The 59,033-nt window shown below is 43.3% G+C and overlaps 2 protein-coding genes across 3 annotated transcripts; one reads left to right on the top strand and one right to left on the bottom strand.

The window, feature by feature from the left end:
• Positions 1-17,192: 17,192 nt before the first annotated feature.
• On the top strand, positions 17,193-19,596 carry rasd1.L (ras related dexamethasone induced 1 L homeolog). The gene is made up of 2 exons (XM_018236624.2): positions 17,193-17,924; positions 18,564-19,596. Exons 1-2 carry the CDS (start codon positions 17,603-17,605, stop codon positions 19,091-19,093), a joined length of 852 nt encoding a protein of 283 aa, XP_018092113.1. The 5' UTR covers positions 17,193-17,602; the 3' UTR covers positions 19,094-19,596.
• Positions 19,597-23,665: 4,069 nt separating this feature from the next.
• Positions 23,666-35,829, bottom strand: med9.L (mediator complex subunit 9 L homeolog). 2 transcript variants are annotated; one of them, XM_041575749.1, is made up of 2 exons: positions 35,624-35,829; positions 23,666-24,349 (listed from the first exon to the last, which is right to left on the bottom strand). In XM_041575749.1, the coding sequence occupies exons 1-2, from the start codon at positions 35,691-35,693 to the stop codon at positions 24,087-24,089; spliced, it is 333 nt and encodes a 110-aa protein (XP_041431683.1). In that variant the 5' UTR covers positions 35,694-35,829; the 3' UTR covers positions 23,666-24,086.
• Between the last annotated feature and the right edge of the window lie 23,204 nt (positions 35,830-59,033).

Raw genomic sequence — 59,033 nt, 5'->3', positions numbered from 1 at the left:
GTAACATTCCAGTTGTTTGTATGGGACTTAGAGCAGCTGATACCCCTACTGAGAGAGATTCCTACACCATCCTGACTCACAGGAGCAAAGCATCATGGGCTGACCTCATGAATTCACTCTTCCTCAAACGCCAGTCTCCAAGGATAAAGAAACATTGTGGATTAAACAGAAGAAAGGCCTCCTTAGGAGCCGCAAGTTTTCTAAACCCAGAACAATGTGGTTGGGTAATTGGTCAGTTTTCATCCCAACCTGGCATCATGGGGACCCCTTAGATAAACACCATTCAGATGCCTCTGCTGCACTATGAACATTCTTTCTTTCCCTCAAATTCTCTTTCTATTCGACACTTGCTATGCATCTTCTGATCACTCTATCCCATATATTCTAATAATTCTATCCAATATATTCTAATCATTCTATCCCATATATTCTAATCATTCTATCCAATATACTCTTATCATACTATCCCATATACTCTAATCAGTCAATACAATATATTCTAATCATTCTATCCCATATATTCTAATCATTCTATCCCATATATTCTGATTATTCTATCCAATATAGTCTAATCATTCTATCCCATATATTCTAATCATTCTATCCAATATATTCTGAACATTCTATCTCATATATTCTAATCATTCTATCCCATATATTCTAATCATTCTATCCAATATATTCTAATCACTCTATTCCATATATTCTAATCATTCTATCCTATATATTCTAATCATTCTATCCCATATATTCTAAACATTATATCCCATATATTCTAATCATTCTATCCAAAATATTCTAATCATTCTATCCTACACATTCTGGCCACTCTGTCGTATACAGTCTACTCAATATATTCTAATTGAGCTATCCCATAAATTCTACATAGTCTTCCATGTAGGCTAATTTTTAGAACTCATACATTCTCACCAGCTATGTCTTACCATTCTATCTCATATATTCTAAATGGTTTATCCAACACATTCAAAGCTTTCTATGCCACAGATGCTATCCAACGTATTTAAAGGGGATGTTCACTTTTGAGTTAACTTTTAGTATGATGTAGAGAGTGATATTCTGAGACAATTTGCAATTGGTTTTCATTTTTTATTATTTGTGGTTTATTGAGTTATTGAGCTTTTTATTCAGCAGCTCTCCAGTTTGTAGTTTCAGCAGTATGGTTGCTATGGTCCAATTTACCCCAGCAACATGCATTGATTTGAATAAGAGCCTGGAATATGAATAAGAGAGTATTGAATAGAAAGATGAGTAATAAATAGTAACAATAACAATAAATGTGTAGCCTTACAGAGCATTTTTTTAATATTGGGTCAGTGACCCCCATTTGAAAGCTGGAAAGAGTCAGAAGAAGAAGGCAAAAAAATAAAAAACTATAAAAAATGAAGACCAGTTGAAAAGTTGCTTAGAAATGACCATTCTATAAAATACTAAGTTAACTTAAAGGGATTCTGTCATGATTTTTATGATGTAGTTTATACTGCAAATAATTCACTCTACAATATAAAATTTATTCCTGAACCAGCAAGTGTATTTCTTTAGTTGTAATATTGGTGTGTAGGTGCATCTCAGGTCATTTTGTCTGGTCATGTGATTTCAGATAGAACCAGCACTTTAGGATGGGACTGCTTTCTGGCAGGCTGTTGTTTCTCCTACTCAAGAAAACCCCAAGATCAAAGCATTTTGGATAACAGGTCCCATACCTGTATTGTAACCATTAGTTACATCCATTTTCAAAGGAGCGATACCCCAACCATAATAGCTCACCTCCGTGCTTCACGTCTAACCTGTCCCCCACTGGTGCACATATATTGGAAATCTCAAAAAACACAAAGCAACCAATAGGAAGTTAATAAATAAAATTTCACCTTTAATAGTCCATCTTTAAACAAATCCAATACATCACATCATTGAACCGTGGATCATACGCTTTACGCGTTTCATGACGTCTCTGTTAAAAATATTTAATAATAATAAAGTTTAACCAAAACATCCTAATAAATATCTTTACTTTTATTAATTATTATTTTTGCTACTGTATTTACTATCCATGGGTGTCTTTCAGGTAATTACTAAAAACTGAAATTTATCCCATCTTTTTTATTAAAACAAAGTCGACCTAACTCTCATCCATGAATTTAACTCATTTATCAGAAAATCAGCTCGAAAAAATTGGTGTCATATGACAATTCGAATCGTACCACTTTTTCTAATTTGATGTCCGAATCGTATAATTTCTTCCAGTTGTGCGAAAACCCAGACTTTTTCAGATTACCGTACAATTACAATGGGAATAGACATCTTCAGATTGTAAAAGGGGCATCTGCCTTTGACTTCTACCTCGACAGGTTTGAGATGGAGTCATTTTTGGATTCGGATTTTTAGCAGCTTTGGGGCATAATAAATTTCAAAAAAAATTTTCCCCTAAAAAACTCGACCAAAAAAAATGAGGATTCATAGATAGGCCCATCGGAGTACTGATTAGCTGTGCATGTAAAATGTTAATTTTTGGAAAGCTCATTTTAATAACGTGTGCCCTGTTTGGATTTGGGGCAAGATCAACACCTCGCTCTTACTTGATGTCCATGTTGCATCATGAGATGTTTACAGACGGGAGGAAGATATTGTGCATTCCATTCATACCATCAGATGTTTGCTTTTACTTAATTAAAAGACATGTCAGGTGACTCAGGGGAAAACCATTGCTTCCTGTATCCTGATTACTGTAGGGCCATTGGTTTTCTTTTGACTTACATCGAACATTTGTTTTAGACACTAAGGGGCAATGTAATTAAAAGAGCAAAGTTTCCCCAGGTCTATTGACTTATAGCAACCAATCAGATGTCTGCTTTTGTGGCTGACTAGTAAATGCTACCTCCTGATTGGCTGTTGTTGGATACTTGACCTGGGGAAAACTTTGTAACTAAAATTTACCCCCATAATGGTTTCGTAAAGTCATCATGGAAACAACTTTTTAAGCTGCTTAGATGGCCTCCTGCAATGGCTTCCTTCAGTAGGTTACAATTCATTGATCAAACCTTTGGTCTGTGCCAACCCTTAACTAACCAGGTAACAAATATAATGAAACGCTCATGTATCAGCCATGGCTCCAAGACTAGTAGATGTGGGCTTCCTATTTATCTTGAACAGCAAACAGGGATACTTCCCAAATCAGTCCTAACTGGCCTTTAGGCTGAGCCCTCCTGCTCCTGGACAGTTTATCTGTAAGGAAGTGATAGGAATACTAAGATGGATAAAACTTGCAAAATAAATAAAGTTGCATAGTGCAAGATTTACCCCCATAATGGTTTGAACCTTAAGTAAAGTCATCATGGAAACCACTTTTTAAGCTGCTTAGATGGCCTCCTGCAATGGCTTCCTCAGTAGGTTACAATTCATTGATCAAGTCCTCCTTGGAGATCAAACCTTTGGTCTGGGCCAAAAACTAACCAGGTAACACATATAATGAAACACTTTTGTATCAGCCATGGCTCCAAGACTAGTAGATGTGGGCTCCTTGTTGTACCTCGGAGAGCAAACAGGCATTCTTCCCAAATCAGCCCTAACTTGGGCTTCAGGCTGAGCCCTCCTGCCGCTGCCCCAGGCTTCTGGGCAGTTTATCTGTAAGTGATAGGAATTGTAAGATGGAATAAAATTTGCAACATAAATAAAGTTGTATCGTGCCCGATAATACAACCTGCAGGTTGAACCCCAGTAGTGCTTTCCCTTGGGGGAACCCTGGTACTGTATAGATGGTACTTTATATTCCCTGGCTAAATGAGAAGAAAGGAGGTGCCAAAGTCCAATGTAGCTAATGAGTTTTTGTCTTTCAGCATCACATTTCTCTTTCTTCTCTGACTATACAACAAGTTATGCCATTAGGTTATATTAACTGTTCTTCACGCCAGATGCTCCACTTTCAGCTGCCAAACTCCATCCATTCCAAGCGCAGCCTTAAACCACCTCGCAAGGCGACCAGATAGGACTGAGCCGCACAGATGTGACAAGTGTCCTCATCAGCACTGGTATCACTCTGTACTTTTCTGCACTTTAATTCTTTAGCTCTAGTTCATTCTAAGTTTTAAGGAAACATTAGTGTCCTACCTGGAGTACCAACCCTACGCCTCTCTGGTCTATAACCAATTCCCAAAGACTGGTTCCTAAAACCAGGAAAGTGGGTTATAGGAACCAGTTTAGAGTATATGAAACCACATACTCATACCACACAGATCGGCCTTGACCACATCTACAGTACTTATTTTAGTGATACGCCCTAACCAATTTCAGGTAAGCTCACAAAATAGAACTGTCCCATAAAATCATGGACAATATGAAGGTAAGAGTGGTTTGGCATAGAAAGCATAAAACGCGCCAGGTATAATTACATGCCAGCTATGTAATTCCCGAATGCCATGGACTGTACAGTGCCACTTTGCCCCCAAGAATCAAGTCAAGTCCACATTCAGTGAAATCCATGTCCCTCTCAGGCAACCCCCTCCTTGGTGCTTATTAGCACATTACACGCTCCACCAATGTGGAGTCTTCTGACGCCCGCTCCCTCCCTTCCAAATTGGTTCCCTCGTGCAATTCCTGCCTATCTACGTCGGGACCAAGTGGGAGCTTGGCACCCCACTGTCCACCTATGCCCGACTGTAGTGTCCACCTATGGTGGAGCGTGTAATGTGCTAATAAGCACCAAGGAGGGGTTGCCTCCACGGTTACTCTGTTTGTCCACCATGTCTGGTTTTTAATTTTGTGTGGTTTTATGGACATTGTCCAGCACTACCTGAGACTTGGCTGGGTAGAGGGTGTGTCAGTGAGCGTTTTCTTATTGGATAATATATTAAAAGTTACGTTTTAGTAAAAGTTACTTTTTTAATTGCCACTTCCCGAACTGGCTTGCTTTGATATGCAGACGGATCACTTGGTTACAGGTGTCCAATCACGTGTCACTTTCTTGTTACAACCCTGGTTCAAATCCCAGAAGAGCCTTCCACCAACCTCTTTAAGAATACCATGATGCTTCCCATGATTGATTGATTGATGTCATGCTTGCAGGTCTATAGTCCCCGGCAGTGATCTTGCTAGTGTGTAGGCTAAACAATAGTCTTTTTCCACTCATCATAAGAAGGAACCTGTCAGCATTTAATATATTGTGACCTGCATTTGATCAGATTTAAGCATTCCTGCACACCAAGTGCTATAATGACATACAACATCACTGGATGCATCTCACAATAGCCAAATCCTTTCCTTATCCCTAGGACATTAGTGATGATAGTGAGTAAGGTCTTAATCTGAACAGACAGTTTTTACAATCACACCTGCATCTAAAGCCTCATCCTTATTAGGGCTCTACCAATAACAGTGAATTAGTACAGTACAGATTATTTCACCTGCTGCTGGTCCGTACCAAGTGTCACCACAGGGAAGAGAACAGACCCACCTTAACATTCTGACCATGAATGATATTGGGTTTCCAAGTACCAAAACAGCAGAGTGTGTGTTTGTGGGGGTTAGTTGGATCAAACTCCCAGCCTAATGTATCACCTGCCCTAAAACATAATATTTCTGCCCGATTGCTCTGTGCTTGCGGCTTGTATTACCCAACGTCTCAGGTTTCCTCTCTATCAAGTCAATTTGTTACAATTAGAATTGATTGTCTGAATTTTGTGTTTATTCCCACTGAATTCAGAGCCCTTCAGCCGCTTCTAACATTAGGTGAACCGTGGGTTGTGACTGCCAGCTCCGCCTTCTGTATTGTGCCCTTATTGATCTAAATTGTCAGGATAGTGTGGGTACTACTGGGTATAAATACTTTATAAATAAATAAGCACCCTCGGCATTGTGAGTGGAAAAGTTGCAGGCGTTGCTTCCCTCTGAATTTTTAATGCTCTGGTTGAATTAGATTGTCTCCGAGCAGATTATTGTGCTTATTCTCTAAACCTGAAACACAAGGCTAGGAGTGTAAGTCGAGTATATCAGATAGGTTATTAGGATTTATTCATTATAGTGAAATGAATGGGTGTGCTAATCATTGGCTCCTTTGCTGTAGCTGGGTCATTGATTGGTTGTGCTCTCTTGTGTGAATTGATTATAACACAATAGGAGGTTTATGGGAGAATAGAAGCAAGTTTGTAGCAACAACCCTGCATGAAACACCTTCTGTTTCTCCTCCCAACAGTTTCTCCGTCCACCTCCAGGCTTTTCTATGGTGTCAGGGCAGACTGACCTGCGGGGGGATTTTCCCTTCCTAATTAGTGTGAGTAGCTTTCTACAGGGAAAGGCTTGTGTCAGATTAACTGACAGGGTCACTGATCTCAATTTCCTCCTCCTCCTCATCATCATTATTGCTTTATTTGGGGCACAGGTGAGATCCGAGCTTCATTGCCATCTAGAGATCAGCTGACAATCTGTTTACGGAAGGTTCGTTAGAGGTGGAGGGAGATAAATATACTATGATGGGATGTCCCTTGTGCTGTTTACATTGGTTTAACTGCTCCACTAAACCAAGAGGGAAGTGAAGAGGTAGTGTAGGCTTCACTGAGTGTAACAATTGTCCAGGTATAGTAACCCATAGCCACCAATCAGAAATCTATTTTGCTACCAGCTCATTGAGAGCAACAGTTGTGCTTTGCTTTACGACTCTGTAACAGAATACTCAACTCAGAGTGGCTCAGGATACTAGCGGCTCAGAATTGCAACTCTTAGGGCAGTGACATACCAGGAGATTAATCGCTAGTGGTAAATCGATGCTTCTCTGGGCAACTAATCTCCTGCACACTTAGGGTCCTTGATTTACCTTCTGCACATGGGGCAATATATTCTGCAGTCTGTTCAGTGGTGCAAGGTCCATGGTTCATGGAATAGCACATTTGGGCAACTGGCAGTCAAGTCTGAGAATCTGCCATAGGCAAGAGGTAAGTACAAGGCTTTCTAGCACCTGGGTACATTAGTTCTCTTCAGCTTGAACGTCTGAATGACACACAAGGTAGGTACATATAATGGGAAGCCATAGTATCACCCACAGCTGCTTTTGTCTTTGTAAGCTACCTGCACCTAAGGGCCCTCACTCATGGATATTTCAGTATGTGCTCCCAGTGTGGACTCCATTAACTCCTGTGTTCCTGTGCAGTAGTAAATCACTCCTAAGCTACATGTAGGACAGGGTGAAAATTGCAAGAAGAATCATGGTGCTTTGGATCCATGTGTTGGACTTTGCACATACCCCTCTATCTGGAATGCATTGTTGGTGTCAGTGCAGCATTAAGAGACCTTAAAGGAACCGTGACACCAAAAAAATTAAAGTGTTTTAATGGAATGACAATCAGGGCCAGATTTATAGCTGGTGCACCCCTAGGCAACTTGTAACCTATCTCCAGCCTCGGTAAGTACTACTATAGTTTATATAAACAAGCTGCTGTGTAGCCATGGGAGCAGCCATTCAAAGCTGAAAAGGAGAAAAGGCACAGGATACACAGCAGATAACAGATAAGCTCTGTAGTATACAATGGGATTCTTCAGAACGTATCTGTTATCTACTGTGTATCCTGTGCTTGAATGGCTGCCCCCATGGCTACACAGCAACTTGTTTATATAAACTATAGTAGTACTTATCTGTTATCTACTGTGTATCCTGTGCTTGAATGGCTGCCCCCATGGCTACACAGCAGCTTGTTTATATAAACTATAGTAGTACTTATCTGTTATCTACTGTGTATCCTGTGCTTGAATGGCTGCCTCCATGGCTACACAGCAGCTTCATTATATAAACTATAGTAGTCTTTCTGAAGCAAACACACCAGTTTTACCAGTGCAGCACAATCCATACATTATATTTTCATTACTAATACACTTTCATTTTTTGGTGTTACTGTTCCCTTAAGCAGGAGGAATAAGAAAGCTTAGCAAGGCAAATGAAACAAATCCACAGCAGATATTAGATTGGACAGTAAAGGGTTACAGACTTATCAGTAGAAGCAGCAATGACTGGAGAAATCCCATGGTTTGGCGGCTGGTACCAGTTCAGAGGGGGCACATGGCAGTGACATTGTCTGAAAGCAGAAAGGCCATTAATCTGATTTATGAGACAAACTAGAGAAGCGTCGGTGCAGTAATTCCCTGATTAGATTTGGGAGAAAGGACTCTTGATAGATCTGATTCATCTTTTATGGAAGTCGTACTGTTGTTTGGAGCACAATGTGCATGTCTGGCAGCTAATAAACCCCCATATTCCAATTAGCTGGTCTCAAAATCAGCCGCCCTCCCCCCCAGCTTCTCCTACATTTAAATATTATAGTCCCAACCTCTAGTGCCCCTGCAATACTCTGCAAAGCCCCCGTGTCACTGCCATATACTGTAAAGTGCCTGCAGCTAGGGTTGCCACCTGGCCGGTAAAAAAAAGATAAATATATAGGAAGGCTGGTATTTTTTTCCAGAAAAGGTGGCAACCCAACCTGCAGCAAAAGTTCTTGTGTCCCTTCAGAACACTGCGCACCCCTTCTGTACCCTTTTAATTCATTGCCAGCACCCCCATCCTACTGTACATTGCACAACTCGCCATGCCGTGCAGGGTGCTGAAGTTCAGTAGTATTCTATGCACAGCCCTCCCCCCATACCTCCTAACATCTTGGAAATAAAAAAAAATGGAAAAAAATGTTGGTGTGCTCCGCCCTTTTTTGTGGCCACACCCCCTAATTACCATGTTCATTTTACAAAATTTGGCAGGTTATGAAAGTTTGAACAAATTTCTGTGTTTTGTTTTCAGTTATTACAGTTTTGCTAATGAAGGTGAATTGGCCTTTAAGCTGTGAGCCTAACTTTTTCCAAGAGACCTCTTATCTTTTATTGTTACAATTACTTATTTGCTTATCTCAAAATTGTTACAAAGAATCTTATCTGCTGTTGTGGCTGTTCTGGGCTCTCTGCCAAAAGCCAATTAAGTTAGAAACTTTGTTTCTTTTTCTGGCTGTTCAGTGCAGGGAAAATAGGGACTTTCCAGTACAAACGAGGGACTGCGGGTTGAGCTGCCAAAAGAGCGACTGTCCCTCTGAAAACGGGACAGTTGGGAGGTATGCTCCCCCTACAGTGGTCCCCAATAATTTGTCCATCACTCCCCTACCCAGCCACCACATGGTCATGTCCATGGTGCACTGGCCACGCTCCACTATGCCTAAACTGCACCCATGATCAACCACCCCACAAGCGCCCCCATCCCTTATTGACCAATTAACCTTTTTGCATCTCTTGGGGCCACAGGGGCCCCTGATTGGATCCCCCACTGTACCCCGATTTCAGCCCAGATCATAAGTGCAGTATGGTGTAAAGCAGTAACATGTGTAATGTGCCCCTTTACTCTGTGTGCCCTCAATAGTTCCTTATAAAGGCAGTTGTTTGGTTGCTAGTAGTAACCTTGTACACTGGGTATCCCTACTCCCTGTTGCAGGCACTTGCTTTATTGTAGCCAATGAGAAGTCTGTAGGAAACTGTGATATCCAACAGAAACCCAGGGGGTATCACCAGTTGAGGCTCGTGAGGGTGTGATACTGACACACAAACTGCTGACGTCACAATGGGGGAAATGAAGAGTCTGTGCATGACAACAATGGACAGTGTCTTTGGAATTCAATTATCCAGAGGGAAAAATGGAGAAATGTGTGAAAATGAAGATTCTGTTACTACGACAATGACATTTGTCTCTGGGGCATTGATTGGTTATTGTGTGGGGCTCCTTGTACCCTCTGGGTCTGTCTTTTAAAGCAACACAGTCTAAACTAATGGCAGCGATAGAGTCTAGACATGGAACACAACACTTCTGGCTGCAGATTTCTCACTTAGTAAATGTCCCCAATTTGCTGTTAATTTGAACCCAAACATGGCTAAGGAGAAGGCTTTATCCTTTCCAGCGAGTTGGGGGCAGTGGCGTAATTAGAAGTTACTGGGCCCCACAGCAAATTCATTTTAGAGCCCCCAGAGATTAACATTTTTTACCAAAATGTGTTGAAATAGCACATTAATTAGGGTCACATGGGGCCCTCTATACTTCCAGGGCCCCCCTGTGGCCACATGGTCTGCTTCCTCTGTAGTTACACCCCTGATTTGGGGGTTGGTTTCTCCCTGTTGCACGGCCTGAGAGCAAATAGGAGGTTGCACCTGCCAATCAAAGCTGAGAACGGCTCAAAGGAAGTCCCACCCCCTGTCTGATACACTGGGGAGCAGAAAGCACATTCTGCATGGAACACTCACTGTTATGTCTGTGCTGAGCTCTAATACAGTGTTTCTCCTTCAGATTGAGGTGTCTGGGACCCCCATTACCCCCAGGCACAGGACAAAGACCCAAAGTGCCACAAAGTGACTTGCTATTAAAGCAACTCTAATGACTTTCCATGCCAGACACCATTATGGACAGACTCCCTGACCCCTATTTATAGCTGATTTCAGTTTATTAATAATCACATTTGGATGATAAAAGCCAATTAAAATCCCATTTGTTTCCCTAACGAGCCTGACTCCCTTATTCTGTTTCCATCTCCTGCTGCTTCCTAGAGGGGAACGGGAGCACCGAGCAACCTGGGGGTCCCTGGATATTATACTGGGGGGCTCCAACCCCTTACAAAGCTAATTACTGAGGCTCCTGTTTACTGTTGGGCAATAAACAGAAAAAGGGTTATTTACTAATGTCACTGGCTAAAGGAGCAACTGATGTGAGAACTGACCTGGCGAGAGAACTGTAGTTCAGCAACAACAAAAAGGTCCCATTGGGCTGGACAAGATTAGGAGGTGTGACCTGTCATGTGGACAAGCACTCACTCTGAGGTTCCATGTTTATCACCTGAACTGCAGCTGTCATTGAACTACAACTCCCAGCATTCCCTGGCAGCCCTTGTCCTTGATTCTAAGCCCCCTCTTGTCTTACCGTACCCACAATGCCTTAGCTGCAGCCAGTGCCCTTGTCTTGGTGCATTCTAAGGAATTCTCCCTCTATATACCACTGGTTTTACTTGGCCTTCTAATAAATATATATATATATCCACAAATATCGAAACCGGCACACTCATGTAAAAAATCTTCACCTCTTTATTTTACTACATCGCATCAACGTTTCGGTCCTCATTAGGACCTTTGTCACCTTTGGCTGCATATGAAACACAAGCTTTGCCTTGCGGTTGGAATTCTTTTTCCTTTCTCCTCCTAATTTTCCTAAGCTGGTGATCTGCAGAACAAGGAAGTTAAAGGGGAAGTAAAACCATATATTACATTTTGCCTTAATTCTAGCCAATTCCCGATATCCATTTACTACTAAATGTCATTGCTATTGAGAGCAGTATTTGTCTGGCTGTTTATATCCCCTGCATTACTAATTCCGACTCCTGATTAAAAAAGGCATCCTTCCATTCTTCCAATGTGGCTTCTGCTACATTGTTTCATCAGTCAGAACCAACAGAACAAATAACAGAAAATGACAGTTGCGGCTTTCAATAGCAATTTTTATTTACAACCAATGAATAGGAGTGATGAATGCATATGTGGAAGTTGCTCAGTATAACATTTGCTTTCCTTAGGCCAAAAAAAAGAAATTATGGGGTTTGTATCCCCTTTAAATAACACTCACAAATAAAGGGCACTGGCATTGGCTTCCATGTGACTTCTCCCCATTATAGGGAATTATTGTGAGAGTCTCTGCTTGTTCTGTGCTTCTATTCTCACTGCTTTCCAATTCAGCGAGCACTGCCCGGCGCCCTCTAGTGGGGAAGTTTGGGAGTACAAGTAGGACACATAATTCGCAGGCGCAGCCAGTAACAATACAATCAGCATAACAATGCAGCCTCGAAACTAATTAGCAGCCAGTGTATGAGTACAATAAGCCTTTCCTCTAATGAATACTTTATATAGTGATGAGAGGGCAGAATGCAAGGGTAAATAACAGAATTGGAATGGCAGACTGGAAATTGGAGAGGAAGATAAGACTATTCATATTAAATATTAACAAGGTATCGGATAGAGAGAGAGTTGGCCCATGCCCAGCACTATTTGCATAGACTCAACAGATAAACAGGGCGTCTATGGATTTTATGCAGGACATGAGGATTGTGGATGAGCCAGAACAGAGACCAGCTTTCCCCGTTGAACCCCTAAAGTGATTACAGTGTAGATTGTAAGCTTGGAGGGCAAGCACATATTCTCCCTGCCATGGTGCAGGTAGTGATTTGTCTCCTGTAAATAAAAGCCATAAATCGAAAGAACCTATTGCACCAGTCTAATACACAGGGCACAGAGAGAGGAGCAGTACAATACACAGGGCACAGAGAGAGGAGCAGTACAATACACAGGGCACAGAGAGAGGAGCAGTACAATACACAGGGCACAGAGAGAGGAGCAGTACAATACACAGGGCAGAGAGAGGACAGTACAAATAACAGGGACAGAGAGGGGAAGTACAATACACAGGGCGACGAGAGAGGAGCAGTACAATACACAGGCACAGAGAGAGGAGCAGTACAATACACAGGCACAGAGGAGGGGCACATACAACAGGGCACAGAGAGAGGGAGCAGTAACAATACACAGGGACAGAGAGAGGAGCAGTACAATCACAGGGCACAGAGAGAGGAGCAGTACATACACAGGGCACAGAGAGAGGGGCAGTACAACACAGGGCACAGAGAGGGAGAGTACAATACACAGGGCACAGAGAGAGGGGCAGTACAATCATCAGGGAGAGAGAGGAGCGTACAATACACAGGGACAGAGAGGGGGCAGTAAATTACACAGGGCACAGAGAGGGGCAGTACAATACACAGGGCAAGAGAGAGGAGCAGTACAATACACAGGGCACAGAGAGGGCTACGGGCACAGAGAGAGAGAGTACAATACACAGGGCACAGAGAGGGGAGTACAATAACAGGGCAGAGAGAGGAGAGACAACAGGGCAAGAGGAGGAGCGTACAATAACAAGGCACAGAAGAGAGGAGCAGTACAATACACAGGGCACAGAGAGAGGAGCAGTAATATAGCCAGGGCAGCAGCAGAGAGGGGCAGTGCAATCACAGGGCAGAGAGAGAGAGAGGAGCAGTACAATAACAGGGCACAGAGAGAGGAGAGTCAATCACAGGGACAGAGATGAGGGACAGCCACAGGCAAAGAGAGAGGAGCAGTACAATACACAGGGCACAGAGAGAGGGGCAGTACAATAACACACAGGCCAGAAGAGGAGCAGTACAATACACATCAGAGAGAGGGGCAGTACATACACAAGGGAACAGAGAGAGGAGCAGTACAATACCAGAGGATCGAGAGAGGGGCAGTACAATAACAGGGCACAGAGAGAGGAGCAGTACAATACACAGGGCACAGAGAGGGGCAGTACAATACAAGGGAAGAGAGAGAGAGAGTACAATACAGGAGAGGGCAGTACAATACAAGGGCACAGAGAGGGGCAGTAACAATACACAGGGCACAGAGAGGAGGAGCAGTACAATTACAGGGCACAGAGAGGGGGGCAGTACAATACACAGGCGCAGAGAGAGGGGCAGTACAATACACAGGGCACAGAGAGAGGCGCAGTACAATACAAGGGCACAGAGAGGGCAGTACAATAACAGGGCACAGAGAGAGGAGCAGTACAATACCAGGGCACAGAGAGAAGGGGCAGTACAATACACAGGGCACAGAGGGGGAGTACATACCAGGGCACAGAGAGGAGGAGCAGTACAATACACAGGGCACAGAGACAGGGGCAGTACAATACACAGGGCACAGAGAGGAGCAGTACAATACACAGGGACAGAGAGAGGAGGCAGTACAATACACAGGCCAGAGAGAGAGAGGGAGCAGTTAAATACACAGGGCACGAGAGACGGAGAGTACAATACACAGGGCACAAGAGAGAAGCAGTACAATACAAGGGACAGAGAGAGGGGAGTACCATAACAGGGCACAGGAGAGGAGCGTCAATACCAGGGCAAGAGAGAGGAGCAGTCAATACACAGGGCACGAGAGGGCGTTACATACACAGGGCAAGAGAGAGGAGCAAGTTCAAATACACAGGGCACAGAGAGAGGAGCACGTTCATACCAGGGCACAGAGAGAGGAGCAGTACACATACACAGGGCACAGAGAGAGGAGGCAGTACAATACAGGGCACAGGAGGGGCAGTCAATACACAGGCACGAGAGAGGCAGTACAATACACAGGGACAGAGAAGGGCAGTACATCACAGGGCACAGAGAGAGGGGCAGTACAATACACAGGGCACAGAGAGAGGGCAGTAAATACACAGGAGCAGAGGAGAGGAGCATACAATACAACAGGGCACAGAGGAGGAGCAGTACAATACACAGGGCACGAGAGAGGAGCAGTAACAATACACAGGGCAAGAGAGAGGAGCAGTAATACACTCAGGGCACAGAGAGAGGGGCAGTACATCACAGGGCAAGAGAGAGGCGCAGTACAATTAACAGGGCACAGAGAGAGGGGCAGTACAATAACAGGGCACAGAGAGCGCAGTACAATAACACAGCAGAGAGAGAGGAGAGTTACAATAACACAGGGCACAAGAGAGAGGAGCAGTATACAATACACAGGGGGTACAATACACACAGAGAGGAGCAGTACAAATACATGAGGGAAGAGAGAGGAGCAGTACAATACAGGACAGAGAGAGAGAGGACAGTAATACACAGGGCACAGAGAGAGGAGCAGTACAATACACAGGGCACAGAGAGAGGAGCAGTACAATACACAGGGCACAGAGAGAGGGGCAGTACAATACACAGGGCACAGAGAGAGGAGCAGTTCAATACACAGGGCACAGAGAGAGGGGCAGTACAATACACAGGGCACAGAGAGAGGAGCGTACAATAGGGCACAGAGAGGGGCAGTACAAACACAGGGACAGAGAGAGGAGCAGTACAATACACAGGGCACAGAGAAGGCGCAGTACAATAACAGGGCACAGAGAGAGGGCAGTACATAACAGGGCACAGAGAGAGGAGCAGTACAATACACAGGGCACAGAGACAGGCGCAGTACAATACACAGGGCACAGAGAGAGGGGCAGTACAATACACAGGGCACAGAGAGAGGAGCAGTACAATACACAGGGCACAGAGAGAGGGGCAGTACAATACACAGGGCACAGAGAGGGGCAGTACAATACACAGGGCACAGAGAGAGGAGCAGTACAATACACAGGGCACAGAGAGAGGAGCAGTACAATACACAGGGCACAGAGAGAGGAGCAGTACAATACACAGGGCACAGAGAGAGGAGCAGTACAATACACAGGGCACAGAGAGAGGGGCAGTACAATACACAGGGCACAGAGAGAGGAGCAGTACAATACACAGGGCACAGAGAGAGGGGCAGTACAATACACAGGGCACAGAGAGGGGCGCAGTACAATACACAGGGCACAGAGAGAGGAGCAGTACAATACACAGGGCACAGAGAGAGGAGCAGTACAATACACAGGGCACAGAGAGGGGCGCAGTACAATACACAGGGCACAGAGAGGAGCAGTACAATACACAGGGCACAGAGAGAGGAGCAGTACAATACACAGGGCACAGAGAGAGAGAGGAGCAGTACAATACACAGGGCACAGAGAGAGGAGCAGTACAATACACAGGGCACAGAGAGAGGAGCAGTTCAATACACAGGGCACAGAGAGAGGGGCAGTACAATACACAGGGCACAGAGAGAGGGGCAGTACAATACACAGGGCACAGAGAGAGGAGTACGATACAGAGCAGTATAATGTACAGGGCCACAATGTATTGCGCAAATAGAATGAACTATATGGTGCAGTATAGTACAATGTACAGGACAGGACACTAATCACATTATAACACAATGTACAGGGGACACAAAGGGGTGCAGTGCAGTGCAATGTGCAGAAAGAAGGGCATTTAGAGCACAAAGTACAGTAGCCAGAGTCAATGTAAAACCAGGAGCTGTGCCAATAACTGACAGATATGCTGATATTACAGTTACAGGCGGCTGAATCCTTGGATAATGATCAGTTAGTTCCTCGCCTGCTTTCTGCATGGATTACAATATCAATAAATGGGGGGGGGGGGTGAAAGACGCTGGATCTGCCCTGGCGCTTGCGTCTCTGTCGCTTCCCTACTGTCTCTGTGCTTAGATATCCCATCTGAGGTGCAGGAGGCAGGTGTAGAAGCTCTGCTACTTACTGCACATTCAGCCCATACAATCCCTGCTGCTCTGCCCTGGATCATGTGGGAAAACCCCTGTTGCTGTCTGGTACTGGGGGACCCAATACTCTGCTTGGCACAATGATACTGATTCTCCCTCTCTGCTAATTGGCACCAGCTCTCTGTACTGCTGAATACAGACTGGCACTGACTATTATACACAAGCCCTATGTTTACCTATCTTACTGGCATTCGCCCACATGTACACTATGTCCCCTGGTCGGAGCCCCAGCTTTACTATGTGCCCAGGAGCCTATGGCTGCCCGTGCCCAGCTGCAGATAAGTGAGAATTATGTGTAATCACCCAGGTGATCATTGAATGAGCTCCCAACTGTCACCTATGGCTGGAAATGCCCAGCTACGTCTGCAGTTAACTGTCAGCTACAAATCCGGGTACCAGTCATTAATGAAGTGCCCATTACAAACATGCCAGTGCTTTGTGTGATTGTACCAAGTAATACTGTACATATGTGCCCAGTTATAAGGGTGAGAGTGGCCAGTTATAAGGGTGAGAGTGGCCAGTTATAAAGGTGAGAGTGGCCAGTGATTAGGGTGAGAGTGGCCAGTGATTAGGGTGAGAGTGGCCAGTTATAAGAGTGAGAGTGGCCAGTGATTAGGGTGAGAGTGGTCAGTTATTAGGGTGAGAGTGGCCAGTGCTTAGGGTGAGAGTGGCCAGTGATTAGGGTGAGAGTGGCCAGTTATGAAGGGTGAGAGTGGCCAGTGATTAGAGTGAGAGTGGCCAGTTATAAAGGTGAGAGTGGCCAGTTATTAGGGTGAGAGTGGCCAGTTATAAGGGTGAGAGTGGCCAGTGATTAGGGTGAGAGTTGCCAGTTATAAGGGTGAGAGTGGCCAGTGATTAGGGTGAGAGTGGCCAGTTATAAGGGTGAGAGTGGCCAGTGATTAGGGTGAGAGTGGCCAGTTATGAAGGGTGAGAGTGGCCAGTGATTAGAGTGAGAGTGGCCAGTGCTTAGGGTGAGAGTGGCGAGTGATTAGAGTGAGAGTGGCCAGTGATTAGGGTGAGAGTGGCCAGTGATTAGGATGAGAGTGGCCAGTGATTAGGGTGAGAGTGCCAGGGAGAGTATAAACCTGTATATGAGGACTATGTGCCTGGGTTCAGGGCTAGGAATGGGCAGTAAGAGGTGGCAGTTGCATGGCTGGCAGTTTAGGGCGAGGGTGCCTAAGAGCATGAAGTAAGAAGAAGCGTCTCTGTTCCTCCCCGGTCAGACTTCTGTAGATTTCTGAGTCTCTGCTGCGCTGGCTTCTGTTTTGCCCGTGACGTTGCAGTGGGCGTGTCCCCGTCCCCTATATAAGCGGCGGAGCTCGGAGCTCGGGATCAGATCAGCTCTCAGTCGCCTTTTGCTCTCAATCTAATGCTTCTCGCTCGCAGCGACTCGTGCTCCATTAAAGGCGCCCTCACCGCAATGATCAAGAAAATGTGCCCCAGCGAGACCGAACTCAACATCCCACCCAAGAACTGTTACCGCATGGTCATCCTGGGCTCCTCCAAGGTGGGCAAGACCTCCATCGTGTCTCGCTTCTTGAACGGCCGATTCGACGAGCAATACACGCCGACCATCGAGGACTTCCACCGAAAGTTCTACAGCATTCGGGGAGAGGTCTACCAGCTGGATATCCTGGACACCTCGGGCAACCACCCCTTCCCGGCCATGAGAAGACTCTCCATCCTTACCGGTAAGTTCTCCTTCTGGTTGGGCTCAACTTTTCCTGGTCAGGTTGTGTTGGGCGAATTGTCGCTTCCCCGAAGTTAATGGGCGATTTTCCGCAGGGAAATATTTTGCTCATCCCTACTGGCCATCTTATTCCTCAATTGTTTAGTTGGCATTATGGGCAGGTGTACTACTGCTAGTAAATGCTGACTAAACACCTTCAATTTCTAAACTGGTATTGCCGGTGCCTTTATCATTCACACATTGTTTTTATTATGGGAGTGGTAGAGAGTGGATCAAGAGGTTCCCCATGGTGCCCATTGTTGTACCTTTTATCATTTGCATCTGGTTTTTATTATGGGAGTGGTAGAGAGTGGATCAAGTTGTTCCCCTTGGTGCCCATTGTTGTACCTTTTATCATTTGCATCTGGTTTTTATTATGGGAGTGTCATTAAGTGGTTCCTCTTCCCAGGCAGGGAGACTGCCCATAACAATAAATTGCTCTTCTTCACTCTTGCGATTAGATTACCATAAAGTCGTGAGCTTCTGTCTTTGAAGCGCACATTCAGTTTATCCCTTTTCACTTCCACTTGCATCAAAAGAAATGCAACAATGTATAACATTCTACAGTTGGGTAACCTGCTTATCTTCTTTCCTCCTTCAGGAGATGTCTTCATCTTGGTCTTCAGCCTGGACAACAGGGACTCCTTTGAGGAGGTGCAAAGGCTGAAGCAGCAGATTATGGAGACCAAGTCCTGTCTCAAGAACAAAACCAAGGAGAACGTGGATGTTCCCATCGTTATCTGCGGGAATAAAGTAGACAGGGACTTCTACAGGGAAGTGCAAGCTCATGAGATTGAGCAGCTGGTTGGAGAGGACAGTAAATGCTCTTACTTTGAGGTGTCGGCCAAGAAGAACTCCAGCCTGGATGAGATGTTTAAAGCTCTCTTCACCATGGCCAAGTTGCCCAGCGAGATGAGCCCAGACCTGCACCGCAAGGTGTCTGTCCAGTACTGTGAGATCCTACACAAGAAGTCCCTGAAGGGAAAGAAAGTCAAAGAGGATGGGGATGCCTATGGCATTGTGGCTCCCTTTGCCCGCAGACCCAGTATCCACAGTGACTTAATGTACATTAGAGCCAAGGCGATAGGAGGCGGCCAGAGTAAAGACAAAGAGAGGTGTGTGATAAGCTAGGACTTCACAGATCTGGCACGGTTGCCTTTATAAATATATACATAGAGAAACACAGAAAGACCGTGGCGTTTTTGGAAGAAACCAAAGCCAAGATGGCATGACCGTTGAGGGGTTCTACTTGCCCCTCCATGCCTTCTGGTGGCTGGTCAGGCTGATGTGGAAAAGGAGAATCAAGCCTGATGGGGCAGACGTTGTTGCAAGATGCACTGAAGTTGTGCAGGAGCTTTAAAGTGATGATGGAACTAGTGGAGTGGACACTCTTTACTTTGAGAAACTCTATTATCTGTTGAACCTCCCAGGCTGGGGACAATGTGGGGGAGGAGGAATGTTAATAACTGTACAAGGACTGATTGAAACAAAAGGAAAAAAATGTGATTTGTTTACACGGTGCCATTGTGCCCTCAATCGGAGTATTGGATGAGAACAAATCCAAAGTGGTTATACTTTGTGCTTTATTTGCAGTGTCTTTATTTTTCTACTCAATAAATAAAAAGTAAAATCCAGTCAATGTCTGTGTTTGATCAGAGGGTACAAATGGGGCATCTGAGAATATCTGCTTTTTGTTATACGAGTCAGGTTGGGTCCCCTTAGCTCATAACAAGGTTACAGATGCATAGAAACTTTGGGGTAACAGTCACCCTGCTATAGTTCCAGGGGTACCCAGGGCACAAATAAGCACTCACCCCAAATCTCCCCCTAACTGGCCTTCAGGCTGGGCCCCCTTAGCTCATAATAAGGTTACAGATATATAGAAACATTGGGGTAACAGTCACCCTGCTATAGTTCCAGGGGTACCCAGGGTACAAATAAACACTCACCCCAAATCTCCCCCTAACTGGCCTTCAGGTTGGGTCCCCTTAGCTCATAACAAGGTTACAGATATATAGAAACATTGGGGTAACAGTCACCCTGCTGGGGTACCCAGGGCACAAATAAGCACTCACCCCAGGGTTACCCTGTAATCCTCTGTTTGAGCTGCCTGGTGAAATGAGACTCGCAATTTTGAAATTCAGCAGGAATGATTCTAATTGTACTTTACACACTTTCACACTTCGGGGTTAATCACGTTGCTGTGCAGCCCCCAAGAACAGGGTGGAGTCGGGTTTGTATATCCTAATGGAATGCTGCTGTTAACCCCTAGTTTGCTGAATTCTGGCATGCAATTATAAGTCACCCCTTCAATAAATCTCAGTAGAGTCAGAGTCCCAAGTCATGCTTTCATCAGGAATTTTAGCCACTCTGGCCAGCAGTTTATCTGTCTCACATTGCCACCTAGTGGCAGTATCATGGAATTACACATGCACTAAACCACTTTGCAGGTTTATTTAGTTCATTGTCTCTTTATTGAACTAAACCCATTAACCCCTTTGTTAGACGCACCGTAGAACTTCAGTGTCATATAATATACATATAATATATATATATATAACAGGACAGGAGAGGTAAGCAGTCAGAACTAAGAGCATTAACCCATTTCTCACCAGAGACTGGATAGTGCAGGGCAGATGCAGTTGGTCAGTTTGCATATGGAGCAGTTCCCCAGACACGTGTGCTGCACACTGATCTCCTCACCAGGTAACCAGCAGCCGCTGTTGAATATTCCAGCACAGATGGGCCATGTGTGTTTGGGATGATTAAGAACATGTGTCCAGCATGTGAGACCAGGCTCCTCTCTTGGCTGCTGGGTGACAATTATATGGCCCTATTGAATAATCAAGTGGCCGGATTATTATGTTTGGTGCTTGTGTGTGGGGCCCACACCAGTAGCAGCTGGAAGGTTGCAGGTACAGGTATAGGATCCCTTATCCGGAAACCCTATATCCAGAAAGCTCCGAATTACGGAATGGCTGTCTCCCATAGACTCCATTTTATCCAAATTTTTAAAAATGATTATCTTTTCCTCTGTAATAATAAAACAGTATCTTGTTCTTGATCCCAACTAAGATCTAATTAATCCTTACTGGAAGCAAAACCAGCCTATTGGGTTTAATTAATGTTCAAATGAATTTCTAGTAGACATAAGGCACGAATACCCAAATTATGGAAAGATCCGTTATCCGGAAAACCCCAGGTCCCGAGCATTCTGGATAACAGGTCCCATACCTGTACCTGGCTTGGATTGTTTTGATACTGTATATAAGAAAGCAGGGCATGGGCAGCGTTGCTATCCAGTAACCCATAGCAACTAATCAGTATGCCAACTGTTGCTTGATTGCTATAGGTTACCCAATCAGAGTGCAGCTAGTCAGCTATTCCACTATTTTCCTTGTCCTATTCAGATATACTTTAGGTAAGAAGTGGAATAAAAAAAGGGGACAAATCCTTCAGCAGTAGCAGGGCCCGTTCCTCTATAGCTGCCCCTGATGTATCTCTTAAGGCTCCTCCACCAAGAAAACCGAGTTCTATTAAGGCAACGTCGACTACTTGCCCGTCATCTCAACCCAATGAGATATAATAGTAAAGCACTGTGACTCGCATACAGTTCCTCTGCCACATCCAACCGATGAATGGGAGCTATAGTTACGCTGGAGCCCTGCTGGATCAGATGCAGCTCATGGTGCTATAATTAGTGGTTATAAGGGCACAGATCTTTTCTACTCTGCAGGAAATTACAGGTACAGTATACAAAGGATTGGCATCTCCTGATCACAAGCAGGGTAACTCCAAGTACCAAAGTAATGTCATGATTAAAGGAGAACTAAACTCCAAATATGGTTACAAATACTGGAAATGTACAACTGAATTTATTGTAACAGCCCAGAGATTCAGCAGCCCTATAACAGTAATAATCCCAGCCCAGCAGTTCCCCATCTTGGATCTTTTGTGTCAGTGGCACTGCACATGCTCAGTGTGCTCTGGGCTGCTTAAGAGTCAGGAATATCATGTGTCATGGAATCTTGGCTCTTGATAGGCCATCTAGAGAGTGTCAGTGGTACTGCACATGCTCAGTGTACTGCTGAGAAGCTAAGTTTAGGAATAATTGGAAGCAAGCAGATTATATTCCTTTGTTGTATATCTTCCCTTAGACCAGTGATCCCCAACCAGTAGCTCGTGAGCAACATGTTGCGCTCCGACCCCTTGGATGTTGCCCCCAGTGATCTAAAAGCAGGAGCTTATTCTTGAATTCCAGGCTTGGAGGTAAGTTTTGGTTGTATAAAAACCAGATGTACTGCCAAACATACAGTCTCCTGTAGCCTGCCAGTCCACATAGGGGGCTACCAATGAGCCAATTACAGCCCTTATTGAGCACCCCGGGAACTTTTTGCATAATTATGTTGCTCTCCAACTTTAGTGTTAACATTTGAAGGTGTAAAAACATGTTGGGGACCCCTGCCTTAGACAAGCACAGTAGATTCCTTCTTTATATTTATACACACAGGAGCTGCCATATTGCTTTAAGACCCAGGCGTTCTCCATACCCTGAAAGAACTGCTCATATTTTTAGGATCCTATCGGGCTATGGTTGTTGGCAGGCCATGGGCAATTGTAGCCGGACAGCATCTAGGGCATATAGCATTTACAACTGGCTTATCTCCACCTGGTACAATGCGACGGCTTCTGGTACAATGCAACGGCTTCTATCAGCCTGGGAATCACGGCATGAGCGAGCTGATTGCACCCCAATAATTTGTGTGGGGGCTTTCTTATAAATGCATTCAAGGGGAAGATGAGCTTTAAATGGGTATTATTGGCATTCCTATGCTGCGTTTTTTTTCACCCTGCAACTGCTGCTACCTGCTTATCAAAAGGGGGTCACTGACCCCAGCAAACAAACAGATCCATTGTAGGGGGCTTGGTTTTGTGATTATTTTTATTTTTCCACCGCTCATCTTTCTTTTCATCAGGCCACTTGATGCTGATCTTCCATTTTTAACACCCACTGTGTTACCCCGTTTCTAGGGTAGTTACACCCTAGTAACCAGAAAGCAGTTGATGTCACAAGCCTTAAAGTTGCAGGACGCGATTATCTTCATTTCCTAGGAAATAGGAAACAGCAAGCTAATATTTAGGGTCAGGGCAAACGCTCAGATTCGGGGAGATTTAGTCGCCCTGTGACAAATCTCCTCTTCTTCAGGGCAACTAATCTCCTCGAACTGCCTCCCATCGGTTAGAATATAAATCGCCGGCGGGATGGCACTCGGGGCAATTCGTTTTCCGAAGTCACCCAAAACTGCCTCACGAGGAAACTTCAGGCGACTTTGGAAAACGTTGCACTCAGAGTGCCATTATGTGCCATTCCGCCGGCGATTTAGATCCATTGGATCCATTATTTAGGGAGGTGCAAGTGATGAGCAGCACGGAGCCGAGCGGATTCCTCTGCACTACAGATAAACACCGCGTCATTTCAGATATATTTAGGTCTCTCAATGCCAAATCCTTTAGCAAGAGAGCCATGTGTATTCCAGGACTGTGTTACCTTTAAGAAACTATTCTCGTGGCTACTAATTAGTGGAACGCCCACTCTTCATTTGAGCTCCTGCTAATTGCTCTGCGCTACAACCTCAATGAACTCTAACAAGTCATCAGCACCTGTGATTCATGTTCCAGAGAAACTTCCAGTACAAGGAATAGTCCAGTGAAATAAACTTTATGGATAGACCCGTATCCTGAATAACAACAATAAAAAAAAAAAAATACTTATAAATGAAAGTATTACACATATACTTATAGAACTAAAGGGGAAGTTAACTTTTACATGAACATTAAGTATGTTGAAGATGGAGATAACATGTACCTTCTCCTATTCATTTGAATCTTTCACACCAGTGTCTGGTTGCTATAGGGGCACTGAGCCTAGCAACCACGTAGCAGTTTTAAAAAAAAAAATCCATTAGGAATACCCCTTGTGTGAGTCCGGCAGTCATTGACGAGGGCAATTGCCAGTATAGTGATTGCAATGGCTTCATCCATATTTGAACACCCAGCATGCTGGCCGCCATGTTGGGTTTGGCAGAACCTTCCACTAGTTGCAGCAGTCTGTGCTTTACTCAAGCTACTCTTTTGGTATCTCAAACATACAGAGGCTCTTGTATTTCTGGAGCAGTTCACTCTTGGTCTGTACCTGTTCCCTCAGACTCTGGAGGTGCCGCTGTTGCTCTTCTGGGCTCATGTCGATGCCGGGCATGTTGCCGACCAGCTTCCTCATGGCTTGGAATTTACTCTTTAGCTCGTTCAGCTCCTGGTATACGTCCTGGCTGTCTTTGTCCATGCTACGGAGAAGGAGCAGAGCAGATTTACCAAGGGTCAAATTGAAAACTAAAAAAGAAATGTTATGGTTAAAACTGTCAAATTCTACTAGGGACTTATCCAAATTAGATTCAAGTTTTTGTTTTTTAAAAAAAAAATGTAATTTGATTTTCATGATTTATTCTCTGGCCCTTTAAGAAATCAAATTCGACTATTCGCCACCTAAAGCCAATGGGAGAGGTGTAGGGATCAATTTGGAGATGTTTGCAGCCTTCTTGACATTCAAGTTTGATCGAATTCGAATTAGATTTGAATTTTCGGGTCATTTCAATTTGTCAGGGTATAAAAAAAAAAATTTGATTTTAATAATACATTTTGAATAGTCAAATGTTGAGTTCATGGGAGTTTTAGGGTCTGGCGACACGAGCAGATTCGGGGAGATTTAGTTGCCTGGAGACTAATCGCCTCTTCTTTGGGGCGACAATCTCCCCGAACTGCCTTCCACCGGCTAAAATGCAAAAATCGCCAGTGGCAATGCACTCACGGCGCTTCAATTTCCAAAGTTCATGAGGAAACTTCGGGCGACTTCGGAAAACGAAGCGCCACGTGTGCTACCCCCAGGCGATTTTCATTTTAGCCAGCGGAAGGCAGGCTTTATATCAAGTGTTCATTATACAATAAGGGCTTTAGGGTGTATGCTTTAAAGACAATTACCTGGTTTTGCCAATTACTATACGGCATTGTCACTGCGGTTTAGCAGCCAGATCATGTATGTAATTCATCGTTATTGTTGAATAAGATACTTTGAGAAAGGCGGATCTCTTTGGAAATTATATATCTCATAAAGGCATACTGCTAAAATACATTTCTCTGGTGCACAAAAAAAGACCAGCAAAACAGAGATATTTTGTGTAAAAAAAAAAGAGAGCAAACAGGTTTTTTTATATTCAATTTTGAAATCTGACATGGGGCTAGACATATTGTCAATTTCCCAGCTGCCCCAAGTCATGTGACTTGTGCTCTGATAAACTTCAATAACTCTTTACTGCAAGTTGGAGTGATATCACCCCCTCCCTTTCCCCCCCAGCAGCCAAACAAAAGAACAATGGGAAGGTAACCAGATAACAGCTCCCTAACACAAGATAACCGCTGCCTGGTAGATCTAAGAACAACACTCAATAGTAAAAACCCATGTCCCACTGAGACACATTCAGTTACATTGAGAAGGAAAAACAGCAGCCTGCCAGAAAGCATTTCTCTCCTAAAGTGCAGGCACAAGTCACATGACCAGGGGCAGCTGGGAAACTGACAAAATGTCTAGCCCCATGTCAGATTTCAAAATTGAATATAAAAAAATCTGTTTGCTCTTATGAGAAATGGATTTCAGTGCAGAATTCTGCTGGAGTAGCACTATTAACTGATGTGTTTTGAAAAAAAACATGTTTTCCGATGACAGGATCCCTTTAAGATATAAAAGCAGCCAGTAAGCATCAGTGATATCAGAGATGACAAACTGGGCACAATTAGACGTGCCGTGATGCACCGGGTAGGTAAATAATCCAACCGCACCCATCCAATCTGTGGGTTTTGGACCGGCTTTAGTTTCCTAAATTGTGTCCCCTGAGAAACCGGTTCCGTTGCAGAATCAGCTTTGCAGGCCTTTGATTTGGTTTAATGACTATATTCAACTGCAAGACCCCCCTCCCCGGTCATTGCACAAGGGCCTATTTTTGGGCAAAATGCAACAAGGAACTTGCACCAAAGTTCCCTTTCAGGTAAGCCCATATGCCATGGATGGATGTCACTGGGATTTCTAAGTGTAATCCTACAAATGAAAAGAGTCGGAAGTTCTTCCAAAACCCACTGCCTTAATAGCAACAAAGGACGTGGGTCACTTACAGGAACAGAACCGACATGGATGGAGCAGCAGATTAACCTGCGCCTGAGTAACGCTGCCAATAACGTAGATGTTTTCATTGGTAGCTCAGGCTCAGAAGGAAACCTGCAGCCAGATGGAGGCTATTGCTTTCATGGGTATTCCTGGGAGGCCTACACAAAGGGGACTTATTCATTTACTGCCTTATAAATATCATTTCAGTCACCTGCTGCTTCATCGCCAGCCAACGTGCCACTGTGTATTTGGGAAGGGGGCGCCTGAGCGCAGGTATGCACCCCATTGGTCTTTGACTTCCTAATGAGCTTTTCTCTGATTGGCTCAAGGCTCTGTGTGATGTAATGCATGCAAATCTTAATTGGTCAAAACCCCTTTAAAAGGATTGTACCAAGGGGAGACCATCCAGGCATGAACATGTTAGGCTTATGTGTGTCCTAATAAAGTCTTTTTAACCTAAAAACACTTGGGCTACTGCTTTACTAGTAGTGAGTCTCACCCCATTTTAATTCTCTGCATGTTGCAAAAATCAAACGGATCCGCACACACGCTGATTAATGCAGTCGGGGAATATCCCCTTTTATTCAGCCACCAAACATGATGTTTGGTGGCTGAATTAAAGGGGATATTCCCCGACTGCATTAATCAGCGTGTGTGCGGATCCGTTTCTTATACACATTGGTTGCTAAGGGACCCGGCTGGGTCAACGGAAGGAACGCACCACCAACTGCAGGATTGGTGAACTACAGGTGTGCGGTAGGAGAATTACATTGTAATTAAGTTGTGGCAAAAATCAATTGGCAACCCTTGGACTAAAGCTGGCCATAGATGTTGAGATTTTTAAAAGATCAGATCCTCATCATGAGACCACGATTTTCTCGAACGATCGTACGAATTGGGGGAGCTGCCTGCTTGGCCCTGCAAACATAGATAGATTGCACTGGGGCCGACAAAGATTTTTTGACCTGGCCGATCAATTTCCCGACAGATGTCGGCCGAAAAATCGTAAGATGTACGATCGTTCAAATCCCACTAACCGCACGATAATTTCGAAGGACTGGTCGGGCTTCCCTAAAATCGGTCGTTCGGCAAGAAGAATCGCCGCGTCTATGGGGAGCTTTAGGCTATAAAGTGGTCTCTTACCAGGAATACCCAATCATTTGCTTTTTTCTTTACTCTGGATCTATGATTTTTTTGTTTAAAGGACAGAGCCGTACACCATTGTTCCTGAGTTTATTTTACACCCCATAACACCCGTGTGACGGACAAGTGCATCATCTGCCGTATCCAGAGCGTCATCGCCATTATAAGTGTAAATCTGCCTACTTGTTTCTTTCCCTTTTATCAGAGAATGCTGCCGGCTGCAATTAACCTCACTTTAATGGCTCGGTGGGAAAAGGAGGCCTAATTAGATATTTACATGAGGAACGAGCTGCCTTGTTTATACTGTCACTGCTCGACAGCAATGCTAAGTAATTAAGCTTTCATTTATTTCACTTATCCACATAGATTGAGCAGTGATGAGCGTGTGCATATATATATATATATATATATATATATATATTATAGTACTGTAGAAAGTAGGGATGCCACCAAATCAGGGATTCAGCCTTTTTCAGAAGGATTTGGTTGAATCCTTCTGCATCGCCGAACTGAATCCTAATTTGCATAAGCAAATTAGGGGAGGCGAGAGAGAAATCACAGGACTTTTTGTGGCAAAAGGAAGTAAAAATTTTTTCCCCTTCCCACCCCTAATTTGTTTATGCTAATTAGTATTCGGCCGAACGATTCGGTGGTTCGGCCGAATCCAAAATAGTGGATTTGGTGCATCCCTAGTAAAAAGGTTGCAGACATGAAACGTATATGAATACCTGGGTGCTCACACAGTAAAATTTAGAGGGTACAGACTGACGGCACTCGCAGGAATGTCACAAAAAAGCAAATGATGATGAAGCAAAAGAAGGTTTATTTATCCGTTTCGGTCCCTGTGCTTACAATTTCGGCATGCCATATGTCTTCTCTGTGCATCGGGAGCCAATTGGAAGACAGTATATATGGAGCCAAAGTCTATCCAGGCTACTGGGTCATCTTCAGGGGCTCAGACCTTCACTGATAAAGGGCTATGGTCAACTTTGGCTGGTACAGAACCGCAAAACATAACCAAGAAGCAGGGTAGAAATGCTAAAATGTTATGGTTAAGTTTCCCTTTAAAGGGGAACTATTGCGAAAATGAAAATTTTATATAAGCTTCAGCACACTGAAATAAGAAACGTATTGAATACAATTTATTAAATAGAATTTAATTCAAATGTATTAGAGCTCTCTCAAATAACGGATTCCAGGACAAACAAAATCTAACAAAATAACTGCCTTTTGCACAAATCCTGCATGTAGAGAGACGTGATGTCTGGTGATTTTAATAGAGTGAGCTCTAATACACCTTCTAGGCAAAAGGAGCCTCCCTATAAGATATATTGGATCTAACTGTCAATGAATATCTGACACCCAACTGCTGCACGAAGACAGAATGAGGAGAAACAGATGCTGAGAGAGGGATAGTGAAGATAAACTTGATTATTTCAAAAACTATACAGAATATTTAATTGATTGTATTTAGAAAGTTTCTTGTTTCAGTAACATGAAGCTTATATTCAATTTTTATAATTTTTGTGATAGTTCCCCTTTAACAGTGGGAAGGGAGAAAGGAGCTTCCTGTTTATAGAAAGTGTCCCTGTTACACAATGTATTGTTGCTGTTTCTCTGAATCAGAACTCACATAAGTAAAGTGCTGATCAATAGGAGACACTTGTGTTGTGCCTGAGAGTGCACTTGAGCCAGGAATTGGGGTGATTCAGAGGCTGAAGGTGGGAGCAGTGATGAGGACATGGCATCCAGGGGAATAACTGGATAATGTAATTTTAAGATCAGTAAAGCTGTTCAATCTGAGGGTCCTATAATGGGTTCCCTAGGGCAGGGGTGCCCAGACTTTGTTACCCTGGGATCTACTCTCAACACCTCGCCCCAGGGCCACCATCAGGGTACAAGTGAACCAGGCCCGGGCCTGAAGGAGGGGCTGGCAGTGCTGACCTTTTCTAAAGAGCCGGGTCCCCCTTGACAGCGCCGAAACCATGCCGCCTCCTTCCGAAGTCCCCAACAGCTGAAATGTGGACGTGCCGAAAAGCCGGACAGCCACGAATATAGCCGAAGCCGAACTCCCGAAGCGGCGAAAAGACCCGAAACCACGAAAATAGCCGAAGCCGAACTCCCGAAGCGGCGAAAAGACCCGAAACCACGAAAATAGCCGATGCCGAACTCCCGAAGCGGCGAAAAGACCCAAAGCCACAAAAACAGGCGAAATTGAAGTCCTGAAGCGGCGAAAAGACCCAAAGTCACGATAGAAGGGGAAGTTGAAGTTTTGAAGCCACGAGTTCAAATCTACTGAAAACCACTTTGTGTTTTTTTATTTATTTTTTAATCCCCTGGCCACCAATGTATTATTTTAATACTCTATAGGCCCCTGCCACCAATGTTTTTTTTTTTTAAAAAAAAAAATATTCTCTGGGGCCCCAATTTGTTTTTTTTTTACTTGTAAGGGGGCCCTGGCACCAATGTTTTTTTTAACTTGTAGGGGGGCCCTGACCACAATTTTTTTTAAATAACTTTTATGGGGGGCCCTGGCACCACAATTTTTTTTTAACCCCAAAAATATTGTTGTACGGGGCCCCATGATTTCTAGTGGAGGCCCTGCCTGTCCCCCATCAGGAGATCTACCTTGATAAAAATAGTGGGCCGGTGGGACATAGGATGGAGGATCGCTCCCAGAGCCCACCGGATGGATTGAAGGAGTTTCTGAGGCAATTAGTGCTTGTCTCTGTCACATACCTCCCAACATTTGAGAACAAGAAAGAGGGAGAAAAAATTTTTTTTAGCCATGCCCACTTTGTGGAACCCCCCCCAAAATACACCTATTTTACTAAATAGGAATGGAGTGGCAGCATCAGGCACAATGCACACTCCCATTCTAATGCAGATAAAGTGCCCCCCATCATTTAATGACAGACTGTGTGTGTAATATTTGATAAGGCAAAAAATTATTTAATTCCAAAAGGAAACTTAAGTCAAAAAGTACTGAATATAAACCATCTTAATTTATATGACTAATCCGCCCCCTGTACAATTACACTTTCTGAGCTTCACCTGAAGAAAGTTTGTTCTCAAAATGCTGTACATCAGCCTGTCTACTACTTAGCAAAGACTTTGATCCTCAGTATGGCCTGCGTTGAGTAGGCAGGTTTCAGTCCAGTGTGGCACATTTACAAATATAAGTTCTAAAAAATAATATTGTGCATTGTTGAAAAGTATTCACACGGGTAATTAGCCATACCTGCTCCATACAACTAGCTAACTTGCATTTAGTGTCACACGGGGCCATACTTTCTATAAAGGCAGCTTTAGGGGGGTCACTCACCAAGCAGAGAACAAGTTCAGAGTTCAGTTGCCTAGCAGAGACGATTAGTAGCCAGCACTGTTTGTTCACCCAAGTCTACACTACAGGCAGAAGGCAGAACAGCACAAGCACAGTGGCATCTGATAATCTGTCCCACCACCTACTTCGAATTCTAAACTAACACTTGGGCTCAAAAAACACGTCAGAAGAAGCTGCGCTAACCCAAAGTGCCGGAAAGAGCTGAAAAAGACCTGAAGAGAAGATCTCTGGAAAAAGCCGTAAAATATCTGAAGATGACCGGGACACTGAGGGACATTTCTACAATTATCCGAGACACTGCGGGACATCTCTACAACTATCGAGACACTGCGGGACATCTCTACAACTATCGAGACACTGCGGGACATCTCTACAACTATCGAGACACTGAGGGACATCTCTACAACTATCCGGGACACCTCTACAACTATCCGGGACACCTCTACAACTATCCGGGACACCTCTACAACTATCCGGGACACCTCTACAACTATCCGGGACACCTCTACAACTATCCGGGACACCTCTACAACTATCCGGGACACCTCTACAACTATCCGGGACACCTCTACAACTTTCCGGGACACCTCTACAACTTTCCGGGACACCTCTACAACTATCCGGGATACTGCGGGACATCTCTACAACTATCCGGGACACTGAGGGACATCTCTACAACTATCCGGGACACTGCGGGACATCTCTACAACTATCCGGGACACTGAGGGACATCTCTACAACTATCCGGGACACTGAGGGACATCTCTACAACTATCGAGACATGAGGGACATCTCTACAACTATCCGGGACACCTCTACAGCTATCGGGACACTGCGGGACATCTCTACAACTATCCCGGGACACTGAGGGACATCTCTGCAACTATCCGGGACATCTCTACAACTATCGAGACACTGAGGGACATCTCTGCAACTATACGGGACACCTCTACAACTATCCGGGACACTGCGGGACATCTCTACAACTATCCGAGACACTGAGGGACATCTCTACAACTATCCGGGACACCTCTACAACTATCCGGGACACTGCGGGACATCTCTACAACTATCCGGGACACTGCGGGGCATCTCTACAACTATCCAGGACACTGCGGACATATCTACAACTATCTGGGACACTGCGGGACATCTCTACAACTATCCGGGACACTGCGCGACATCTCTACTACTATCCGGGACACCTCTACAATTATCTGGGACACCGTGGGACATCTCTACAACTATCCAGGACACTGAGGGACATCTCCGACAATCTGGGACATCTCTACAACTATCTGGGACACCGCGGGACATCTCTACAACTACCCAGGACACCGAGGGACATCTCTACAACTATCCAGGACGACGGGAAAGGCACCAAAAAAAAAAAGCAATGTGCTCAGTGGGGTACACGGGGGGGGGGGTCTTCATAAGAAAACTGTACAAGGTAAAGTGTTTCTTGCCTTGAGAAGGCAAACAACACAGTATCAATAAATCATCTTAAAGGAGAACTAAAGCCTAAAAATGAACTTATTGCACGAGGCTAAAGTTTCAGCTTGTCAATAGCAGCAATGATCCAGGACTTCAAACTTGTCACAGGGGGTCACCATCTTGGAAAGTGTCTGTGACACTCACATGCTCAGTGGGCTCTGAGCAGCTGTTGGGAAGCTAAGCTTAGGGCTCGTCACTAATTATCCAGCAGAAAATGAGATTCCCCTGTAATATAAGCTGATGCTACAGGGCTGATTATTAAATTCTGATTGCACTGGTTTCTGTGCTGCCATGTAGTAATTATCTGTATTAATTACTAATCAGCCTTATATTGTGACATTTCTATTCTATATGTACTGTATATTGTGAGTGGGTCCCTAAGCTCAGTAAGTGACAGTAACACAGAGCATGTGCAGTGAATCAGCAGAAAAGAAGATGGGGAGCTACTGGGGCATCTTTGGAGACACAGATCTTTACTGCTAAAGGGCTGCGATTGCCTTGGGCTGGTACAGAAGCTGAAAATATAATGTACAACATTTCTAGCTACTTTTTTTAGTTATGCTTTACTTCTCCTTTAAAACCGCCGCCCAACCAGCAATCCACTGCCCTGTGATTATCAAGCCATAAAGAACAAATGAAAGCCTGGCAGGGATCACCGGATTCTCATGCAGTCGGCTGATTATTAGTCATGCCCCATGTTTCATACAAACAAGTCTAAGAAGACACTGATCCAACCAGAAGCCCTAAAATCTCAGAGGGCCACGTCTGGCCCCTGGGCGTTGGATTGTAAATAGGGAAGGGAACTGAAATATAATGTATTATACTGGGCTGTGCAACTGGAGGCCTGAGGATCAGATGGGGCTCTCCGAGGAGTACTCAGCTGATGGCTGCACCCCATTATCACTGCACATATTGATTATAAGAAAATAGAAAAAGAAACCCCACCAATAGTTGCTGTACTAGAATTATGGAAAAATTCTGATAGGTGTTACACCGTACTTGTATAGAGAATTAATTAAATAAATAATGTGCTAAAAATTGAATGAAAGTGCTTAGTGCAGTTATAATGACGTTAAGTTATCCTAAACAGTTTCAAGTGAAAAAAATTTCCGCCTTGACAAAGCTTTTTAGCGAAACGCACGTCGGCGTTCTCAGCAATTCTCTTTGATTCAAATCGATTCTCTTTTGCAAACTTAATTTAAAATGAACAGTCTGGTTCTTATTTCAACGGAAGTGCGGTTAAGTGTCATTGGGTCAAATCCTTACCTTTTCTATACAACCTCTCCAATCTTGTCTCCATTCTAAGGGACCGACAGTTTGTGGCTTTTTAGGGTTACTTAGCCTCTCCAAACATCTAGGGCAAGTTAAATACCAAGGCCACAGCCCCGGTTGCCCTGTCCTGCCTTAACTTTGTGGTGTCCCAGGTGCTAGAAAAATCAGGCAGCATCACTTTTTAATTAGCTAACTAATTCTCTAGGTTGAACACTTTAAATTATTGCACTGCACTTTAATTAGATAATCAATTTTTTGTTAATCTGTGGATGAATTTAGGAAGTATTATCGATTCACAGATGAATTGAATTGATCACTTTTTTTAAAACTGTTTAGGATAACTTAACGTCATTATAACTGCACTAAGCACTTTAATTAAATTTTTAGCACATTATTTATTTAATTAATTCTCTATACAAGTACGGTGTAACACCCATCAGAATTTTTCGATAATTATAGAACAGCAACTATTGGTGGGGTTTCTTTTTCTATTTTCTTATAATCAATTGTATTTTCTGACTTTGTCAGACCTCAACCAATAGCTGATAAATAAAAAGTCGTTTTTGTTTGAATAGGGGCACCTAATTTGGGTTTTATTCTATTGTCATTTCTGAATAGAGTAGACCTCTTAGCTCTTGTGAGGTTTTCCTTGTCCTTTAATCCTGGCCACAGACATTCCAAATGGTTGATTGTAAATAAGCCGTTGAGATAAAGGGTAACTCATGATCCTTAGGGACTATCTAAACTCCCCGTCACATTTAAAGGGGAACTATCGCAAAAATGAAAATTTATCAGCATACGGAAATAAGAAGTTTTCTAAATATAATCAATTAAATATTCTGCATCGTTTCTGAAATAATCAAGTTTATCTTCACTATCCCTCTCTCAGCATCTGTTTCTCTTCATTCTGTCTTCATGCAGCAGTTGGGTGTCAGATATTCATTGACCGTTAGATCCAATATATCTTATAGGGGGGCTCCTTTTGCCTAGAAGATGTATTAGAACTCACTCTATTAAAATCACCAGACATCATGTCTCTCTACATGCAGAATTTGTGCAAAAGACATTTTGTTAATTTTGTTTGTTTGAGTGAGCTCTAATACATCTGCTAGGAAAGGGAGCCCATAAGATATATTGGATGTAACTGTCAATGAATATCTAACACCCAACTCTTGCATGAAGAACGAATGAAGAGAAACAGATGCCGAGAGAGGGATAGTGAAACTTGATTGCTTCAGAAACGGGACAGAATTTTTAATTGAAAATTGAAAGTTTCCTATTTCAGTATAATGAAGCTTATTTTAAATTTTCCTTTTCATGATAGATCCCCTTTAAAGGAGATATTTTGTGTAAATAAAAAAAAAAGAATGTACCAGTGCATTATACTGATTTAGATGATTTAAAAAGTAGTGTTTCCGGCAGATCTATTGAATATTTCTGCAAAAACCCCAATAATCCCTCCCTTCTCTTCCACTTCCTGTTCCCTGAATTCCCAGACTGTGCAGGGGAGCCGGCAGCTCTCAGCTCACTGCACTGAAGGACAGGAACCAATCAGCAGCTAGCAGGACCTGATAGGGAACTGAAGCCTGTCTGTGCTTGTGTGACTGCAGGGCTGTGATTCGCTGTCCCCCTCCTACTGTGCTTCTGGCAGGGACTTTAGGACAAGCCCACCCCTCATTTGAAACACAGACAGGGACAAGAGAACATCTATAGGGAGCTCCAATAAAGGGGCCATTTTTAAAGATAATATTAATTTTAAGCACCATGTAAAAGCAACACCATATATTACTCATAATTGCCTACAAAATTAGGGTTTTTTCATTGATCCTGTATGTCTCCTTTAAAGCAAAATACAGTTTCTGCTATTAGCTGCAAAGGAAAGCAAAAATAAAGAACATGGAAGTGGTGCCCATCCAAAGAATGACTAAAATATCTCTTATAATGCTTCTAGTAGAGTTCTGGGCAAATGTTCAGTGTCAGTGCCCTTTGTAACTCTCTGCACTGCTGGTTGCAGCTACTGAAGAAATGTAGTAGGAGTCAACCTTGGGAAGAATTAGAGACTTTCCTAGAAGAGAGCTGGTCTTTTCCTACATTATTTCAAGAGTCAGAAGCAGCAGTGCAGAGAGGGGCAGACATACTGTGAAGGCGAATGATATACAATGGGGAGTGGCTACTGCTCCCTCCTCCCACCAAAATGTACCATTTAATGATGTCGTGCACCAAGGGTAGGAAGGTATAATCTTCTTCCTCCTCCTCTTCGACTGCTTCATCCTCTTCTTCTTCTTCCTCCTCCGGCTCTTCAGCAGGTCTCACGGTGCCGCCAGTAGCCATAACACCACTCTGTGTGTGTCTCTCTCACTTTCTCTGTCGCACAGATAGCGCGTCACAAACCCAGCGACGCGGCTACTAGATGAATACGGCTGTTTCGTAATGACGTAATCAGCGCGACCGCGGCTTGCGTGACGTCCAATGCAAGGGCCGGCTGTGACCAGTTTTTAGGGCTTCTGGGTCTGTTGCTTAGGGTAGCAGCATGGTGGGGCAAAGATACAGCCCCCAATTAGCCATTTAAACCGTTTTTTTTCTGTTTAGTATGTTTTAAAGTATAATTTACTTAAAGCACAAGTCCTTATTTGTATTGAATAAGTTATTTTTGGTTCAGTCACCCCTGTTGTTTAAAGCTCCACCTGGTTAGCTGTGTGCATAGCAACCTGATGATACAAATCCATGAGCTGCCCCAAGCAAAGCAGACATTTATTTATAATATATATATATAATTATATTAAGAGGTTGTTCACCTTTGAGTTAACGTTTAGTATGATGTAGAGAGTGATCTTCTGAGACAATTTGCAATTGGTTTTCATTTTTTATTATTTGTGGTTTTTGAGATATTTAGCTTTTAATTCAGCAGCTCTCCAGTTTGCAATTTCAGCCGTCTGGTTGCCAGGGTCCAAATTACCCTAGCAACCATGCATTGATTTGAATAAGAGACTGGAATGTGCATAAGAAGTGGAGTAATCAAAAATAGCGATAACAATGCATTTGTAGCCTAACAGAGTATTTGTTTTTTTAGATGGGGTCAGTGACCCCCATTTGAAAGCTGGAAAGAATCAAAAGTAAAAGTTAATAAGTAAAAAAAAACTATAAATAATGAAGACCAGGGTTGGACTGGTCCAGAAAAAAAACCCCCAGTGGGCTCCAGCCCTCATGGACCTCTGCCCAGACCTGCTCCCTGATCTTCCAGCCTCCAAAAGAAAGCAACGATGTGCAGCTAGGGTTGCCACCTGGCCCGTATTTTGATGGTTGATCCCAATGTTATTAATAGTGAAAAAATATAAATATATAGGAAGGCCGGTATTTCTTTCTAGAAAAGATGGCAACCCTATATGGGGCGCACACCAACGTTCGTGAATGCATGTGGGGGCCCCGGATATTTGGAACATATTGGTCCCCCAATGCTCCATTCTGACCCTGCTGAAGACCAATTGAAAAGTTGCTTAGAATTAGCCATTGTATAACATACTAAAAGTTAACGTAAACGTAAACCACCCCTTTATATACAGGCTTTGTATGTATTGTCTAAATTCTAGGGTATTTTCATTCCCTGATGTTAGCGGGCCTTTAAAGGGGAACTTATCCTTCAACTACCTTTATTTAGTTTTGATTAGGTTACCGTTGCTCTCAGAGTATATGAGTTGGTCTGTAGGTAAAGTAGTTGAGCATTGGCACGCATCCAGCCTGTGTTCATTATCTGTTCCAGTGTGTTGCCAACATACCCCAAACACCAGGGGGATACAGGGCCTGCGTTAGAACATGAAATACGTAGATAGAGGAATTTGTTTACGGAGCGCTAGGACTTCTGTGATGCAATACACCAGCCTTAAGGAAAAACATGTTTCTGCAGATGAGCTACTTAACCTACTACTTTCTGCTTCAATCACTGAAAACAATATCAGCACTGATGTACTGGGAGCATTTTGTGTGAGCCTTTAGATTTTGTTTTTGGACATTTTTTTCATGTGGACTAACTGCAAATGTCAAGAGATTTAGGGAATGTAATAACAGGTTTGCTCCAAGTCTAATAACCCATAGCAACGAATGAGCAGGCGGGGTTTACTGGTCTGCTGTTTGAAAGGAAACTTCCGATTGGTTGCTCTGGAGTCAAAATTATCAAGCCACTGTTGTAGATCATTGCTATGGATAAAAGAAGGTAGGTGTCCTTTAAGTTGTTGGTACACTATATTTTATAGTGACAATATATTTCCCAAAACATTACAGAGATTATACATCTGTCACATTCACAAACACACTAGGTCAGTTAAATCAGGAGCCAGTTAACCTGCCTGTATGTTTTTGGGGTTGTGGGAAAAAAAACAGTTTGCAAACAATCCCGGAAACAAAGACCCCTGTGTTGCACAGCTCTATTTTTCGATTTTTAAAGGACAAGTAAACCTTAAAGGAACAGTTCAGTGTGAAAATAAAAACTGGGTAAATAGATAGGCTGTGCAAAATAAAAATGTTTCTAATATAGTTAGTTAGCCAAAAATGTAATGTATAAAGGCTGGAGTGACTGCGTGTCTAAAATAATAACCAGAACACTACTTCCTGCTTTTCAGTTCTCTAACTCTGAGTTAGTCAGCGACTTGAAGGGGGGCTACATGGGACATAACTGTTCAGTGAGTTTGCAATTGATCCTCAGCATTCAGCTCAGATTCCAAAGCAACAGTTATGACCCATGTGCCCCCCCCCCTCAAGTCACTGATTGGTTACTGCCTGGTAACCAATCAGTGGAAAGCAAGAGAGCTGAAAAGCAGGAAGTAGTGTTCTGGCTATTATGTTACACATCCAGTTTGTGTTCCCATAAAGATGAAGAGAGCACAACTTTGATTTACTCCTAAGGTTGTATCCCCAACAAAGATGAGTGGAAGACATCTAAGAGCTAATCCTTTAAGCTCACAACAATGCTTTCATCCCCTTGTCTATATCACTCTTTTCGGTCACCTGCCATCACTACTTATCTTCAAACATGTTTGGTATTGACTTCTCAATAATGTCTCCGCAGGACAGAAATGATCCAAAGAGTGTAACTGGTCATTCATCAGTGATTTCCTGCAAACACCTGCCTCCTCCAAAATATCTGAGATGGCTTACTCATAACAGAAGAAGATGGGAAAAGGGAAGCTTCTGAGCGCTGTTTATTATTTATTCATATCTTCCAGGGTCCAAGAGTTTGAATGATCACTTTTTAAAAGGTGTCCTTCCATCCTCTATTGATTGGGTGGTACAATAATGAAAATTCCCTGACATTTAAAAAATGTCCAAGGGTCGACGGCTTCTCTGGGTGCTTTAAAGGCTGTAGAAGTTATTGGCCAGAAATGTGAGACCAAAGCATCCCCCCCATTACCTTAAAGGTAAACTGCCTGAAAAAGTATCGAAATTCTATAACTTTTACCAGACATGGCTTTTCAACTTTTCCAATTCATGAGGGTTCAACCTTTGGTCAAGGCTCCCTTTAGGTCATAAAATGGGTACAGATACAGGAAACATTGGTTTATCAGTCATTCAGCCATCGTTCCAAAAAATACACATTCACCCCTTATTCATGCTTACAACTTTGTCAGTCTAATAGTGAAATAAGTGTGTATGTTTACATTTTTGGTACTCTTCAGAGTTGTTGGCATGTCTGTGGTCACAAGCCCACAGTTTGCTTTGCCCTTGCACAAGCACACACACACCTCCCTCTATTGCACCCTCCTATTTGCTTTATGAGTTCCTCTGGTGCAGGATATGTGTGACTGCTGTAAGTAGCAATCAAGCAGTTGTTTGTCCCTTTATTTGCTCTCAGTGTGATTACTCAGATTCTGGCTCAGTCCCAAGGCGGCGGTGAGTGGAATCTCTGTAGAACTAAATGTACAGCGTTGAGATGCCTGTAATTATAGTCCCCTTACAGAAAGGATGTTGTCAGTGTAAACCCTGAAATTATGCACTAGGGCCCCCACATAGGGGCCACGTCTCACTGCGTCTCAGTCAACCACAAAGTACCTTGTTTGTTTGCAGATAAAGACTTCTTGCTTTCGGCCTTTAATTACCCTGGCCTAGAATTATCCCCCAAATCACTCATTTCCTTTATTACAGGTTGCACAGCTCTTTCTTATGCCATGAACTTAAAACAGTGGGAAGAGGAAGAAAAGGAATCTCTCAGAAAGGGCACAAATGTGCTCCAGCTTATATACTTTACTTTCTGGCTAGGTCCTGAACTACCAGGAGCATACTTTAACCTAGGAAAGGGAAACTATTTCCCAACTATGCTAAGGATCCCACTTTTCTGTCTAGCCTTTAGACTAGGGCCCATTTAGGGGACTGCTTGAATTAAGGGAACTATTTTACCAGTCCCATTTATTTATGCAGTCCACATGATACCTGCAGGACCTTTGGGTCAGCTCAACTCTATACTTTGGGGTGGGTGGTAGACGGTCCTGCGGTATTGTGCATCGGCTGATCAGCAAAGAATCTGCATCAGCTCTGCCAACACATTTATCAGTGAGTATCCAGTTGTGGACTGGGGACTTTTTTTTCTGTCCCTTGGGTCCCACAAGCAGCCCCAAGCAGTTTGGTAGGTCTGCTCCGTGACAGGGTTTCATTGTTCACAAAAGGGCAAAGCTTATATCAACACAGCCTGACGTGAGTAGGTGATATAGGTATGGAACCTTTTATCCAGAATACTCAGGACCTGGGGTTTTCAGGATAAGGGATCTTTCCTTAATTTGGATTTCAATACCTACACTCTACTAAAAAATCATTAAAACATTCATTAAACCCACCAGGATTGTTCTGTCTCCAATAAGGATTAATTATATCTTAGTTGGGATCAAGTACAAGGTACTGTGCTATCATTACAGAAAAAAAGGAAACTATTCTTAAAATAAAATCAGAATTATTTGATTAAAAAGGGAGGTGACTTTCCCATAATCCTGGAACTTTCTGGACAGGGCAGCCATCAGGGGGGAGAATTGTAGGGGGCCCCGAGGGTAAGAGGGGCCCGGCCACGCCACACTTACTTGAGTAGCCGGGCCCCCCATCATTCTGAGAGCTGCTGACTTCGGGAAGGCATGGACGTATAAGAGGCCCTAGCCACCAATTTGCTCATAATGTGGGGGGGGGCCCTGACCACCAATTTTGGCCACCAGTTTTTTTTTCTCATGTGGGGTCCTAGGCACAAATATTTTTTAATGGGGGGTCCTGGCCACAAATGTTTTTTTATTGGGGGCCCTGACCACCAATATCTTTTTATTTTTTATTAACATGTGGGAACCCTAGCCACCAATATTTTTTTTGTTTTTTTACTGTGTGGTGGGGGGCGGACCTGTGGGGTGGGCAGGGCGGACCTGTAGGTGGGGCTTGCGGAGGGTGCAGCCCAGGGGGCCCAGGAAATTTTGTCGTATGGGCCCTGCGATTTCTGATGGCGGTCCTGTTTCTGGATAACGGGTTTCCGGATAATGGATCCCATACCTGTACTTATTTACCAAGAGCCGCACATACAGTATCTAGCCAAAAATAACTTTCAGTCCCGGTTGCATTTCTGTTAGGTCAGAGCTCATTGAGGCCCGGCTGCAGCAGGTCAGAGCAGTTAGCTTTCATGGCTGCACATCATGTACCGAGGACAATAACAATATCCATTTGCTTCTAATTGCCTTTCTGCTTCTAATTGCCTTTCTGCTTCTAATTGCTCGCTTATGAGCAGCACATTCCCTCCATTCCATTTCTTCTCCCATGTGTATAAATGGAAATGCAACTATTTTAATATTTCTGGTGTTTCTGCCTCCCTTCCCATCGTCACCTTATAAAACAGAGTCGGCCCAATGTCCCTTCTTTCATTCCCAGCCTATATTTAGTTCTTGCCTCATTGAGACATGATTTCTTTCCGGCCCATATGGCCGCGCTGCATACGTGTCTGTTAGGTCATACATAACGCACTGACATGCAGCTGGAGAAATAAATGTTGGCAGATGGGAACGCTTACGATAAACGGACTCGCAATCTGCCGCTGATTTGATTGGAAATTTGCAGAAACTGTTAGATTTGTGTCAATGTTAGTGAGATTATCCAGGGCTTTACTGGGATAACCTGTATTCTCAAAATGGCAAAACCGTCCCATATATTTTAGATATATAATCCAAAAAAAACATGAATAATCTATAGATTACGTCTACATCCTTATAAACAGTGCATAGTGATGTCATCCATTATAATGGGTGCTTTGTAATGTCTCTAATGTTACATGACTCACTTAAACTTATGTATTAATAAAAATAATGTACCCCACTGTTGTTAAACATGAGGATATTAGAGGTGTTCTCATGACCTGTATTATAGCAATTAGTCTATAGCCGTGGGCCTTCTCTGTGATTTCTAATATCCTTATCATTTACAGTAGGGGGTACATTATCCCATATAATACATGAGTGATACTCAGAGTTCCCTGTATAACTCAGCCTGCAGCCTTGTGCCTTTATATGGTCACAGAACCACTCAGTGACTGCTAATATCCTTATCATTTACAGTAGGGGGTACATTATCCCTTATAATACATGAGTGATACTCAGAGTTCCCTGTATAACTCAGCCTGCAGCCTTGTGCCTTTATATGGTCACAGAACCCTTCAGTGACTTCTAATATCCTTACCATTTAAAGTAGGGGGTACATTATCCCTTATAATACATGAGTGATACTCTGATTTCCCTCTATAACTCAGACTGCAGAATTGTGCCCATTTAATTAGGGTCATAGACTTTCACTTCTTTGTTTATCACAGAGTATTTCTGAGGAATATATTATGTTGTGGCCATTTTGGTGGGGGGGGTCAAATCCAGGAGCACATTTCCCAGGGATTTATCTCAACTGGATAAACATGAGTAGTTTCTGCCAATCTTTCTGGCTTCCCTCATGTCCTGTTAGTCTGTTACGGGCAGAGCCGAGATTAGGGAGCAGCAAACAAATAGGCTTGGGCAACACAAATATCTTGTTCCCTTATCTCCCTGGCAAAGTCTCGCGCTACTGTTTGCTTTGCAAAAAACAACAAGAGAATTCTAAAACTTTGAAATGAATTGAAAACAGGAAATAATCATTTATCGGCAATACTTTCATAAACCCAATTTACATGTCCTTAAAATGCCAGACATACCAGCAACGGAAAATGCCCCAAATGCAAATACGTGTGTAGTAAATCAGCCCCATAATGTGCATAATATGCCGTTTTTATTTAATATTATGTGTTGTTTCAAAGCCCTGCTAGGGTTTCATTTGCTTAGCAACTGGAGTCAGTGATCCCCTTACATCCCCATAACATGTTCAGGAAAGCTAATAGTTCATAAATCATGAGCAAAGTTCTAAACCCTTTTGGATGAAATTTAAGATATTATGAATAGAACACTAGTGATGGGCGAAGCGAAAGGGACAAATTCGTCCATCACTATAGAACACCCCAAGGACCAGTCTGGATTCAAAATCAATGTCAGACTGGGACGGTGGGACAGCAGAAAAAACCCAGTGGGCCCTGACCTTCATGGGCCCCGTCAACCGAGGACCACTACCCCACTGGGACCCAGTCCTGCTGTTCCCCTGCCATGATTGTCCCCTCTCCCTGAGGAAAGGCAAAAAGTCTAGGAGATGGGAGGTAAAAGGGCATCCAGACAGGGGTGCAGAAGGTGCCCGGATTTTCCTTAAAAGGGTGTTGGAACAGGGTGACTGATGTTGTGGTCTCCTGGGTGGCACTGCTGTAATATCAGTGTTTTTTTGCTCATGTGAATGATTCATAGACCAGCAATGCACCAGTGGGAATATCTTGTCTCTGCTGCTATCAGTTGGCCAGTTTGCTCTTGTCCTTTTTCTTGTGAGCTATAACCCAGTGATACAGATAATAAGGAGCTGGGGAATGACTGGATGTATGTTCACTGCATGCCATTGCCCAGTGATCTCTCTGTACCACAATGCTCATAAAAACCTCCTGTGAGTTCTGAGGGACTTTATCCAAACTCTGGAATCCATTTATTAAAAGGGTGTAGTTCCCCTTTAAGTTAACTGCTAGTATGATATAGAGATTGATATTCTGAGACCATTTGCAATTGGTTTTCATTTTTTATTATTTGTGGTTCTTGAGTTATTTTGCTTTTAATTCAGCAGCTCTCCAGTTTGCAAGTTCAGCAATCTGGTTGCTAGAGGCCAAAAAAAAAACCTAGCAACCAGGCATTGATTTGAATAAGAGACTGGAATATGAATAGGAGAGGCCTAAATAGACAGACGGGTAATAAAAAGTAGCAATAACAATTAATGTGTAGCCTTACAGAGAATTTGTTGTTTATATGGGGTCAGTGACCCCCATTTGAAAGCTGGAAAGAGTCAGAAGAAGGCAAATAATTAAAAAAACTATACAAAGAAAAAATGAAGACCAATTAAAAAGTTTATAATTAGAAAAAAAAATTAGAAACCTTTCTCGAATCTTTCCTAAGCAGAAGAACATCAGAGCAGCCTCTTTCTTTCTCCTGACAACTTCCTTGACTACTTGGTGGTCAGACTGGTGGGAAAATGACCAGCAGGTGGTGCTGTTGTAACAACATCCATGTATCCCTTAATATCTTGGAATTAAAAAATAATAAATAATGAATGAATGTACATTGCATAAGTGCTTAGAATAGCACGCTCATCAATTTTCCATTCACTTATTTTAAAGGTTTACTTATCCTTTAAAGGACTTACCATCCCTTTAAGGGGAAACAGTATTTATCATTTATTACCCATAAATTACATTTTTGGGTAAAAACTAAAAAAAAGATATTTCCACACAATCACAATAAAAATCCAAACAAACCAATAAATACAGTCGAGTTCTTTTCACTGATTTTTTCCCCTAGCAACCAAGTTTTAAAACCTAAATCCTATAGGCCCATGTTGGATTTGCTTACTTGGGCATCACCAGTTCAAGTAGAGTCTTGTGCGAGTGCAGTTCCTGATACCCAGATCCAATATTACCCATATTTTGACCCACATGGACCCACACCAGTCCCACGTGGTCAATGAGGCATGAGATTATGATACAACCACATGCAGAGAGCACTAGGAGAAGTTCATGGGAAAACATGTTTTTTTCAAAACACATCAGTTAATAGTGCTGCTCCAACAGAATTCTGTACTGAAATCCGTTTCTCAAAAGAGCAAACAGATTTTTTTATATTTAATTTTGAAATCTGACATGGGGCTAGACATATTGTCAGTTTCCCAGCTGCCCCCAGTCATGTGACTTGTGCTCTGATAAACTTCAGTCACACTTTACTGCTGCACTGCAACTTGAAGTGATATCACCAGCAGCCAGGCCCGGATTTGTGGAAAGGCCACCTAGGGCTAGGGCGGCAGGATTTTAGGGGGGCGGCATGCTGCCCAACCACACCCACATTGGTTCAAAAACACTGGGGATGCGCTGGAGATACAATAATTTTTTAAATTTTCTATGCGCCAATCCCAATTGCTCCTGTCCCCCTGGAGGGGACAGGGGCGACAAATGGTAGTGGGCCTAGGGGCGCCCACTATGTAAATCCGGCCCTGCCAGCAGCCTAACAACAGAACAATGGGAAGGTAACCTGATAGCAGCTCCCTAACACAAGACAACAGCTGCCTGGTAGAACAGCACTCAATAGTAAAAACCCATGTCTCACTGAGACACATTCAGTTACATTGAGTAGGAGAAACAGCCGCCTGCCAGAAAGCAGTTCCATCCTAAAGTGCTGGCTCTTTCTGAAAGCACATGACCAGGCAAAATGACCTGAGATGCACCTACACACCAATATTATAACTAAAAAATACACTTGTTAGGTAAGGAATGACATTTAATACGGTAGAGTGCATTATTTGCAGTGTAAACAGTGTAATTTAGAAATAAAAACTACACCATAGAAATCCTGACAGAAGTTGACTTTCTCATGCATTTCGAATGCAAAAAAATGTCAATCTAAGCAGCTTTCCAATGCACAATGATTTAAAAATGGCAAAATATAATTGGCCTGTCTGCTGGTCTGTTTTGATTCTCTGCCACTGCTGGTTCTTGCTCCTGAAACAATATAGCAGAAGGTTGCTGAATAACAGTCCGTGGATGTGCTAATGGATGGGAAAATAAGTAGGTCAGGATTGGAAGGAGAAAACTGATGATTAAAGTGCTCACACCTGGGGTTGTTGATTGACTGCAGCCTCTCAAACTGTCACATCCTGAATATAAGGGGCAGATGTAATAACCTGCATTGTACTGAGAGCTCACGTCTCCAGCAGGCTCCGCCGCCCTCCCTCGGCTCTCATCTCTCTCTATAGAATCTAGGCTAATGGTTCACACCACGGCAATGTAACAAAATTCTGTAGGACTCGCTCCTTGTCCAGGGAAAAAATGCACCCCTTAGAACCCATACACCCAGCATTGGCACCCTTACATGGTGTGCCAATTACATGGGGTGCCAATACTTCCCAACATTTTGAAAACAGAAAGAGGGACAAAAATATTTGCTGTGATGAGCGCGGCAAAATTTTCTTTACTACGCCCAAAATGTGTCAGGTTATGGAAGTTTGAACACATTCATGTGGTTTTTATGTGTTATTACAGTTTTGCTAATGAAGGTGAATTGCCCTTTTAGCTGCAAGTCACAGTTTTCCCAAGGGACCTGCTCATCTTAAATTGTTACACTTGTTTCTTTGCTCATCTTCAATTGTTACAAATGTATCTAAGTTCAGCTGCCACATATTCTGGGCTCTCTGCCAAAAGCCAATTAAGCTTTTTCTGGCTGTTAAGTGCAGGAGATCAAAGAGAAAGTCATGACAGTTCAGTAACAATCCGGGACTGCGGGATGAGCTGTAAAAATTGGGACTGTCCCGCGAAAAATGGGACATTTGGGAGGTATGTCAACAGTAGACTGGTCTGGTACATAGTCATATAGTGCCCCACCTAATTTTCCATTATCCCTGATAAGCACTTATCTTTGTGCTAATGTCAATAGGCCTCATGGTACCGGTTTTTGTTTTCTGATCTGGATACAGATTGTTCAGTGACCACATGGCAACTGTGTCACTTCATCACAACACCCTGTTCTATATACTGGATATAGTTACGGTATGTTAGCAAGCATGATGGTAATCAGTACCAGATATCCTTATTGGTGTCCTATTAGTGTTTAATAAACAGCTTGAACTCCATAATTTACAGGTTTCCAATTGATAGTCCCTCAAAAGGTCTAACACTTATGTCTCTATATATCTGTAACCTTGTTATGAGCTAAGGGGGCCCAGTCTGAAGGTCAGTTAGGGAGAGATTTGGAGTGAGTGTTTATTTGTACCCTGGGTACCCCTGGAACTATAGCAGGGTGACTGTTACCCCAATGTTTCTATATATCTGTAACCTTGTTATGAGCTAAGGGGGCCCAGCCTGAAGGCCAGTTAGGGTGAGATTTGGGGTGAGTGCTTATTTGTGCCCTGGGTACCCCTGGAACTATAGCAGGGTGACTGTTACCCCAATGTTTCTATATATTTGTAACCTTGTTATAAACTACGGGGACCCAGCTTGAAGGCCAGTTAGGGGGAGATTTGGGGTGAGTGCTTTATTTGTGTCCTGGGTACCCCTGGAACTATAGCAGGGTGACTGTTACCCCAATGTTTCTATATATCTGTAACCTTGTTATGAGCTAAGGGGGCCCAGCCTGAAGGCCAGTTAGGGGAAGATTTGGGGTGAGTGCTTATTTGTGTCCTGGGTACCCCTGGAACTATAGCAGGGTGAATGACCCCAATGTTTTAATTTATTTGTAGCCTTGTTATGAGCTAACATTGTGTTATGAGTAAAAGCAGCCTGTTCAAATCTTGGCTTTCTGAGTGCCCGACCGCAATAATATTGATCCTGCCTAAACACATACAAAAGCTGAACATTCAGGGAACCACAGATCACAATGTGCCATCTCTTGTTCTTGCACCTCATTAAGGAAATGTACCTGAGCTGAAGGATGAACTGCAACAATGGTGGATAAACCCATTTGCAACTGATTCAGGTCAGGAGAGGTCTGTGGTACATTCTCCATAGAGATGTTATCACTGTTCTTCTTGTTATAGTTTGCTCATGGCAGAGTTGCCTTTGTTATAAAGTGTACAGTACAACAAGTCGGGCGTGTTCAGGCCTTGCTTAGACTGGCTGTGTATACAGTTCACACAATAGCACTGTCCTACCTGCCACCTGCACTTGCTTCAACCCACACTCATAAACACTCAGGTGCATTATTCATAATTTAGTTGCTGGGGACAACAGGGCCGGATTTATGTAGTGGGTGCCCCTAGGCCCACTGCCGTTTGTCGCTCATGTCCCCCTTCCCTTTATTTGTTCAAATTTTCATCATCTGGACCCGAGCAATGGCAAACCTCCCAACTGTCCCTTTTTCGGAGGGACAGTCCCTCTTTTGACAGTTCATCCCGCAGTCCCTCATTTGTACTGGAAAGTCCCTCTTTTCTCTGCACTGAACAGCCAGAAAAAGAAACAAAGTTTCTCACTTAATTGGCTTTTAGCAGAGAGCCCAGAACAACTAACAGGTGCAAATAAGATACTTTGTAACAATTTTGAGACACAAAAACACAGTTTAGATAAGGAGAAATATTTTCAAACTTTCATAACCTGACACATTTTGTAAAACAAACATAGTAATTAGGGGGTGTGGCCACAAAAAGGGGTGTGATCAAAAATATTGCTGCGCTACGTGCGTAAAAAAATTTTTTGTCCCTCTTTTTACTTCCAAAATGTTGGGAGGTATGCCATGGGGATTGGTGCATGGGAATCTAAAAAATTATTGTATCTCCAGCGCATCCCCGGTGTTTTTGAACCAATGTGGGTGTGGTTGGGCAGCATGCCGCCCCCCTAAAATCCTGCCGCCCTATGCCCGGGCCTAGTAACAAAAAACATTCAGGGTTTGATATCCTATGCCACCCGCAGCCAATCAGTTTTGGAGCCATTATTATTGGCAGAATGTGAGGATCCCCTGGAATGCCCCATGCTTTGCACAAACTGAATAGTGCTGGGGGCTAATGGCACCAGGGGGTCCTGTAATAATTCATATTGGTTGGTTCCATCCTGAGCTATATGTCTGTATGTAGTGCTGCCTGTTATCATCAATGCTGCACATAGAAGGGTTGGCAAGTGGGGGTCCCCTGAACAAGCTGGGGAGTGCCAGGCGTTGAAAGAACCCTAAGAATTTAAATTGTCTTGTTTTGTTCTTAGGGGTAACCCGTTCTATACAGTAGCGCTGCCAAACACAGGCACTAATACATACTGTAAATCCCTGCTGGGGTTTGAACAAGGGACATTCCCTAACCACTGGGCCTGTCTGCCCTGCCTCTCTACCCATTCCATTCTTTTCTAGTCTGTCCTGCTTTTCTGCCTGCTCTGTCCTCCTGTCTGTCCTTCTCTGGCCACTCTATTCTGCTCTAGTGTGTCCTTCCTCTTTAACCACTCAATTCTGCTCCAATCTGTCCTGCCTCTCTGCCCAGTTTATTCTGCTCTGGCCTGTCCTGCCTCTCTCCCCACTTTGACCTGTCCTGTTCGCCTTCTCCTCCTTGTCTAGTGACTTATTGTTTCCTCTCTTTGTCCCTAACTGCTCCTTGCATGAAGGACTCACCACCCTCCTTTCAGTGTATTGGAGACTTAAACCACAGGATGCAACAAGCCAATTTAAATTGCTATAGGGTCCCCTGTAAGAGTGTGCACAATCATCAGGCCAGTGCCAGGGCTATGAGAGGCACTAGAGTGCCTGTAACAGTGACCCCCTTGCACCTGTCTGAGCTGCACTCTCCACTTGTCCATGGCCCCTAACAACTACAATGTTGTGCCCCTTAGCCTTCCAACATTTGCCCTTGCACTTCAGCAAATGAACTCCAAGACCTGTTTTGTTGCTTTCTGAGCAGAGATGGAACAATAACAAGTCCCTGAGTCCCCCAAGTCCCATCACATTATTAGATTCCATCTGCTGTATATAGAAATGCCTATTTTGTGTCTTGTTTATCCATTAACTCCACTTAGGCTCCATGTTCGCTTGTACATCCCAAGTAGCCTAATCTGCTAAAGCCGCCTGTTGACATTATATGTATAAGAAGTGTATATACATGCATAGTGCTGCACTCCGAGCCTCTTCATAGCACTGCCTGCCCTGCATCTAATAAATGGCCGTGCCGCTGATCAGTCACCTGTAACCATGGCAATGCACCCCATGCCCCTCTCATTAGAAGGCCTGTAACATGCTGAGCCTGGCGGAGAGATTATTGTGGATATACACCGGCCTGAGCCAGTTTGCGCCAGGGGACACAGCCGGCCAATTTGTGGAGGCTAATTGCTGATATTGTAATAAAGGATAAATTGGTTTCTGACCAAATGACCCAATGCATCATTTGAGCGGTTATTTAAAGAACATTTTACTTACTTATGACTGGCTGGGGGAAAAAACGGCTATTAATTGTAAACAGGACAAAAAATATATTTACAATAACTGTGTACTTTGTCTTTCTATTTGAACAGGGAGACATTTGTTTTAGTCTATTTTTGGACCTCTGTTATTCTGTTCTGTCGCCATCCTACACATGTGCTAACATTACTGAATTTAGTATATTCCGTACATCTTTCCCCCCTACTCACTAATGTATATTGCTCTACCAGACCAGCATCTTAATAGGATTGTCTGTCCAATATCTACATCAGATGCATTTTGAGACAAGTATATCCATCTATTGCCCTACCGGATCAGTATCTCAATATTTTGCAGAAAATCCTCAAAGGCACACTTACAGCCCACCGTGATGCAGGAATTTATGTTTGTTTTAAATAAAATTCCAAATTTATTGAGTTTTCCACTAAAATCATTGCGCTGGTACAAATAGATAAAGCAGGCAGGGGAGAGCATGGCTTCACGCGTTTCATGACTGTGCTAGTCACTTCCTCAGAAGCCTTATCTCAATCTTTTACCCTACCAGATCAGTATCTCAATCTTTTACCCTACCAGATCAGTATCTCAATCTTTTACCCTACCAGATCAGTATCTCAATATTTTACCCTACCAGATCAGTATCTCAATATTTTACCCTACCAGATCAGTATCTCAATCTTTTGCCCTACCAGATCAGTATCTCAATATTTTGCCCTACCAGATCAGTATCTCAATCTTTTGCCCTACCAGATCAGTATCTCAATCTTTTACCCTACCAGATCAGTATCTTAATATTTTGCCCTACCAGACCAGTATCTCAATCTTTTGCCCTACCCGATCAGTATCTCAATCTATTGCCCTACCAGATCGGTATCTCAATCTATTGCCCTACCAGATAATTATCTAAATTTTTTGCTCTACCAGATCAGAATCCCAATCTATTGCCCTACCAGATCAGTATCCCAATCTATTGCCCTAACAGATCAATGTCTTGATATGCTGAGACATGTATAATATCTCAGTCTATTATTTTACACCAGTATCTCTGTTGCCTTAAAATACCTAAATCTTGGTACATTGTCCTTCTAGACCAGTGATTTCCAACCAGTGGCTCGTGAGCAACATGATGCTCTCCGACTCCTTGGATGTTGCTCCCAGTGGCCTCAAAGCAGGTGCTTTTTTTTTAATTCCTGGCTCAAAGTAAAGGCCGGGAAAAAAAGGTTGGGGACCCCTGTTCTAGACTATTATGGTTGCTTATTGCCCTTTAAGAGCAGTATTTTGATTTATTGCCCCACCACACCAGTGTGTGTGTGTATATATATATATATATATATATATATATATAGTATCACAAAAAATGTGGGCCTGGCCTGACCTGATTTATTGGGCTTGGACATTCAAGAGGCTGCGCTGTCAAGAATTTGGCATACTCAAGAAATCAGTAATAGGGACGACTGCCTCTGCTCTACTCCTTTTCTTTCTTCTGCTTCTCCTATACCACATATCCTCCTTTTTAATATTCTGTTATATTTTTTCCATCATTTTGATCTTCTCTCCATTCCTATATTTCTGACCCTTTTAATCCTGTTTTCTTTCATTTTATCTACATATTACTTTCCTCTTTTCTAATTCCCCTTTCCAACATTCTTCACTCCTGTTTATTTCTTTCAGGAAGCTTAAGGAGATTACAGGGGATACTACCGCAGATGTCCCATAAAAGTTCTTAAAATGCAAAATGCAGAACTGTACCACAGTCTGATACTTAATTATATAAGATCCTAGAGAGCTAACTGGGTTTCTGAGCACAAGCTCCAAAGAACATAATCTCTCAACTAGACAAGTTGTCCAGTTTATTACGGACCCTAAACGTCCTCCTGGGCTTCATGACTTTAATGTATGATACTGTGGTTTATTATAATCTGGTCCCCAAGCATGTTCTATAGTGGATAATCATCCCACTAAATAGAATATGTTGCAGCACACTTGGCTAGAGTGGAAATGTGATTCAGGCCAATAGGTTAGATTAGAGGGCCCACACAATATATCCTGATGACATGGCAAGCTACTCTGACCCTGACTGCGCATACCTATACAATTTCCAACATGTTCATCTCATTCTTTACCTCAGTGACCAACAGTTCTTACTTCTATTACAAGGAAGCCCTATCTAAATCCATTTTCAAATTATTCAATTAAATTAAGCTTTTTAACTGCTGTCCATGGTTATTGCATATTGCCCTGCTGCCCAATACCTTTTCTTTTTGTCTGTTGCTTGCACCTAACTGTCCCCTGACAAGCAAATTAGGGAGCACTTATGGGTGCAGGTGCAGGACAGGACCCCTGGCACTCCCTAGCTTGCTTGTCATATGCACGTTCTTCTATAACTGGCCATTAATGATGTAATATATGTCATTCTGCTATTTTGTGCAAGTTTGGTTGTCACAGGCTCATAGCATATACTGTATCCTTCAGCTTGAGGATATGAATTGCTTCTGACCTTCCATAGCCTCTGCACATGCTGCCTATTTAACAGATTAAACATTTATGATGGGTTTCACAACCCAAATATTTTGGCAATCTGTGTGATATCTCCAACCGATCGAGGTCAAGCTGCTGAAGTTTTGCAGCTTCAATATTACACACATGGCCAAGTCATTGCTATCACCTTGGTACAGGCCAAGAATTTGATTGGCTCATCAAGCGGAGGCCACGTGAAGTGGCTTATCTACAAAAGTACATGGGACTGTGGGTGAAGGAATAAAGAGTACAATGTTCATGTTCCTACCAAAATAAACACCGGCATTTTGTCTTCATACTCTACATCCAGACCCTCCATATGTGAAGTTCTTTACAAACTGTTCTTGATGATAGCCACAGTCAGATGATTCATAGTTGCTTGTTTATTGTACGCTCCATGTCAAGCCATTGCACCAATCATAGGCATTGGCTCATTTCAGAGATGTCAATTAAGCCCATGTCCAGGCATTTTGGAGACTTGTGTTATCATTTCGAAGTGAAGAAGAACTTGGTTTGAGCTTCTGTAGATCCTGGCAGATGTGCTCCCAGAGACACTCTTTTTTTACAGTGGCCATAGACAAAGAGATCCGCTCGTTTGGCAATATCGCCACATGAGCGGATCTCTTCCCTGATATGCCCACATTGAAGTGGGTGATATTGGGCTGATCCAATCGTGGGCCCTAGGGCCCAATGATCGGGTCATAATGTATCATGCACAGGTTCGCCCCCGCAATCGAACGGGATTTTTTAACCTGCTCGATCGAGATCTGCCCGACTTTCGCCCAGATATTGTTCAGGGAAGCCAGTCGGATGGCCCCACACATGGGTCAATAAGCTGCCAACTCGGCCTGTCGGCAGCTTTTATTGGCCTGTGTATGGGGGCCTTAAGAGTAACCAAGATCTCTTTCTCAGGCCATGGTAGATAATAAATTAGGCAACTGATCTTGTCCAGGATTCTTTTTCATAATCCAAAGGATGATGGGTGGGTAAAGTGGGTGTAGAGTCAGTCACATGCAGATATTACTATACACAGGAATAATAAACTTTTCAATGATTTTACTATTTTAATAAAATGAAGCATCTCCCATCCTTTATTCCCACCTGTTCCTATATGTCTACTGACAAGAATGGGAACCAGGTGGGTACAGAGTTCTGCTGGGCAGATAGGTGGCAGATGATACAGGTTGGAAATTCTATTTGTGGGGGCAGAAAGAGTAGAGTAAGTTGAGAGGAAGAAGTTGAGGGTTGCCCAGGGTAGAGGGGTCCAAGTTAGGAAATGCAAAACATTGTCTTTTTCCCCCTTAAGCCTTCACCAAATGATTTATATACATGGATAGATCATGGTTCTCACACACATCCAGGCAACTAAGGGGAGGGAGGTTTCTGGAACTGCAGAAATAGTTGTGGATTCTCATGTGACTAGAGAGACCTACAACAGAGACAGCACTGAAGGCAAAGTGCACTAAATACAAATATTTGGTTTCATCTAGAAAAAGCCAGAATGGGAAAGTTTAGCTAGCAGAGCTTAACGTATCACTGATTATAGATGATAAGAGCATGAGAAGCAGTATAATAGTCACTGACAACAAAAGCTACTTGGCTTGAGTTTAAAGGAGACATAAAGCATAATTGAAATCCTCCTAATATTGTAAGCAATAATGGATAATATATGGAGTTAGTTTTACTTTGGGCTAAAAATTAATATTATCTTAAAAAATGGTCCCTTTATTGGAGCGCCCTTAAGATCTGCTACAATCGCTGTCCAAGGTCAAATTAGGAGTGGGCGTGTCCTAACAGTCCCTGCCAGAAGCCCAGTAGGAGGGGGACAGCCAATCACAGCCCTGCAATCACACAAGCAAAAACAGGTTTCAGCTCCCTATCAGGTCAGCCTAGATGCTGATTGGTTCCTATCCTACATTGCAGTGTACAGTGCGGCTCCTGGGAAAGGAGACAGTGGGAAGTGGAACAGATGGGTGGGACTAGTAGGGTTTTTGCTGAAATTTTCAATAAATCAACCTGAAACACCACTTTTTAAAGCACATTTTTTCTATATCTAAAATAGTTTAATGCACCGGCACATTCTTGTTTTTTAATATGTCTCCTTTAAAATATGCAACCTTATATATGGTACAATGGTAGGAGCAATGACTCAGGAGCCTAGAGAATGACAGCGTTGGATGAGATGCTCCTATGAACATGGGAAAGGAAGATAATAGTGGGAATGCTGGGCAATTAAAGGAATGTGGAGCTATGACATCTGTGCAATAAGACAACTATTAGGAATAATTTACAAAGTGAAAAGCAGGGTGCAGATGCCAAATATAGCCCCAGTTCACCATTCTCTTGCACATTGCACCCTGGTTTCCAACTTGGTTTCTGTGCTCTATTCTAATATTAAACTGGATAGCCGGTGTAAAATATGTATGTATTAGAGCTCACTTAAATAACTGACTCCAGCACAAACAAAATCTAACAAAATAACAGATTGTGGCACAAATCCTGCATGTAGAGAGACGCGATTTTTGGTGATTTTAAAACTGTGAGCTCTAATACATTTTCCAGGCAAAAGTAGTCACCCAAAGGCTGTATTAGAGCTAACTGTCAATGAAAACCCCAACTCCTGCATTAAAAGAGAATGAAGAGAGACAGATGCTGAGAGAGGGATAGTGAAGGGGTAACTTGATTATTTCATAAATGATTTAGAATTTTTAATTTATTATACTGAGAGAAATTCTTATTTCAGTATGATGAATCTTGTAATACATTTTTTGCATTAGTTCCTCTTTAAATCAATAGACTCAGATGGCTAGGGCACATACATAGAATGTCAGAATATTAGGCTATAAGGTAGGTATATAATCAGGGTCAGACTGGGCCAGCGGGTTACAAGGAAAAAACTCCCGCCAGCCTAAAGCTGGCCATAGATGTTGAGATTTTTAAAAGATCAGATCCTGATCGTGAGACCACGATCTTCTCAGAACGATCGTACGATCGTTTGAATTTACCATCAACTAAAAAGACCAATTTGCCAGGAAAACAAAGGGGAGCTGCCTGCTTGGCCCTGCAAACATAGATAGATTGCACTGGGACCGACAAAGATTTTTTGACCTGGCCGATCAAATTCCTGACAGATGTCGGCCGAAAAACATAAGATGTACGATCGTTCGAATGCCACTAATCACACGATAATTTCGAAGGATTGGTCGGGCTTCCCTAAAATCAGTTGTTTGGCAAGATGAATCGTCGTGTCTATGGGGAGCTTAAACCCGAACCCCGCTGGCTATTCCTCAGGCTGCTGATCTCCATTCCCTGAAGCGCTGAAGTTAAATTTAATTTACGCACGCTGGGGGTGGGCAGGTGGTGGTGACCCCTACAGGGGGTGTGGCGGGCCTCAGTGGGCCCTGCCTTCACCCACCAGTCCAACCCTGTATATAATAGTAAGCCAGTAAGCAGGGGCGATCCTGGCCCCTCCGCTGTCTGAGGCAGAAGCAGTTGCTGCTGCCCCCCCTCCCCCGGAAATTCGCTCTTAAAGTACCAGGAGCAGCATTTTTGCTGCCCCTGGTACCTAGTGGGGCGCTGCCGCCTGAGGCGACAGCCTCAACTTGCCTCATTGGTGAAGCACCCCTGCCAGTAAGAAGGGCAGGCCAAGGATAAAATAATGTGCAGAAGATGGAGTTCAGCAGATATAGAACCAGTATGGGGAACAGAGAAGGCTGAGCTGGAATGGTTCCAAAGACCCTTCACAGGCTGTGGAGCCAAGGAGTGAGTAAGCATTACCCAACACACAGCTCACACATTTCCTATTGGGAGAGATAAGCTACTGGTGATAAGGTGCCTGGTTTGTGTAAACTTTGCACGTAACGGTTCTTGACATGTAATGAGCTCAGATAACACACTCACTGGAATATAAACAAACCAAGAATTATAAAGCTATTTCAAAATCTGCACGGCCAGGAGGGAATCCATCAATGATAACGGTGTTTATAATGGCACAAGCAGTTAAGTCTAGATATTAACTGTGCTGTATAAAGAAGGCCTTCAGCTGTTCAACAGATGCCCTGATGGCAAGTTGTACTACAACTGCCCACAGGTTAGTTAACACTAAATTAAAGTGTTACTGTCACCATCTTGCCTTAGTATTGCCATCCTTTTAACCCGCATTCCTTGCGGCTCTGTAAGGTCACATTGTGAGGGGTCCAGGCCAGTTATCTGTGGAGCAGAAAGATCTGATAGGAGGCACAAAAGATACCATGTCTATACAGATCTTTTTGGAGTATTAGCTTAAGACTACTCAGCATCCCAGGGCTGATGGTTGATGGTGGGAACTGATGAAGGGAGATTGATGACTGGAGACATAAGGGGAAAGAGAAAGTTGGGTTCCTTCTCTGAAGTTCATCAATACCAACCCTACCAAGCTTCTTCATGTTTATTTTTTTTTTTGCACCACTTGGTCTTATATTATTCCATTCTCACCTCCTCTACATTTTTCTTTCTACTTCCTAAGTATTTTGCCTTCTCCTTCCTTTTTCACCTCTTATATCTATGTTTTTAATTCTCCTTCACCTTCATAGTTTACCTTCTTCGTAACCAGTCCTGGCATGGTCCTTCAGGATCCGGCAGACATATAGGGGGTGGCTACTGAGGTCCCAGATTTATTTCAGAGACCTAAAGCCATATATACAAATTAAGAATGAGGCACCATGTTCGGGCACCTAGAGAGAGTCCAAAGAAGGGTGACAGATGATAGGTTGGCTAAGTGTGATATAACTGGGAAAGTAATCTTATAAGGATGAATGTGGTCACTGGTGTGGTAGTTCCTCCTAGAATGCGCAAAGCCAGCCCTCCCAATTCAAGGAAAATATATTTTAAAGAAGTAATTTTAGGGATGGGGGGATTTCAAAGGTCCTACTGCTATTCAGAAACAAGCTTTGCCACTTCAAGTCAAAGGATGTTGAAGAAGGATCAGTAGCTCAAGTAGGGTAATGATCTTGTCCGGTAATGAATAAGGTCATATTTCAATGGAATGGAACTTACTGTTTCTTTGCAGGCCTGTACATTATGCTGTACCTATTCGAGGCTCGTTACATTGTCTGAGTTATATACAGTGTCGGACTGGCCCACCAATATACCAGGAAAACTCCCGGTGGGCCCAGGTGTCAGTGGTTCGTCATGCTGCTAAACATTTAGCCTATTTCATGGCCATTCCCTATTTCTATGAGAACAAAGAGGCCAAATAGATGAAATAATAGATCATAGTCTTACGATACACAAAAGCCATGAATATCCTGTAAATTATAGCCTTATAAACGGTGAGTTCTGATGTCATCAGTTATAAACGGTGAGTTCTGATGTCATTTCTGTGACATGACTCACTGAAACTTGTGTATTATAATAAATAAAGTACCCCCAGTTGCAAAATATGAGGATATTAGAAGTTACCTCGGAGTTCCATGACCTGTATAAAAACACTCGGCCCCCGGCCTCGTGTTTTTATATGGTCATGAAACTCCTCGGTAACTTATAATATCCTTATATTTTACAAAAGGGGGTACTTTATTCACTATATAGTATGATAGTATGTAAAGAAAAGAGACTAGAAGAATGGAGGTTGATTGAGGAGAGGAAGAATAATAGTTCTGAGAGTGGACCCCTGGTCTAAGGTTTTTGGGTGGGCCCCTGATCTAAGGTGTTTTGATTGGCCCCTGGTGTCCCAGTCTGACACTGTTTATCTATTATTATTATTATTATTATTAATATGTGATTCAGTCAGCACAGTAGCACTAAAATGGGGTAACGATGAGGTTAAGCATGACAACTGTGTGTCCCCTTGTAGTGTATCTGATGTTCTGTGCCAGAACAGTTTGTCTACAAGCCTTCTGATGCCGGAAGTGGTGAATGTCACTGCTGAGCACAATGTTCCTTCATAAATACAGACATTTGATGACTTGAGAGGTGCTGGGTCTATCCAGGCAGAAATGACACTGTCCTGACTGAAAGGGCAGGAGAATATAAACAGTGCTCTCTAGAAGATCTTCTGAATGATGAGCATCCATCCGCCGGTGTTGTGTGCCTTCCAACTTGTTGAGCACCAGCTTCCTTTTTAACGGAGTTCTCGACAGCTAACCTGAACTGACTTCAACCCTGAATACACATACTCCATTCTTTACGGTTATTTGCAGAAGACCAGATGAAATGGCAGTTGCATAAACAAGTGTATTTTTTGATAATTGAGGTGGCACGTGGCAAATTAAACTGCTTAGCTTCATTTTTTATCAAATAGAACTGACCCCAGTAGGCCCTGTTGGAAGATGTACTTATTGGTAAAACAGGTCGACCTCTAGACATTTTGGGTGCCTGAAAATAATTTGCTATCGGACCCATTAATATCTATTAATGTCATGGTGGTTGGGGATGGTTGGGGTGCAGGGCCAAAATATATTGTCTTGGGCACCAATGCTACTTGGTCTGGCTCTGACTACCTTCACACTCTCTCTACATCCAATTGCCAAGGGATTAGGACAGTCATCCCTTTTAAAGAGGAAATGGGGGTAATGTAATAAAGGTCTAAAGTTTGCCCATGTCTAGTAACCCATTGCAGGTAAATGCAACTGCCTGATTGGT

This window comes from Xenopus laevis, chromosome 9_10L (assembly GCF_017654675.1).
Source record: "Xenopus laevis strain J_2021 chromosome 9_10L, Xenopus_laevis_v10.1, whole genome shotgun sequence".
Classification (NCBI taxonomy): Eukaryota; Metazoa; Chordata; class Amphibia; order Anura; family Pipidae; genus Xenopus; species Xenopus laevis.
The sequence above is the reverse complement of the archived record's forward strand: the minus strand, read 5'-3'. Positions and strand labels throughout refer to the sequence as shown.

Excerpts from the sequence above, each read along its gene's own strand:
- med9.L (XM_041575749.1), bottom strand. The coding sequence starts at position 35,693 with ATGAAGCAGTCGAAGAGGAGGAGGAAGAAGATTATACCTTCCTACCCT. Across the intron at positions 24,350-35,623 it reads GTGCACGACATCATTAAATG|TTTTCAATTTGACCCTTGGT; the intron begins GTACATTTTGGT and ends TTTCTTTTTTAG.
- rasd1.L (XM_018236624.2), top strand. The coding sequence starts at position 17,603 with ATGCTTCTCGCTCGCAGCGACTCGTGCTCCATTAAAGGCGCCCTCACC. Across the intron at positions 17,925-18,563 it reads AAGACTCTCCATCCTTACCG|GAGATGTCTTCATCTTGGTC; the intron begins GTAAGTTCTCCT and ends TTCCTCCTTCAG.